We start from the raw sequence: 52,381 nt of genomic DNA on the forward strand, positions 1-52,381 counted from the left end.
TTCTCCCCACATTGTTATCCACCTAAAATGCAGTCTTGTCTGGGTTACTCTTTTGCTTAAAGCCCTCAATGATGCTTTGTTGTTTGGCCATGAAAACATTCAAGATTCTTCTAAGGGGGAGTTCCCGTTGTGGTGCAGCAGAAATGAATCCGACTAGTATCCATGAGGATGCGGGTTTGATTCCTGGCTTCACTCAGTGGGTTAAGGATCTGGTGTTGCCATGAGCTGCCGAGTAGTTTGCAGATGTGGCTCGGACCTGGCATTCCTGTGGGTGTGGTGTAGGCTGACAGCTGTAACTCCAATTCAAACCCTAGCCTGGGAACTTCCATATGCCACAGGTGTGGCCCTAAAAAGCAAAAAAAAAAAAAAAAAAAAAAAAAAGACTCTTCAGTCGACTTAAAAGTTGCTCCAAGGCCTGGCCCTTCCCTCCTGCTCCACCTCCCTTCCCACATTTCCAGTCTTACACTTGACTTCCCAGGGATACCAAACTGCGAGTGGCTCCTACCACACCTGAAGCTGTGTCTGCCTCCATGCTTTGTCTGTGCCATTCCAATGGCCTGGAAACTCCTTTACAACCCACCCCAACTCTTACCTGTCTCTGGATTCAGTCCCTGAGCCTCATCTCCTCCAAGAAGCCCTTCTCATGCTGAGGCAGGTGCCTGCCACCTTGCCCCGGAGACCCTTAGCTGCGTCTCAGCCCCCTGTCCCACCAAACCTGCCTGCTCTGATCATGTGGCAGGACTTGGAGGACAAGCAGTGCCTAGGTCCAGTTCATTTTTATGAACACAGTGGACGTTTAACCACTGCTTATTAACTGGGTGAATAAGGGAAAGGAAGCCTCTTAGTTCTTTAATCGGAAGGTAACTTTTGCAGCTTAGGCCTGCACTTTGGCAATGAAAGGTGAGTAGGTGAAATGGAACAGAGTGCTCAGCTGTGCAGCTCCAAGCTTCGTGAGGCTGGAGGGGTTCTGCTCAGTATTTTTCTAGAGACAGGCTTGGCCATGGACTAATTTCATCCCCTTCTTTCTCCAGAATTTCATATTGCAGTGGTTTCTGTTTTTCATCACAGATGCGGTGACCCTATGACCTGAAGTCAAACATTCTGTCTTTCTCCCATAATACAGGCAACTATACTCTGAGACCACAGATCCTGATTTGAGGTTGAAGTGTTGTGGGCACCCTGCCCATAACTCTTGGCCCTTTGCCCTTTCACTTGATAGGAAAGGGGTGAAGAGAAAAGATCACTAGTCCTGTGGGGTGTAGGGAAGGTCATTCATTTGGCAGACTGTGCTGGAGCAGGCCCTGACCAGGTTCTGGGCACGTGGGTGTGCGTGCACTGGTCAGTCCTGGTGCAAGGAGCTTACAGTCCAGTGTGGGAGCCTCAGATCACCTTCATATGAAGCCGTAACATTGGGAAGTGCCACAGAGAGGGCCCAGGATACTCGGGGAGTCTGTAAAGGGAGGTTTGACCAAGCAGGAGCAGGGCCTTCCTTTTGCAAGTCTGTGTTGACTGAGGAGATGGTTGAAGGGGCTGCTGGCTGGTAAAAGGAGAAGGGCCTGGAAGTGCTGGTTAGAGAGGGAGGGGCTTGGTGTGCAGTGAGACAGAGGATGGGTGGAGACCCCATGTAGGGCCTTGAAGGCAGATCTAAGACTTTGGGTCTTTATCCTAAGTGCAAAGGGAAACCACTTTTTGGGTAGGAATTTGAGTTGATCATGTTTGTGTTTGGGAAATAAACCTCACTAGCTACCAGGAGAGCAGCCTGGAGCTGGGTCAAGCTTTTTTCAAAGGAAAGGACCCCTCTGGTGTTTGCCAGCCACTCCTGTGCCCTCTCCCCATGGAGCTCCACCAGAGCAGGGAGAGTCCTGGCTTCTTTCACTGATCTATCCCAAATGACAAAAACTGCCTGTACATAGCAGGTGCCCCCGGATTCCCAAAGGGCTCCAGATTCCCAAGTGCTTCAGGGCAAGGCATACGTCATCTTGACTCATTTGACCAAGTTGTTCTGGAGCCTAGCCTGGGCCCAAGCCGAGGATTCAAAGGATCCCATTGTCTCAAAGGGGAGAAAGAGGAATTGGCTAAGGCGGGATAATCAGGGCCAGCTGTCTACAGTACAGAATGATGAGTTTATAAAAGACTGATCTTTGGAAGGTTCCTTGATCAAAGTCAGCAAAGTCTCATTATGTACCTATGTTTTATAGGCTGTATGACCTTGAACAAATCACTTTAACCTCTGAGTCTCACTTTCTTTATCTGAAAACTGGGGACAATAAGAACTGCCTTGTGGGATGGTTGTGAGAATTCAGTAAGATAATTAAATGAAGAGACTGGGAGTTCCCTTGTGGTGCAGCAGGTTAAGGATCTAGCATTGTCACTGTAGCAGCTCAGGTTGCTGCTGTGTTGCATGTTCGGTCCCTGGCTGGGGAGCTTCCACATGCCTCAGGTGTGGCCAAAAAACAAAAAACAAAAAGAAAAGAAAGAGAGAGAAGAAATGGAGACACTTAAATGTGAACTCACCCTCTGTAATAAAGAAGCTGGCTCCATTAAAAAAAATTTTTTTTTGGCTTTTTAGCTCCACACCTTGGCATGTAGAAGATCCTAGGCTAGGAGTGGAATCCGAGCTGTAGCCTCCAGCCTACACCACGGCCACAGCCACTCGGGATCTAAGCCACTGAGATCTGCAACCTACACTACAGCTCACAGCAACACCAGATCCTCAGGCCAGGGATTGGTTCCACACCCTCAAGGATAATAGTCGGGTTCTTAACCCACTGAGCCACAACGGGAACTCCTAAAAATTTTTTTTTTTAATTGAAGAGACTGGTATTGAGAAGACCACCCAGCTATGCCACTGCTCTGCTGCTCCTTTTTCTTTTTCCTTCCCCTTCCTGTTCTTCCTCCTCTCTTGTTTCTATTAGTTGTTATCACTATTATTAGCTATCCAGCCTCCCCGGTGTCTCTCTGGAAAGCCATTAACCATGGTTCATTAATCAATGCCTGCTTCTACCCCCCTGTAATTACATAGAGTTGCCCACCTGAGAAGCAGCCCAACTGCATCTTCGCATGTCCTTGTGCCTTTTAGTTTGGGCCTTTGTTTGAAACCATGCTTGCTTTCTCTGTCCTCAATGGCTTAATATGGGTAGTATGTCTGTCCTAGTGGGATGTCATACCATTTCAAAAGGAATTTTGCACAACCCCTTACAACTCATATTTTATTTTAATTTTTTAAGTATCTAAGTTATTTCTCTTTATTGATGAATCTTCCTATCTTCCCATATATATATATTTTTTTCTTTTTTTTAAGGGCTGCACCTATGGCATATGGAAGTTCCCATGCTAGGGGGTTGAATTAGAGCTGCCGCTACAGGCCTACACCACAGGCAAAGCAACTCGGAATCTGAGCTGTGTCTGCGGCCTATACCATGGCTTTTGGCAATGCCGGATCCTTAACCCACTGAGTGAGGCCAGGGATCGAAACCACATCCTTATGGATACTAGTTGGGTTCTTAACTTGCTGAGCCACAACAGGAACCTATATTTTAAGTCAAATCTTCTGAAATAAGCCCTCCGGTCTGGGTGGGAAAATCTCCCCAGACATTTTTATGTGAAGTGGAAACAGAAAAATCTCATTTTTATAGAAAAGACCAGTCTAAGACCTTAGAATCTAGTGGAGAAGGTCAGGGTCAGCCTAGGATGCATGTAACTGGAACAGCCTAGAGGCACAGGAGTCCAGGCTGCAGGCTTCCCGGAAGGTCATGGTAAACCCTATCTGGCTCCTGTGCAAGCAGGCTGAGAGCACACCTTTAGGAACAGCAGAGGACTGACCCTAGCCTCTCTCCCACATCCTTGTGAGGTAGTCTGAGTAAGTAACAGGACCCACTGCTGTCAAAATGCACCCTCACCTCACACTGTGGCCCAGAAGGAACTGGGGAGAGAGTCATAAACAACCACACTGCTACATGCCACTGTGCTTATCTCTGCAAATATTGACTCCGGAGGATCAAACCAGTGGCCAAAAAAACAATAATATTTTCGCCAAGAGAGAAGGCCCTGTTCCAGATGGCCAGGACCAAGGAGGGGGGACAGGCAGTGGCAGATGGCACACCTACAAGGTGAAGGTCCTCTCGGGCAGGTGGAGCCTTTGAAATCATTATGGCCAGGAGGGAAGGAGGGAGGGGGCTTCAACTGCAGACAGGTGGCCTTGAAGGATCCCTGGCACCTCGTGTCCTGGATCCGGTTTTCACTCAGGGGATTGCTCCAGAAGGCAAGACCACCACAGTAGAGACCCTGCTCAGGTTTAGCAGACATTACATTAACCTCCTCTTTGGACTGGACCTCCAGCCAGAGGCCATCATGAGTGAATCCACTGAATCCTTACAGAAGCCCCATGAGCTAGGCGTTCCCACCCCACTTTGCAGATGAGGAAACCGAGGCTCCAACCAATTTGGTGACTTGCAAAAAGTCATCCCCCCTCACCCTCCCGAACAGCCTCTAAAGTCTGTGGGCCTGTTTTGGTTGTTTCAAGTTATGAAATCCCTGGTGTTAGAACTCAAATGCCCCTGAGGGTGCAGAGACCAGGATCCTGAACCAAGAACAGGAACTGAGGTCACCTGCTTGAGCCTTCAGGTTGTTTACTATTTTGTAAAGATGTGGATGGAAATAAATATTGACTCTTCTTTCTGGATCATGGGCAGGAGGCACAACTTTGAAAGGACTGGCCAAATGCCCAGTGCTGCAACCTTGCAGTGTGTGTGTGTGTGTGTGTGTGTGTGTGTGTGTGTGTGTGTGGTGGTGGTGGTGGTGAGGATTCGGTGGGACTAAGCCTTGCCTCCTGTCCAAACCCCAGACAATGATTCCTTAGAGTCTCATGGCCACTGATGATCATTTCAATATAGCAGAGTCCCTGGGACTCTTCCTATGGAGGGAAAGGTCTGGGTCAGAGACAGAGGCCTCTAGCTGGGGGCAAGCACGGGGATGAAAATCCTATCATTAATGAAGATAACAAGGATAGGGAGAAAGAGGCAGAGACTCTAGAGAGAAAGAGACCAGCTGTTTGTGGTCTGTGTGTACGGGTTGGAGAAATAATTTTCCAGACATAGTGGGGTGAAGAGAAAGAAGAGTTTATTGAGATAAGAGATGCTGTTAACACAGAGGTCAGACTTCCTGATGATCAGGGAGAGATGACTCTGGGCACGTGGTCATGTCTGTTTTTATAGCCCAGGGAGAGGTGAGGGCTTATGATACACCTGCTGACCTGCTGACTGGTTGGAGAAAGAGGGAACTTAGGCTACATTTGCTGGTTGGTTGGGGGCATATAAGGCCCTCATAGGGATGGAGTGAGGAGTGGGCCACATACCTTTCTTAGTAGGGGGTAGGAAGTTTAGGACAGGTTGCTCAAGGTGGGGGAGGGGGCGTTACAATGAGACTGGGGCGGGGTGGGGGGGCAATGATAAGGGTCTGGTAATTCTTGTCTTCCCCAGAGGCTTGGAGTTCTGTCTCCTTGAAGAGGCCTTGAAGTCCCACACCAGCCCCAAGATCAGCTGCAGAGTAATGGAGAGGAACAACAACAGAGGAGATAGAAATAGTTGCACTCTGACAGCTGCACAGTGGAGAGAGAAACATTATGGAAAGTGAGGAAGACGCGTTTCACTGGAGGCGGCAGCCAGAAAGACTTCCAGTGGGAAGAATGTGCACCCAGGAGGCTGTGGGTAAGGGATTGCGTGGGCAGTTACAGAGGGTATTGAGTGCTGAGGCACACCCCAGAGAGACAGCACCACTGCCTCCAATGGCCCTGATGTCCTGCCAACCACCACCTAGAAAAGTAGCTTGCAACACACACCTGCCATCTAGGGCAGAAACCCAAGGGGGATGTGGAGTTGAGATGTGGGGAAGGGAAAAAGGATTCCAGAAACACCCTCACAGCCAAAGATCCAGAGCTCTGATTTCTAACACCACCTCCAGGAAGTCTTCTGGTCCACTGTTTAGGCTACAAGTCTTCCTACGAGCCCTGCAGAGGCTCATTGTTCCTTTGCTTTGCCTTCGTGGCTCAAGAGAATTCTAATCAGGGCTATAATTCCCTATAGGCTCTTTTATTTGTGTTTTTCATGTGGGTGTGTATTGTTTCCTTTAATAGCCTGTACATTTCCCTACTATTTTTGTTATATCTCCTTTGCAGGATCTGGTGCAGGGTTCTTGTTCTTTTGAGGACATACAGCACTCTCTACTTCTTCCTCTTCTAGAAACTTAGACTTTACAGTATCCCCATGTTTATTAAATTTGTGGACATTCTCGTGGCCATGACTCCTATTAAAAATTCCCTTCCTATTTGATAGGGCTTTATATTGCCCATTGTCTTGTTGGGGTATTAGTGCCCTCAGGAACGCAGAGTAAGGCAATTTCATTTCCCTTTTTATAGATGAGGGGCTTGATCCCAGAGATAGGTCTAAAACACTTAAACTGGCCCAAAGATTAAAATACCTTCAACAACTCTTATTCGACAAGTTACATACTGCTTTTTTAGTATATGAAGCCCGTGTTTTCAGAAGTATTATTGCTTGTGGTATTTTATTTAAATGAAATTAGATTTCTATTCTATTCTATTCTATTCTATTCTATTCTATTCTATTCTATTCTATTCTATTCTATTCTATTGACTTTCAGGGCTGCACCTGCGGTATATAGCAGTTCTCAGACTAGGGGATAGCAGTTCTCAGACTAGGGGAGTTGAATCGGAGCTTCAGCTGCTGGCCTATGCCATAGCCACAATAACCCCAGTTCCAAGCCATGTTTGAGACCTACACCACAGCTCGTGGCAACACTGCATGCTTTAACCCACTGAGCGAGGCCAGGGATCAAATTTGCATCCTTATGGGTACTAGTTGGGTTTGTTACTGCTGAGCCACAACAGGAACTCCTTGAAATGGGGTGATTTTAAGATAAATGTCAAGGAAATAATAGTAGGGGTCATTCAAAGATAGGGCCAAAATAAGAAGCAAATTCCCAAATGACTGATGTTTAGGAAACACAGTTTGATATCAGCTCTGTCTGCAATGGCCCTGTCAGTGGGGTTTTATTGCCTGCCCATGGCCAGGATGAGGAGGTAGGAGGGCCAAGTGGGGTGGCCAGTGCTCGGGGAGTGAAACCACAGATTGATCCAACGCCCTTGAAGGAGGAGGAGCTTCATTTCTTCAGGGCGCTGTTCATCTATTTATGCAAAGAGGAATCTCTGAGACTGCCCGTGTATGTGTAGGCACATGGGGGAGTGGGGTACTCTCCGTCTACTATGGGTCAAGCCTGGCGGAAGAGGGGTGTGTGAGTGGGGGGAGAGGGGTGCCCAGGAATCAGAAAAGGCCAGTCTCTGTTCTCACAGAGCTCACAGTATCAGGGGGGAATGGAGGAGGTAGATGGAAGCTGCAGACACACCAAGTCATATAAACTTAGATCTCAGACTAACTCAGACGGAGCTCCATTCCTGAGCAGTGCTGTTAGGGGCGAGGGACAGGTCAGAGGCTGGTGGCCTCACCTTCAGGCAGGCGCTCTGCCCAGAGAGAAGCAAGACTCCTCCCCCAGGAAGCCTCCCTCATCCACACGCTGGCCTGTGCAGTGTCTCTGAATTGAGGGTCCTACTCTTCCCCTAGGGCATGATTCTTGGCTACCTCCACCCCCTCAATGGCTTCGTTTCCAAACTGGCTGATTTCATCATTTCCTCTCCTGGTCAAATCTCCCTCCCTTCCCCCTCAACCTCAGCTGAGCAGTTGCCCTCTCTCAGCCGGATTCTGATTGGAGGGGAGAGGCTGTGCTCTCCTTACAGAGCAAAGGAGAAACCTGGCTTGCCCTGCCCTACAGCCCTCTCTCAGGCAGGAAGGCAGAGGTGGGGCAGAACGGTGTGTTCAAATCCACGTATCACCACCGCCCAGCAGGCAGCAACTTTCTAAGAGCCCAAACGTGCCCTCAGCAACTTCATGCTTTCCCTGACTCTCTGTGGAGGCAACAGATTTCCTGGAAAGGAGAGTTAGGGCGCTGAAGTGTGTGGATGGCGTGGGAAGGCTTTGGGGGAGGCGGGGAAGTCTGTGTGCTCAGCTGGACACACAGGTCCCGCAGCCTGCATTGCAACACGCCTTAGCAGTGGACTTGGGTTTCAGCTGTAGGAGGGGCTCTTTTTTTCTTTTTTTGCTTGTTGTGATCATGATGGGGGCGGCTGGTGCCCTTGGGGAGCAGAAGGCATGCTAGCCTGTGAGCCTGTGATTCTACAGGGCCAGGGCCTTGGAAAAGCTGGCTGGGTCCCTCCCATCCTTTATTTGTTTAGCTTTGCCTGCTTCTCAGTGGCCCCAAGGGGGTGAGGGTGGGGGTAATGGGAAGATGAGATAATTGTGGGGCCCTGTGCAAGTCTGCTCAGACGGTATTGTGTGACTGCGATCCACCGAGCAGGCGAGAGCGAGGGAGAGAGAGACCCCCTGGGAAGAGAGGGGGAGGGAGAGAAAAACCAAGTCCAACAATACTAAAAGTAAACGTGGAGACGCAAAGCCAGGAATCTGTTCCAGCCGAGGGGCCAAAGGTGGCAGGGGTGAGCAATCTTTCTCCCAGTTGAGGGCCAGGGAGCGGGGGCGGCAGGGATTTGCTGGGAGGAGAGGGGGCGCCTGCAGACAGATTTAGGATTAAGAAGTCTGCTGGGTTTCAGGAGCTCCCCCATCGGAATAAGATGGGCTGTTGTTTGCCAGGGCCTGAAAGGTTTATTTAACGATTCCAGATAGAGTATCGCCAAACAGATGTAGTCTTGTTCCTCGAAAGAAAAGCTGCAGCCTGGAGGCGGGGGGCAAGCCCATCTAATGGAGACGGCAGCCCCGCTCCAATTTTTCACAGATGCTGCCCCCTGCTTGAAACCTTTTTGGGGAAGCCAGTTCTTTCTCGCTTGGGGTCCCTGGCATCTGCCTGGCCTCCTTGTGCCGCCTGTCCCGCCTACCTCCTCCAAGAGGTCTCAGGGTGCCGCCTGTCTGGCTCTGAAGTTTTGTCCTAGATGCCCAGGGAGGGCCTGTCGGGGCCTGGCCAGATGCCGGATTGAGATGGTCTTCTAGTGATGCTAGGGACCCAGACACCTCACCGTGGGATTCTGGGAGGGAGTGGGGACCCTGGAGAGGACACAGAACCAGCCTTTCTGATCGGAATAGTCAGTTCCTATTGCTCCCTTGTGGTAGCAGGTAGGGACATTCCACTGGCGGTCAGTTGGATGCAGGCTGGAAGTGATATTCCAGTGTCTCTATTATCCCCTGGGTAGGAGAGTCTTTGAATGCCTGCTCTCTCTAACCAAGGAGGCCCTCCTGCAGGGGTGGGCGTCCTGCAGACCTCCGGCCAATTCTGGCCGCCATCTGTTCTTGTAAATAAAGTGTAATGGGAACACAGCTATGTTCATTTGTTTGAATTGCATCCTTGGCTGCTCTGGGGCTATAATGGCAGAGATGAATAGTATTGACAGAGACCATACAAAGCCTGCAAGTCCTCAAATATTTACCAAAGAGGTTTTTTTTTTTGTTTTTGTTTTTTTTAAATTTTTACTATAAAGTTTCCTGAACCTGATGTGGAGAATTCAAGCTCAACACTCCTCCTTCAGACCAAATGGGTCCCAAGGTTCTGAACACCTTGACCTCAACAACTACCCAGAAGAGGAGGGAAAGAAATTGTGCTTGGTGAAACGGGTGGCACCTGAGTCTTGGAGCTCCGCTGTGCTCTTTGTAAAACTGTGAGCCTCAGAAGCTGGGAGGGGTGGGTAACCCAGGGGAAGGAGAAGCAGGCATTCACTTTATCCCCATCAGCCTGCCTCTGGAGAGCAGCGGGGTGCTCTCCCCAGGGAATGAATGACGGGCAGTTTGAGAAGCAGAGGGACCCAGACTGATGGCGTGCCTTATGTGCAGATGTTCTCGTCAGTGAGAAGGGGGGAGGCTGTGCCTGTCGTGCTTTCCAGAGGCGGCCACGACAACATCTTCCATCCCACATGCGTGGCTCACCCCCGGAAGATGGGCTGGCCTGGAAGATGTTGGACCAGCGGAATGCAAGTGATACTGTGGGATGAATGGACGGCGTGATGCCTTGCAACTCCCATGTGGCCCCTTAGGATACTCGCCCTGGAAGCCCAGCCACTTGGAGTTTGCTGTAAGAAGCCGTAGGGAGGGTGTTGACCACCCAACTCAGCTGCCAGCCAGCAGCTGGCCTCAGGCACTGCCGAGAACAGTGGGCAATGTTCTTGGATGCCCAGCTCAGTCAGGCTGATCCAAGTCCCAGACTGTCCACTTTTTCCATATCGCGTGATGACCCAGCTGAGCCCAGTCAATCCACAGAACCACAGCTGATGACATACATGATTGTTTATTATTATTTATTCTTAATTTTTAAAAAAAATATATATATATTTTAGGGCTACACCCATGGCATACGGAGATTCCCAGGCTAGGGGTCCAATCAGAGCTGTAGCCGCTGGCCTTCCAAAACCACAGCAATGCCAGATCTGAGCTGCGTCTATGACCTACACCATAGCTCACGGCAATGCCGGATCCTTAACCCACTGATCGAGGCCAGGGATCGAACCTGTGTCCTCATGGTTACTAGTCAGATTCATTTCTGCTGAGCTGCGACGGGAACTCTGACACACATGATTGTTAGAAGACTTAAGCTTTGGGATGGTTGGTTCCACAGTGGGAGGGAACCAGAATGAGGGTGAAGGTAGTGTGGGCTGTGGGAGGCAGAGCAGACATCTGGGACCACGCCCCTTGAAGTCAGCAGCTGAAGTGGAACCGAGTTCTGGTTCCCTGGCTCTTCTGTAGTTGTGGAAAGGTAAGCCTCTGACACCTGGCTCTATTCAATACTAGTTGTGTGGCCATAGACAGGCCACTTAACCTCTCTGGGCTCCTATGACATTTATGGGAATTAAATGAAGTGACACCTGTGAAAGTATTTGCACAGATTTACTGCTCTTAGTTTTGTTCTTTTCTTCCTCGTGTTACTGCATTTCATTGCCCATTGTTTTGGCCACACAGATGCTTTGGCTCCCTACTTACAGGAGGGAGAAGGTTCTAGATCCCCGTGGCTGTTTCCAGGCCTTCTTCCGGGCCTCTGAGGCATCTGTGCTCTGATGTCTTCTTCTCTTTCTTCCCTATAACTCTTCAGTGCATGTCCTGGAAGCTGTGTCCATCTGGTTACCCGAGTCCCACCTCACTCTATGCCCGGGAACCACTCCCACCTCTGCCCATCAACTTCCCTTGGTGAATTCCTTCTCCTGAAAACATCTTCCCAGCTGTGTCAGAGGAGGGGACTTGGCACTTTTCTGACCTCACCCTGGGGAATTCTCAGTCTCATGCTCCGCATGGCGCCAAAGGGCCCCCCCTCGTGAGTGGCAGGTAATTGCAATAGCATGACTATCCTCGTTGAGGGCTCCATGCCAGGCAGAGCGCTAAAGACTTCACCTGGTTTATTTCATTTAATTTTTGCAGCAACTGTCTGAAATAGGTACTATTATTATCACCTCTTTATTACAGATGAGGAAACTGAGGCTCAGAGAAGAGAAGTAACTTGCCCCAAAGACAGGGCCAGTGAGGGGAGGGGCCAGACATGAATGCAGAGAGCCTGGCTGCAAAGCCTTTTCTCTTAACTCCTCCACCAGCCTCCAGTGTCACCTTCTCATTTTGATTCTTTTCCTTTGTGTCTTCTCTGTTTTGTCACTTCAGAGTCATCTAATCTGATTCAGTAACTTCTAAAGGACAGGGTTGCACAAAAGCCTAAGCCAGCATTTGGGGAGAGGTATTTGGTTAAGATGCTCTGAAGACAAAGCTGATGATGGTCATGGATCAAGTTGTTGGCTTTGACCGGAGGCTTGTTGGGGAAATGACCACAAAGCATGCAGCCTTGGCCTCTTAGTGACCCCAGAACACATTCTTCAGTTTTCATCTTGGTTGGTGGACTTTCCAACAAGGAATTGGATCAGAAAAGCCAGAGGTCCTCTTGCCTGCTTATTTTGTGTCAGGAAGTGCCAAAGAGGAGGCGGGCACTGCTCTGCGGCAATTCCCAGGAGTATCAAAAGAGAGTAGAGGACTTTTGCTGAGCTCAGGCAATCCTCTTACCCTTTTCTGCCTCTTCCTTTCCTCTTGAAACTGCAACTGCAACTGTGCACTAAAAACTCCATAATTATAAAGGCCGTGTGCGCAAGATGATTGTAGGTGCTATTCATGATGTTTAATCCTGATACATGGGCACGACGTCACATAACGTCATGTGACACACACACCCCCCTTTTTCAGGGCTGCACTCCCGGCATATGGAAGTTCCCAGGCTAGGGAGGGGTCAAATTGGAGCTGTAGCCACAGGCCCACACCACAGCCACAGCAATGTCGGATCCGAGCCGCATCTGCGACCTACACCACAGCTCATGGCAACACTGGATCCTTAATCCACTGAACAAGGCCAGGGATCAAACCTGCATCCTCATGAACACTAGTTGGGTTCTTAACCTGCTGAGCCACAACGGGAACTCCTGACACAATTCGCTTTAAAAATTTTTCCTATAGTGTCATTAAAAAGGTGCTCAGCTTCTTGAGTTATCAGGGAACTCTAAAATAAAGCCACCACAACCGCAGATCCACTAGAACAGGTACACTGAAAAACGACGGAAAATGCCAAGTGTTGGCAAGGATAGAAACCAAGCAGAACCCTCGGTACTGCTGCCGGGAGTATAGATTCAGACATTTATTTGACAAAGCTTCCTAGCTGTGCCTACTAAAGCTAAGCACAGGTTACCTCATGGCCCAGAAATTCCACGTCTAGGTAGAGATGCAACAGAAATGTATGCACATACTCAACAAACAGTATGTCCTGGGAGACTCACAGCAGCTGTGCTCAGAAGAGTCATAAACAGGAAACTAGCCAAATGGCCATCACCAGTAGAAAGGAGAAATACAGTGTGGTGTAGTGACACCATGGCACACTCCCCAACAAGGAGAGGGAATGAATAACACTTTCAAGATAATGGACAGAAAGATCCCATTGTGGCTCAGTGGTAACCAACCCGACTAGTATCCATGAGGATGCAGGTTTGATCCCTGGCCTTGCTCCATGGGTTAAGGATCCAGCATTGCTGTGAGCTGTGGTGCAGGTCACAGATTCGACTTGGATCTGGTGTTGCTGTGGCTGTGGCGTAGGCTGGCAGCTGTGGCTCGGATTTGACTCCTAGCCTGGGAACCTCCATATGCCGAGGGTGTGGCCCTACACACACACACACACACACACACACACACACACACACACACACACACACCCCACACAAAGATAATGGATGAACTTCATGAGTGTAATGTTGAGAAGAGGCCAGAGACAAAAAGACTACATATGGTAATTTTCATTTATGTGAAATGCAAAAACAGGCAAAACCCATCCATGCTGGTAGAAGTCAGGATAATGGTTACCCTTGATGGGCAGGTAACTACTGGAAAGGGGGCATGAAGGGATTTTCTGAATGCAGTTAACACTCTCTTTCTTCACCTGGTTATATGAGATGGCCAATTTGGGAACTTTCCTTAAGTTTATGATATGTGTACTTTTCTGCATGTACATTACATTCCAATAATTTTTTAAAAAAATATTCCTCTCCATCTCTTGATGACTTAATGGAGAAAACTTTCGGCTTGGGTCTGGTTCGCCTTTAAGGCTTCTCTTTAGACTGTCTCATCTTTTGTTAACCAGGAAGAGTGTGCCAGCCTAAGAGGCTGCAGTACGCAATGGTCTCCAGCTTGAATTGAATAACACTGTTTTGCTTTTGTCGTGTTTATTTTAATGGTTGCTATCTATATATGGCCATCAATACTGGTTTTCCATTTATGGTAGTGATTAAAAGTTTAAGAAAATAGCTTTAAGTAAAAAAGAAAAAAAAAAGCAAATTGACTTACATTAAAAAAATATTATGTAAATAATAGTACAGGTGGTACTTAGTTACGGTAAACCTCGTGAGGGTGGGGTTTTTGAAACACTTTTCAAATGGAAAAAGGCAGGGATTAGGGGGAGGGGAGAAAACCAGTTTCAGCCTGTCCCCATCTCTCAACGAGTCCTCACTGGGCACAGACAGGATCTGGAGCCTAAGGATGTTACAGAGGAATTTGCAAGAAATATAAAGGGACGTTAAGCTCCAGGAACAGTGAGCAGAGCAGGGGGCTAGGAGCTGAGAAGTTGGGTTCACTCAGTATTTATTCAGCCTCTGTGTGCCCAGGCACTGTTCTAGGCCCTGGGCCTGTGGTGATGAACAAAATGGCAGTGCCTCAGTGCAGCCAGGTACCCCCCTGGGGCCTTGGTCCAGCCCTTCCTCTTCTTGAGACTTCAGTCCACTGAGGATATTCTGTGATTGAAGCCTCACCAGCAACTGGCCTTTTTGGAGTAGAACTGTGAACCTCAGGGCAGTTAGGAAAGAACTTAAAAAAGCTGGGGTTGTTGGTGCCAAGTGAGCATGGGTTACTCCTAACCAGGGAACAAGGAGAAAAGTATCGGCAGAGCATGCTCTCCAGACTCATTAGAAAGAGAAATCTCATCGAGCACTTGGCATTTGTCAAGTGAGCCTCACGTTGCCGGCTCATCTCCCAGGTTCTTGGCTAAGAGACCAAGAACTACAGAGGAGCAGGAAGGAGAATGCATTTCCAAAGATAAGTGAGGAGCTGAATGGATAAATGAACAGCTCTTTCATCCTCTTCATAGATTCTTTTTTTTTCTTCCACTCTGACTTTATTTTTTTAATAATGATTTTTTATTTGTTCCATTATAGCTGATTTACAGTGTTCTGTCAATTTTCTACTGCACAGCGAGGTGACCCAGTCAACCCATACATGTATACATTCTTTTCTCTCACATTATCATGCTCCGTCACAAGTGGCCAGACATAGTTCCCAGTGCTACACAGCAGGATCCCATTTCTTATCCATTCCAAAGGCAATAGTTTGCATCTATTAACTCCAAATTTCCAGTCCCTCCCACTCCATCCTCCTCTCCCTTGGCAACCACAAGTCTGTTCGCCAAGTCCATGATTTTTTTTTTCTGTGGAAAGGTCCATTTGTGCCATATATTAGATTCCAGATATAAGTGAAATCATATGGTTTAATAATTCATGATTCATCCCTACTTTTCACCCCCAGCTGCTGGGCACTGCGATGGCCACTGAGATTGGGGTTCTGAGAATCGGATCTCTAGAGCTAGTGCTTTTCATTCATCCACTTTCATTCATTCAGCGTATTTACTGAGTGCCCACCAGACGTCAGGCACTATATTTCAGACCTGTTCCCTATCCAATCTGCCAGCTACTCGCCGCATATGGCTACTGAGCATGTGCATGCTGGCTAGTGCAAACTGAATTGTGCTATAAGCATAGAACACACCTCAGAGCTTGAGGATCTCGTATGAAAAGAGGAGTGTTAAATCTCTCACTAATAATTTTTAATATTGATTACACCTTGAAATGGTATTTTGAACATAGTAAGTCAAACAAAGTATATACTAAAATGGGTCTCATCTATGTCTTTTTACTGTATTTTACCACGATGACTAGAAAAACTGAAAATTGCACGTGTGGCTCACGTTTGTGGTTTGCATTAGATTTTTATTGGACAGAGTCAAGCTAGACAGTGTCCCTGTTCCCTGCTCTGAGGGTGCCCGGACTCTAGGCAGTGAAAACAACAGAAACAAATGTTTCTGCTGCAATCCAGGGCACACCAAAGAGGAGTGACCAGCAGCCTCCTCATGCTTGTCTCTTAGTTTTGTTGGATCTGCACTAGACACAGCTCTAGCGATTTCCAGAAGTCCAGCTCTGTCTATTTCACCCCTCCACCCAAACACTGATGCTGCATCCCCTTGCCCTCTAAATGAAGCCCAGCCTCCACACATGTCAACTGGATTTCCTGCCATTCCTTCCCCTGCCCCCAAGCCTCCTGCTGGCCAAAGTGGACTTCCTTTCTCCAACCTCACTTTCCCATTTCCATGTCTTTGCTTCAGCAAGTCCTTCTGCTCCGGATGCCCTTGCTATGCCTGCATTTCCCCTGGTAGAATTCCAAGCTTCAATTTCAATTCTGATCCCACCCCTGAAACCCCCATCACCTTTCTATCTAAATGCGTGTCTCCTCCTCAAAGCCTCTGGCAATCTGTTGTTGGTTCATTACACCAAATTCTCCCCCAAATGGTTGTTCTTGTCCATTTTTGAAGATCAGGAACTTGCCCTCCTGGGACATCCAGCTCACCTTCAAAGCCAGGTAGCCACTTGACAAAAGCTGCTCAGTAAAGTCTTAAAGTTGGAAAGAGCTGGAGTGCAGGGCCCTGGCGGGGGGAAGGGTGGCACAGAGGTATTGAGAAATTATACCTGGTCTGGAGGCAGCTTAATGGTCCACCCCCCACCAAGAGAATCTCTCGGACAAGGATCTTTGTTAGGGTCACAACCCAGGGAGATGGGTGATAATTAAAGTGGGGTCCAGCCTGGAATTTCTGGGAGCTGGGAACAGCTTGGATCAATGATTCAGTAAATCAAACAGAAGAATAAAGGTAGGCCATTCTTGTTCATCTGCATTTACTGAGGAGAGCTCCAAAGGACCTAACCTCAGGGCTTTCTCCTACACCTGGAAAGCTGATCTGACCTCTTTAAGATCCGTGAAGCAGGGTGTTCTGGGGTCTATCCTGCAGCAAATGTCTGGAGATCTGTGGGTGGGGGCCGGGCCCCCAAGAGATTAATTTTCCGGGGAGGGAGCAGACTAGGGGAGAGGAAGGGAGCAGGATTCTCAGTGTCCAGAAACTGCATTTCAGGTACTTACATGTTACCAGATGCTCCCAGGGTTGGGAAATTGCAATGGTCCCTAAGAGGGGCTATTCAGGGTACGCTGGTCTAGAGGATGTGAACAGCCTCCAGACTCTGAAGTCATTGTCCCAGGCAGCAGTGAGTGAAAACCCGAGGATGGAGGGAGTTGCTGGGAGAGGACTGAAACCTACTTGAAGGTCATGCCTGACGTCCTTTGCCGGCCACATGGGAAGCGCGCAAACGAAGTGCTTCCGAATTGAACCGAAAACAGGAGACAAAAGCACCCACTCTTGTCCACTCCCGCGCCAATCTTACTCAAACCCCCAAATTATTCTCATCCTCCGGGAGTCAGGGAGCCCGGGGTAGAAGTGCGTGGAGGGACGCAGACCAGAGGGAGTTAGGGGACCCCCCGCAGCAGGCGAGGAAGTGGGGATGGGCGAGTGGGCGTGCGCGCACGTAGAGGCCCGCGCGCGGGAGTGTCGGGGGAAGGGGGTGGTCTCCAAAAGGGGGAGGGGAGAAGGCAGGGGGCGGGGAGAAGCAGGGCCCTTTAGGACCCGGCTGCGGCGGCGGGGGAGGAGAAAGAAGCCGAGGAGGCGGCTCCCGCGCTCGCAGGGCCGTGCCACCTGCCCGCTCGCTCGCCGCCGTCGCGCTCACCGCCGCCAACATGCTGCCGAGACTGGGCGGCACCGCGCTGTCGTTGCTGCCGCTGCTGCTGCTGCTGCTGCTGGGCACGGGCGGCCGCGGGGCGCGCGCCGAGGTGCTGTTCCGCTGCCCGCCCTGCACGCCCGAGAGCCTGGCCGCCTGCAGGCCCCCTCCCGCCGCGCCGCCCTCCGCCGGGGCCGGGCCGGCTGGCGACTCCCGCGCGCCCTGCGAGCTTGTCCGGGAGCCGGGCTGCGGCTGCTGCTCTGTGTGCGCGCGGCTGGAGGGCGAGCGGTGCGGCGTGTACACCCCGCGCTGCGCCCAGGGGCTGCGCTGCTATCCCCACCCGGGCTCCGAGCTGCCCCTGCAGGCGCTGGTCCTGGGCGAGGGCACTTGCGAAAAGCGCCGAGATGCCGAGTACGGCGCCAGCCCCGAGCAGGTTGCAGGTAACGCCGGCTAGGACAACTAGTTCGCAGAAACTTGGAGGGCAACCGGGGAGCCCGGCTGGCGCCCTTGCAGAGCGGAGGGGTGTGCAGCACCCCTCAGAGACCGTCTTAGCGCAGGAAGAGCGGAGCCCTGGACTGGCTCTGGGGGATTGTTGGGAGGAGGGACCCAAAAGTTGGACCCGGGGAGGGGAGCTGGAGTTCCAGCGTGCGGAAGAGCCCGGGCTACTGATTTGGTGGGGAACAAACCGGGAGAAGGACGGCATCCCTGTTACCATAGGCTTCCCTGGTTGGAACGTACCCTGACCTCTATTTTGGAGGGGGGACTTGCTGAGGAGGAGGGGGCTGGTCACATTGGTGGGAGAAGAGCTTCAGGCTTACTTAGGGCACAGCTTGAGTGTGACCGCCGACCAAAGGTTGCTGGAGGGGTCCTGGTGGAGGACGCTGCTGGGGGCCGGGGGTGGTGGGGGAGCCTGGCGGGTACCGAGGACCTCAGGGACTTCTGGTGAGAAGGGGGCGCTGGGAAACAGCAGCGGCGTCTGAGGTCCCTTCCTTCTGGGATTGTGAGGTGAGAAGAAAGGACTTGTTGGTACTTTGTCGGGTGGACTGCTTAGTGGAAAAATGAAAAGGAACGCTGCTATTTTACAAAGGGGACGAAGAAGGTTCTTGCTTTTATGTTAGGCAGAACAATAAAAAAGGGGCTCTGGAGAGGCGAGGAAGAGACCCCAGCGGTGGAGTCATTGTAACTTCAGCCATGAAGCCGGGTTGCCGGCTGCAGTTCAGGGCGGGGGCAGCCATGCTGCTCAGTTTAGCATCTGGGCCCTGGGGCAGCCGGCAGGAGGATGCCTGGGCCAGGGCGCAGCTTCTCCTACCGGAGCATGGTGGTCCCCCACCCCCACCATCCTAATTTGAGGGAGCTCTTCCTATCCCATAGAATGAGGGCCCTGAGATTCTTTTTCCTGGGTCCTCATCCCCCCGCCCCCCAAAAGACATTTTTTTGAAGGGCACAGCCAGGCGATAAAGGCCTCACGTGTTGAGTTTTGTTGTTGTTTTGTTGGCTTTTTGTTTGTTTCTTAATTTACAAAAGCCTCCTGCCCCAGTCGTTCTGGAGGAAGCTGTAATTATTTTCTTTCCTCTTGGAGACAGTGGCGAAATGTGTCCACTGCCTGCTGCTGTTGTTTAAAAAGCAAGCCAGTCTGACCAAGTTTCTCAAACTTAGACAGAAAAAAAAAAAAAAAAAAGGAAAGAAAAAGTGGAAACATTTTTGCTTGCTTCTCAGCTTCTGTGGTCCTCCAACAACATCTCAACTCTCCTCCCATAGGCGCCCCCCCCCCCCCTTCCTTTACTATTTTTTTTGTCCCCTGTTCTCCTTGGGAATACAATTAGGGGTCAGAGTTGAAATTTTTTTCTCTGGCACATTTTGACCTTGAGGGCACGGCAAGTTAGGGCTCCCTCCAAGTGGAACCCTCCATGCCTTTCTCCTTCGGGCTTGCTTCCCTCCCCAGCCTGCCTCGAAGTTAACCCTTCCCTTTGGCTACTTTTAGAAAGTAGGAATGAAAGGGAAAAGACTCAGCAAAGGTCCTTTCACGGCTGGGCGCCCATCCCCCCAGTCCTGTGTTTCTCCTCCGTGGCCCCCTCACACCCCATGGTCCACCAGGGAGGTGCTGTGGTTTCTGAGCTCAACTCTGACAAACTAAACATCTCCCTCAGCAGGGTGAACGTTTGTTCAAAAGGCCTCCAAGTTCACAGAATCGTTGGGATCTTGACTGTTTTAGTCAAGGGTGCAATACATGTCCTTTCTCCACGTTTTGGTATTTTTTCACTCTTTCTTCCTCTCACTCTCTGCCTGAAAACCAACTCTCCTGCCTCTCAGCCCCCAGAGGCAGGTTAGGGTCTTCAGAAGGGAACAGAAGCGGGGAATCCTGCCATTCACTCCTCCTCGGAGTCGTCAGGGGAGCTTGGGGACAATGGGGTGAGTTCATGGGAAGAATGTCACTCTGGATTTTCTGCCTGGTTATGGGACTCCTTTCCGCCAGCCAGCCCCAGCTGCCTCCTCAGCCTGCTCCCAATGGCCAGACAGCCGCCTTCCGCATTTTTCTCTTGTGTTCCAGGCTGGGGAGAGGGGACACCAAGGTGGGGGGTGGGGGTGGACGCTGAATGGGCGCCCTGGAAAGAATTGGCCAGGAGCAGGGTGTCTGAGGCATGGGTAGGGCTGGGAGAGGGGGAGGGGGCACCGTGGGGAGAAGCCTGGGCTTGCAGGGGTGCAGGGAAAAGAGAGGGACAAGTTTTGAGGCTCCTGTGTAGGAGAAGGCCTTGGACTGGGGCAGCGATGGGGGTGCTGCATGGAGAATGCCAGGGGCTTGGGGGGGGGGGTGTTGGCGTTGGGTAGGGAGGGTCTGCAGCCCTGAACATGGCCCAGATGCTACTTCCCTCTCTGAAGAATGCCCCCCTCAACATCCCAGCCTGCATTCCTCTTTGAGCAGGTTGCTTGTGAGAATTTTAAACATACCCTTATTTCGAGGCAGCAAACCCCAGCAGTTCCGGCTTTGCTGTTAGCTCTTTTGTCTTTGTTCCCTGGACTCAGGGGCTGTGTTGCTGGCTTCCTGGGGATGGCTGGGATGCAGGGGGTGGGGGTGGGCACATCAGCGGGTGCTGAGCCTGCATCCCATGGGGGTGATGGGCTGGTTGGTTCTAAGAAGCCCAGAAGTCAGCCAGGGCGGTGGGGGTGGGGATTGGAGGGGGTGAGCCTGGAAGAAAAATGGGAAGGGGCCCCGGAGATCTGGGTGAAGTCTGGACCTGAGAAATGTGAGGGTGTGTTGGGTGGTGGAGTGGGCAGAAGTGCCTAGAAATGTTCGGGGAAGAAAAGGAAGCAGGCCTGGGCCAGTCCGGGCCCTTTCAGAATTCAGGGCCTCGGCCTGGCCGGACTGGCTCCCTCAGCATCTCCCCTGCCTCCTTCCCCTCCGTGTACAATGCCGGGGATTATGCCGAGGGGCGGAGCGCCCAAGTGGCCGTCTGGCCCGCTGCACTTATAAAGGTGCTATAGAAATGTGCAGTCATTCAAAGTCCCGGGGCAGGCGGGCTGGCGGGCCGGCGGGCCGGCGGGCGGGCCTGGGGAGGCTTTGCATCTGCAGTTGCTGGGGGAGCATGAAGGGGGGCAGAGGCGAGGGCTGATTTACAGTGGTTCAGTGCAGCTTCAAAGAAGGGGGAGAAAAGCAACGGGACTTCTGGCTCCAAGTGCTGCTTTGCATCTTGTCTTGCATAAATTTGCATACTGAGTTCAAAGTCGTAAAATAGTCTTGGGGAATGAGTGGGACCCACTGTCATTGATTGCTAGCTAGCATCACTACCTTCCGCCCCCCCTCCCCCCTTCGGGACAGAACACCCAGAACTAGCTCAGCAAGGCCACTCCTGCCTGAGTCACCAAAGTGTGCTGAAAGGGGACATGGGGGACTGCAGGGCCGATGCTCCTGGGTCCTTCTGGGGAGACGGAAGACCTGTAATTCCCTGGCTATGGGACCAGCACTGCAGCCTTGGAGGCGGGGCTGGTCTGGTGGGTCCCGAACCAACTGGGCAGAGGCAGACAGTGTTCAGGTTTGCCTGCAGTCTCCCTCCTCACCTTCCACTTGTGTCCATAGTGTTCTCAGATTGTTCCCTTTGTGTAGTAATAATGACCCCATCCATTCCTTTAACAATGTATTTGAGGAATCTTGGAGGAAAAAAAAAATCCTATATAACTATGTCAAAAGATCTTACAAAAAGCCAGAGGTAAGGAGTCTCTGAATTAGAATAGGTGGGGGATGGAGTTCCTGTCATGGCTCAGTGGTTAACAAGTCCGACTAGGAACCATGAGGTTGCTGGTTTGATCCCTGGCCTTGCTCAGTGGGTTAAGGATCCGGTGTCGCCGTGAGCTGTGGTGTAGGTCTCAGACATGGTTCGGATCTTGCATTGCTGTGGCTGTGGTGTAGGCCGGTGGCTATAGCTCCGATTAGACCCCTAACCTGGGACCCTCCAAGTGCCATGGGAGTGGCCCTAGAAAAGGCAAAAAAAAGATAAAAAAAAAAAGAATAGGTGGGGGTGTTTAGGGGGGAAAGAACTCATCCATTGTGGATGTGAGGGTCTATCTCTGATTCTTGGCTTAATTGGACCGTTGAATTTCCTGGCAGGCAAAGGGAAAAAGGGAAGCTTGGATGGTTCTCATATTAGCTTACCTTAGCACTAAGCTTTCAAATAAACTTTTCAGGCACATCATTCCTTCAGGGTAGGGGACTCCATGGAAATTCGCCCTATAGAAATGCCCACAGGATACCTGAGATTGGGGTGTGTTCAATCACCCACTGTCAGACATGAGGGCTGTCTTTAGAGATGAGAGCATCACTGTTCTCTAGCCTATTTATCATGTTAGCTTCTAGTCGGTTCTCAGATTAGCTATTCTCTGCCATAGAAAATGGGACACACAATTGCTAAGTTTTGATATGAGCAAGTTCCAAAAATTCTTGGTTCTAATGAAATGCAGAACAGGAGTAGGGAGGGGTAGACAGGGCAGGGGTTGCTAAAGAGAATGAGGGAGAAGCAGCAGATGAACAGGCTATGCCCACGTTTGGTTTGGTTTGGTTTGGTTTCACATACTATAAAACAGTACTCCCCCCCCCCAAAGAAAAGGCTTGGTTATCATTATTTTTAAAGAGCCGGCATTTCCAGAGACTGCAGTTGGTTTTAGTCTTTCTCTTCTCTGTGTTTCCAGCTCCCCTTTTCCTCCTGTGCTTTCTCCCTCGTCTTTTCAACCCCCTCTGATCCATTCTCTCTCCTGCTTCTCCCCCTGTGACTCTGGTAGAACACCTGGCTGGATGCTAAGCCTGTGGGCAGGGCTTGAAAAAATGACATGGGAAATAGACTGGCCCGGCCTTCCCCAGAGATCCAGGTAAATGGAGACCATTAGCTGACTGGGGATTGGCATGTTTGAAACAAATCTCCTTGAAATGAGCCTGGTTGACTGACAGGGCAGGGCTTTGTGGGTGGGGAAGTGGCCATCTCCCCTATGAGGTGGGGGAGGGGGGTTCCTGCTGGGGCTGCTTCTGCCAAAACCAAGGCACAGAGGAACGAGGTTATACTGTGATGCACCCGGGCGCTGGCGATCTGGTTGGCAGATGTTCTGAACCTCTCTGCTTCTCCTTGCTATCTCTGGCCCATGTTCCGCTGAGGTGGCAGGCACCCTCCCATCTGTCCTCGTCCTCTTATGAACCAGCTTCTTTGCCTGCTTTGTCTCCCGTCTTACAACACTCCTGGGAGGAGGCTTTTTACCTCCACTTTGCAGGTGACAACTCTGGGGCTCAGGGAAGGGGCCACCTTAGCAGGTAAGTAATGAGATGAGAGCCTAGCCTGGCTGCCTTTGCTCTGCACGCCTCTACCTCCATGGCCAAACAAAGGAGTAGAAGCTGTTGGCAGAGAAGCTTTTGACCCCATCAGCCAGAAGGTTTGTTCCTGGTCACCTGCCATGGGCAGTGATGCTTGGACCACTGTTCAGTTCTTTGCATTCCCTCTGCACTCTTTTGAGAGACCCAAGTCCTGGAGTTGGGGACTTCAGAAATGGAAGTGACCAGCGTGCAACAGTGAAGAGGGACAGGAGGGTCCCAGGATGGATCTCTGGAGAGAGGAGATGGTGGGCAGTGGATGATGGTGGGGGCACCCTGGCCTCTGCTGGCAGATTGACCTGGGTTCCTATGCGGACCTGTCTCTGAGAACCTGAGTGATAATGGGCCAGGGTCTTGCCTTTGTAGAAATACAGATGATTATATTTCTCAAATGGGGTGTGTGTAAGGTCAGCTATGATAATGCACAGTGCCTGGCACATAGTAGGTTCTCTATAACGTCTCCCATCTGATGCTTAGTCAGCCAGGCTTTAAAATGAAGGCCAACCTGGCTGTGTCCGGCAGGCCACTTGTGTCGGAAGGCTGTACCAGGCCTCGAGGGGCCTCATCCTGGTGTGAAGTGGCTTTGCCTCAAACCCTGGTTTCCTACCATGTTCTCACCACCTGAGGCAGTGGGTATATGCTCCCCTAGCCTCAGTTTCCATATCTTCAAATGAGGAATTGAGAGCAACAAATGCGTGTGCCTGTGTGTGTGTGTGTGTGTGTGTGGATAGATAATACATATAAAGCCTAGGCACTTGGGGGTTTTTTGTTTCCTTTCTGTAATTGACTTCCATCTCTTCACCTATAAAATGGAAACACCCATACCTCTGACCCATTTTCAGACTGTTTGTCGAAAGGGAAATGAAACTGCTTAAGTGCAGTGTGAGCCCAAGTGAGAGTAAATGTATGGCTTGAGGCCCACGGGCTTGCACTTTTTATGGATGGATAAGGTGGTGCTCTTTGGGCCTGTGCACTGGGGGCTGACCATTCTTACTCCGGGCACTTCACTGTAGTGCCTAGAATGGGGGCGGAGGGGCTGGGAGGGACAGAGGTGGCCCCAGAGCTTGCCACTGGGTACCCATGCCAGCCTTGCTGCTCAGAAGCAGGTGACACCAGGCTGCATCTGCCTTCACCTGATCAGCCCACCTCTAGCCCTTCAGTTGCTGGGTTCAGAGGCCTGGGGAGTCCCTGAGGTCCCATTTCAGGGATGGGAAGTGACTTCCTCCACAGATGGTCCCTACAGGAAACTTTCTAGGACTCAGGCTTTCAAAGAAGAGGGTCAGAACCTGGTGCTAATGTGCTGGGTACACATGGCATGTGTGGGGTGAGCCGCTATGTTGTCAGCTCAGCCAGTGAAGACCCTGCCCCAGGAGAATGGGCTTTCTGGTCCATCCTGAGCCTAGGGAGCCAGAAAGCTGAACATGATCCTGGCAAGGAAATGGGACGTTCTATCCAAAAAAAGTGATGCTTGGGTGTTTCCCTCGTGGTGCAGTGGAAACTAATCTGACTAGTGTCCATGAGGATGTGGGTTGATCCCTGGCCTCGCTCAGTGGGTTGGGAATCCAGAGTGCCACGAACAGTGATGTAGATCGAAGACATGGCTCGGATTCCACATTGCTGTGGCTGTGGCTACAGCAGCTGTAGCTTGGATTCGTCCCCTAGTCTGAGGACTTTCATATGTGACCTTAAAGACCGAAAAAAAAAAAAAAAAAAGCCAATGCTTTCTTACTATTTCTTACTACGGTCTCCAGAGTTGGCCTCACTCCTGAGTAGGGCCGGGGCTGACCGGTCCTCAACAGGTAGGGGAGTGTTTTCTGGGCACTGGGGTTCTTCCTAATGTCCAATTCCGCCTGTGGTCCTGGGAAGCCCTCTGAATGGCTGGGCACAGTGACATGACACAGTGACTTTTGTCAAGCAGCTGATGGAGTCACCCCCAGGAAGCGGAAAGGGTGGATGCTTGAGTCCTTAGGGGTCGAAAAATGCTCGTGGTGAAACCCAGGCCTGTAGGGACAAAGCACTGCATTTGCCTCTGGGAATGTGGGGTGGACAGTCTTGTTAGACTCTAGGACCTGGGGGTTGGGGCCGGGGGACCCAGAGGCAAAGCCGTCTTTACAGATGGGATGGTGGGTCCAGAGAAATGGGTTGGCTTTCAGGTTCCAGGGTGACAGCCCCTCCCTCACCTTCACCCCCACCATGAGTAGAGCGGATGGGCTCTAGGAGAGGTTTTTTTTGTTCCTGCTGGAAAATGGACCATCTCCCTGTGCCCCTCCCCCACTTGGCTCCTGCTCCTCGACCGCCCCCTCCCCCTCCTGGGCCACTCCTGTTCCTTAACAAAGCCAAGGAAGATTTGGGCTGGCTCGGCTCCTGGGTGTCAGTCAGGACACAGAGGGAGACCTTGCTCAGAAAGCCGGCTCCCCCGGAAAGAAATACAGAGTGGACTGTAGTCAGGAATTGTTTCCTTTCCCTTTTTTTTTTTTTTTTGTCAGGGGGAGGGGGCATTTGGCAGCCCTTGGGGCCCCTTCTGGCCGCCAGCCCCACATCTCTTCCTGGCTGTTGGGAGGCAGGGCAGGAGTGAAGATTGGGGAGAAGGGGGCAGGGGCTGGCAGGCCTCCCGCTGCTGGGCTGGGGAATTGGCCCACCGGCCCTGGTTAAGTTGGCCCTGAGCAGAGCCTGGGGGGGTTTCTGATTAGTGGACAGCGTGTAGGTGTGTCGGCCTGGCTGAGCCCTGGGAGCCAGGAAGCACTGAGGGAAGGGCCACTGAGACTTGGTAAGCTGGAGAGGTGGGAGTGGGGGGGCAGGGGCTCAGGGGCTCCATCCCGACAGGGGTTGAGGAGGTGGGGCCTTCTAGCTGGAGTGATCCAAACTGGCTTGTAAGGATGCAGTGAGCAAAGGATAAATGACAAATAATTATAATTAAAATTCCTTTTTTTTCTAGACATCATCCATTTCTACCCAGATGCCTGGTGGGTTTTTTTTTTTTTTTTTTTCCCTTAGCTGTTTTAGCTTCAGGATTCTCCCCACTTGACAGGTGAAGAAATCAAGGTCACATTCAGGTTCAGATGCCAAGGCAAGTACAGACCAGAATGGATGAACCAGAATGGAGTCTGGGTCACCGGATTCTCATTCCAGAGCTCCATTCTCTCAGACTCACACATGCAGAGAAGCAGTGAATTATATATTGCTGCTCGGAAAAGCTCCTTTTCCCTGGGAGGTAGTAATTAAGGCATAACTTCTCAAAAATGTTCCTTTATGCAACTCCCCGGGAAGTTTCTTTTAGGCCTATTGTCTTGACTTCTGGATAGAGGTGCCAAGTTGCCTGGGGATGGTGAACTTACTTTCTAAAGTGCCTGAGGCCAAGATAAAAGGAAAATGGCAATTCCCCTGGGCCCTGCCCTTGCAACCACCTGATAACGCTAGTGGTTGCTATAGCAACAGTGGTAGGAGGTGTGTCAGGCAAGATAAAGAGGGTGGGGAGGGAAGGGTTTACTGGATCCTAAAGGCTTTTGAGATTGGATGGGACTCTTGGGCTTATGACTGATGGCTTCCTTCCCTGGGTAGATGAGGGGAGCTGGGAAGGGCAAGGTGAAGGGAACAGTTGTCGGGAAGCCCTGGGGTTAAAAGGTTAAGAGTTGTCCATGTTACCAGTGACCAAATGCCATTCTGGTTGGTTAAGAGCTGTGGAGTTAAACCACCTGGGATTTGGTTTTTGGCTCTGCTGTTTCTACGTGACTTTGTGCCATTGGCCTCACAACTCTATGGGTACTTTGCCAAGGGTGAGAAGGGATAAGAAATTATCAACGTCATGTGATTGCTTGATGGTAAAACAAAGTCATGTACACAGACCACTGAGTACAGGATTAGAAACTCAGATAATCAGATGACATCATACACATTTCGATCCATTTCCCTTCTCCCTCTGATCTTAACACACAGAACAAGAGAAGAAGGCACATTCCCATTTTTAGATGTTTTCTGGTTGGCCAAGTTTATTAGGAAGAGAGGAACTTAAGAATACTGTAAGGAGGTGTGGCTTCCTCCACAGGGCCTGGCTTACCTGGACAGCTGCCCTGGGCTTTGGAAAGTCCAGAATGGAGTCAGTGGAGGGTTTTCCAGAGGGAAGTCATGGCCTTTGCTGCCATTGTTACTCACCGTGGTCCTACCAATGGCAGACCTCGGACCAGGGCCCGTTCCTGCCCCAGTGGTGAGGATTTTCACCCAAGGCCCTGCTAACTAGTTATCTCTGGTTCATTTCCTGCCTCTAAACCAAGAGAGCATAACCAAAGAAGACAACTGAGGTGCCGCAGGATTATATCAGACAAAATTAGTGAACTTTTAGTTGAAGGAAAAGAAAGCCTGGTGACCTATTTAAAGACACTTATTTATATTCAAGACACTCCTTGTGCTGCTTTGAGAGTGTGGCCGGCAATCCTGGACATCTTTGCAGGTTTTTAGTTTCTTTTCGCATCCCCTGGGTTCAGTTTGTCAGGCCCGGCGTCTCTGGGAGCGGTCTTCTGGGGATGGAGAAGAGGTGGGTGGGACCCAGTGTTTACGGCTCCACGGGAGCTGGTCTGTGGGGCTGCATCGGAGCCGAGTATAGGGATGGTCCTTTGAGTGTGGGTGCTGGTAGAGGGAAGTGGTCGTCCTCTCCATTGCATGCTTCTCTTTGCTCACTGCCATTCTTTACGCCTAAGCACTCTTGCTGCTCTGGGGCTTAGGTGGTGAGGGAGAGACCAGAAAGGTAAGAAAAAGAAGTCCCATCCCTGGATGCGCTAGGCCAGAGAGCATTGAGATGCTCTTTGGATAGTCAGCTTCTCTAATGTTTAGCATCGCTCGTGCACGTGTGCAAGCTATGAGACTGACTCTGTACACATGCAGTTATCACTCCACCTGGAGCACATGCATTTTGACCCTGGAGCCTGGAGGGGAGCAAGAAAAGCATTTGAAAAAGTTGCTGTTATCTAAGAAGAAACCCACGTCAGTAGAGACGTAAATAATAAATGTCATGCAAGTAGCCTGAGAGGCTACTTGCATGGCTCTCAGGAAAATCTTGTAGTGAAATAAGGGGATCCCTTTCTGACAGATAAAGTCACAGAAGTAAGAAAATCTCAAGTTTGCCAGGTATCTGCATCTCCAGTCTTGGAAGATGAAAGCACAATCTCTTTCTTTCCGGACAAAAAAGCAAATTGAGCACACAGAATATCTCCCTACCTGCTCTCCTTTCATGATGGGTACTTTTTAATTTTTACTTATTCTTTTATTATTATTTTTTATTAAAATTTAAAAATTTTTAAAAATTTTATTAAAATGTTATGGCTGCACCCACGGTATATAGAAGTTCTTGGGCCAGAGATTGAATCCGAGCCATAGCCACGACCTATGCCACAACTGTGGCAATGCCAGATCCTTTAACCCACTGCTCTGGGCTGGGGATGGAACCCGCCCCTCCGCAGTGACCTGAACCATTGCAGTCGGATTCTTAACCCGCCGTGACATGGCAGGAACTCTGCTGGGTGCCGAGGCCAGCCCAGCAGGATGCGGCTGAAGAACGGGTGCTGTGGAACTTAAGGAAAAAAGTTAACATAAAACAAGACACGGAGACATTTATCTTAAGTAAAGGTGGGAACTGGGGGGCTCAAGTTCTCAGGGACAAAGAGCCCTGCCTCAAGAAACCACACTGCTTTTATTGTGCTCTTTAGATGATCAAGTGAGGGAGGAGTGGCTATGGGTGGATGATATAGGGTTTGTTTACTATTAAGTAAGTTATTTTACTATTTTAAAAGCCACTTAGCTGGTAAAAGGTTAAGCTCTTACTCTGACCTCTAGGCACATAACAGTTCTTAAGCTTAAGTCATTTACCAGCACTGTGACTGTTTTTCAAACAGGAAGATGGGATAAAAAGGACAAGATGGAGTTTTCAAGGAAACATAGCTGGGTATTTAAAAAGCTCTATGGAAGCTAAGTCCAAGTTTGTGTCTTCGAGAAGCTCCTTCCTTTGGAGGAGGAAGGAAGAGCATGGATCCATGGCTTTTGGCCAGTGCACTTGGGGCCAGAGGGCTGTGAAGGAAATTGGTCCAATTCACCATCCACTCAGTCAAGTGGCCTTGGGACACTTCATCTTTCTGCCTTCTAAACTATGCCAGAGGGCTATGTGCATTTTTTCCTCACCTGCAGTTTGTCCATTTCTCTACTTCTTCCCATGAAACTCTTGAGAGGCTTCTCACCTGGCTCTCTCCTCTTTTGGTTTAAGGCTGCTACCGCAGTGCTTAAGAAGCCACAACAGCCATCTCCCTTCCACTTGCCGTGAGTGGCCCCTGAGTGGCGATTCCTGCATCTCCCCTCCTTGACCCTGTGACCCTCTTCCACTCTCTTCAAGTCTTTCCTCTCATTCATTTCCCACTTCATGCTGCAGAGACCTGGCCGGGAGCCCGTGGTCAGTCTCTGACTGGCACACAGGTGGCTCTGGTGACACTGGCCTCTGAGAGCAGAGATGAAGTTGGCTATGTCACTGTGGTCAGTCCCCTTCCAGCCAGTGGGGTTCAGGGGGCACCCCCTATTTACTGATATCTCTACTTAACAAGGAGGATGGGAGTGGACGGAATGAGAATTGACTGTGCAAAGAAAACTTTAAAAGCGCAGAGGAGTTCCCTTCGTGGCTCAGTGGTTAACAAATCTGACTAGGAACCGTGAGGTTGCGGGTTCAGTCCCTGGCCTTGCTCAGTGGGTTAAAGATCCGGCGTTGCTGTGAACTGTGGTGTAGGTTGCAGACATGGCTTGGATCCCGAGTTGCAGTGGCTCTGGCATAGGCCAGTGGCTACAGCTCCCATTAGACCCCTTGCCTGGGAACCTCCATGTGCCGCGGGAGCGGCCCTAGAAAAGGCAAAAAGCCAAAAAAAAAAAAAAAAGGCGCAGAGAGTATGAAGAATGATGCAATAACGCCCATCTACCACCTGCAACTAGAGTAGTTATTTGGTTGTCATGTTTACTTCAAGTCCTTTTTTTTAAGTTTCCCCTGATGGCTCTCCCCATCAGCTGCCTGCTACTGGTCCCTTCTCCCAGACAGAAGGCATTATTTAATGTTTTTCTTTCTTAGCTAAACAGCTTTGCTAATGGATGACCGATATTTCAGAGTTGTTCTTTGGGAATAAACAGAAAATGCACATAAAATGTTTCAATCTGTAAAGCCTCCTCTTCCTCTCCTCCCCCACCCCATCCATGCTAGGATTTTGAGACCTACTCACGTTGATAGACACAGGTGTGATCTATTCTCTATTTCATTTTATTTTTTGGCTTTTTAGGGCTGCACCCGTGGCATATGGAAGTTCCCAGGCTAGGGGTCAAATCGGAGCTGCAGCTGCTGGCCTACACCACAGTCAAGCCTTGTCTTGTGACCTACTCCATAGCTCACGGCAATGCCAGATGCCAGCTCCTTAACCCACTGAGCGAGGCCAGGAATACTAGTGCAATGAACCTGTGTCCTCATGGATCCTAGTCGGGTTCATTACCACCGAGCCACGACGGGAACTCCAGATCTATTCTTTTTAACTGCTGTATGTTATTCCTTTGTATTTCCCTTCTCACTCTATGCATTCACCTGTTGAAAGGCTTTAGGATCTGGCTGCCAGTAGTTTAGGGCAAGGGATGAATGTTTTTGGTCACATGTCTGAAAGAAGTAGAATTGCTGGGTCAGGCACATGCTTCCCATAATCCTCTGATCCAAGTTTGTAGCAAAGTTTTGTCCTCTGCACTCACTTGGGCCTCCAGCAGGAGGGTCCCCTTGCCGAGTTCTCAGATGGCTTTGGTTGAACCAGACTATGTTTGGGACCCACAGGAAGGTGGGAAGGTTTGGAGTTCCTGTTGTGGTTCATTGGGTTAAGAACCTGACTAGTATCCATGAGAATGTGGGTTTGATCCCTTGCCTTGCTCAGTGGGTTAAGGATCCAGCATTGCTGCAAGCTGTGGGTAAGTCAAAGATGCAGCTCAAATCCCGGGTTGCTGTGGCTGTGGTGTAGGCCGGCAGCTGCTACTCCAATTTGACCCCTAGTTTGGGACTTCCAGATGCAAGAAAGAAGCAAGGAGGGAAGGCTGATCATATGTTGGTCCTCTCAACATCAGTTTCTGTGGCTCTTCAAGGACAGCCTGGCTTGCAGAGCCCCAGAGGACCATGGCTGAATGTTTTTGTTTTCTCAAACTGTCTGCCTCAGCCCTGACCCTCCCCAGGCCTTGGCGATTCCAGGAATGACCCTGATGTTTGTGAAGCAGCCCTTTAGAGGCTCGGGAGGGGCTGTGCTGTTTCTGCGCTCTCAGGGGGAGCCCGAGATGAGACGGTGATGCGAGGGCGTGTGTGCTCTAGAAATCTCCATAATGCCTGGCCAAGAAGGGAGCATCCAAGCACACACACGTGTCTGTTTATGAACCCACATGTCAGTGGGTGTGAAGAGCGTACAGCTTACGAGGCTTGTCTTTTCAGAGTGTCTATGTGAAGCCGTATGTCTTGAAGAGAAGCCTCTTTTTAAGAATTTTTTTTATTAGAGTTAAAGATTTACGACATTCTGTCCATGTCTGCTGTACAGCATGGTGAGCCAGGCATCATACAAATGTTATGTTATTTAGCATATTTCTCATATTATCAGAAGCCTCATCCATCCCTGAGAAATTCTTCAGGAAGCCAAGGCAGGGCTCATAGAGGAATGGGGCTCTTGAAATGCCTGAGCTGGAAGGGGAATGTTCAAAGTACGGAGTCATTGACCTCCATGCCAGCTTGTCTTTGAACCTCTAGGGCTGAAGTGTAGGGCTCTATTTTTAGCAAGCTCTTCAGATGATTTCTGATGAACAGCTACTGTAGGGAATCATTCACCAGGTCTAACGTATAGTCGAGCATGTTGAAGCCTACATATCTGAAAACTCCTAGCCTGGCATCACTCAGAATCTCAGGCAACATCAGGTTCGGAACCTTGAGCCTCTGGCTTTCTAGCCAGTGCTGCCCTTCCTGCCACGCTAGAACTGGCTGGCCAAGGCTTGGAGCCCAAGAGCTCTTGTTCCCAAGGAAATCCAGCAAGGGTTTGGAATGGCTTGGCAGGTGGTCAGTCCTCTGCCCTGTGTCCATCTTCACCATCGCATGCTGTAGTGGTTCCTTCCATGTGTGAGGACGGGTGTGGGAGCCTGCTGGCCCTCCCACTCCACAGACTCCCCAGCTCTGCAGCCCGTAGCTGGGGGATGGGCCTGTGGTAGCAGTGGGCACAGGGAGACCATGAGAAAGGCCGGTTCCTGCACTTGTGTCATGGGATTCCCTGGGTGACTTGTGGATCTAGAGAGAACGTCAGAGAGGCTGCTTGTTCAAAGCCATTTCCTTACGCAGGGGAAGGTCCAAGAGGAGGCACCCCTTCTTTTGTTGGAAAACCATGCTGAGGAGCTATGGGTCTGTTGCCAAAGGGACTTCTCCTGTGTGGTGGCATCTGAGGGATGTCAGGTTTGCTTTGCTGGCTCCCTTGCAGGGAGCAGGGGCTCAAGGGGTAGGAAAGAACAGAAGGAAGGGAGTTTGGAATGAAGCTGGGTGTCAGCAGGGGGTAGATGGCCCGACCAGGAGAAATACCGTTAGCTGAGCTGGAATGTCACCAAAGCAGATGTCTGCATGCACTGCTCAGGATTCCAGCGTGACAGGCCACTGCTGCCTGCCGCCTGTGACCTTGTAAAGAAAGGAGGAGGGGAGTTACCTAGTGGCCTAGCAGTTAAGGATTTGATGTTGTCACTGCTGTGGCTCGGGTTTGACCCCTGGTCCGGGAGCTTCTGCAATGCTGTGTGGTGCGGCCAAAAAAAAAAAAAAATAGGTGGAGAAAGATACATAAGGACCTCAGGTTTAACTTTAGCTGAAAACTAGCAAATAGGTCCCCATTTCTAACTTCTGTCCCTATCCTCCCTACCTCCTGGGATGGCCCAAATTACCCACTTGTTCTCTTGGTGAGTTGTGTTATTGACCATAGTGGCCACATGCTAGATGAAGTTAGATGACCACTAAAGGAATGGACTTCAGATTCTCTCCAACAAAAGCTGCTTCCCATGTGTGCTGGTGAGTTTACTTGTGATCCTTGCCTCACCTTTGCCTGGTTGGCAGTTAGGCGTGTCTGTCCACCTTCCTCCCTTCTCCCTTCCCTTTCTTCCTCCCATCCTTCCTTCCTCCAGGCAAAGTTAAGCAATTTCAGCAAATCCACCCTTGCCCAAGTCCTTCATCTCTTCCTGGCAGAGAGCTTTGATGTTTAGCAACATATAGAATTTACAGACTCAAGCTTTAGAAGAGATATGCAAATAGATATTTACATAGAAATGTAAATATATATGTAAATAGCTTTTACAGTTCATCCCCCCGCCCCCCAAGGCATTTGGCCATTCTACAGATCAGGTGTCACCCACCCTTCCCCTCTGCGCAGCAGATACACCTGTCACTTATCCATCCAAGGACTAGATTCCCTGCACATTGCTCCTGAAGCCCAATTCTGCCCACACTGGGGGTTTGAGTGATACTGATGCTATAGGCTATTTAAGTAGTAGCCTTTGCTTAGATTGGATAGTGATTATTCTCAGAGAAATCAGAGCTCAGAAAGGTTAAAGGGTTTGGCCAAAATCACAGGTGGATTGTAAATGGTAAAGCCAGGACTGGAATTCAGAGTTCTTGACTCCTGGAGTTCTTTGCCCGTTTGAATTTGGTAGTGAATTGTCCACTGCCATGGGTATTAATGGAGAAGTTGTCTGGGGTGGGGACGGGGAGCAGGAAGATGGTAGTTTTTATTTTTTTGCCCCACATATGTCAAGGTTAAGTAGGAGAAATCAACAAAGAAGGAGCCATGTGAGTTGCCCAGCTAGGGTGGAACCAGGACAGTAGCCAGCATTCCCCTGGCACGTGACTTGGAATCTGTTCTTGAAGGGCCTGAAATGATGTTACCTGTTGAAGGAGGTGAGTCCACTGGAGGGAGTGATGGATTTGGGGTTGAGTTAGGTCATCTCTGGTGCGTCCAGCTCTTAGATTTCTGTCTAATCATGAGGTAGACATAGGATAAGGTTGGAAAATGACTGAGGTTTATTTATTTATTTATTTATTTATTTATTTATTTATTTATTTTAAAATTAGGGCCGCACCTGCAGGATATGGAATTTCCCAGGGTAGGGATTGAATGAGAGCTACAGCTGCTGGCCTATATCAAAGCCACAGCAATGCCAGATCTGAGCCTCATCTGTGACCTATGCCACAGCTCACGGCAACACCAGATCCTTAAGCCACTGAGAAAGGCCAGGGATTGAAGCTGCATCCTCATGGATACTAGTGGGATTTGTTACCGCTGTGCCACAATGGAAACTCTAGCAAAGGTTTCTTTAGAATAAAGAAAAGAAGAAAGAAAGACATATTAACTTACTATAAAGATGTGTGATGGTTTTGGGAAAGGTCTTCTCACCAGGCCCTACGTGAGGACAGGTGCCTCACCCCCTAATTGGGAAGGAATAGAGTTGCTGTTAGATCTTTGAGGCTTGTTTTCCTGGAGTGCTCTGAGGTCTCCCATAGATCCGGAATTGTCATCTCTCAAAAGGGCCAGAGGTCAGAGCATCGCAATAGGAGAGAAGGAGGTTTCATGAAAAGAAACTTTTGTCAGAAACAAGGTCTTCATTCATTGCATAAGGTCAACAGCCCCACAGTCAAGCAAGGGACACTGGGGGGACAGGGCTGTGCCAAAATCAAGTTTAAAAACGAGGGTATTAATGCAAAGACGCAGGTATCTTTCTGCTCCTGGAGTGTTCTCTTCCAGTTGCCCTCTTGGGTGGATGCATAAGGCTGGGTCAAAGGGCAGTGTGGGGACCCAGGCCAGTTGTGAAGCATCCCTACGGATGGCAGAGAGCTTGCGTGTGCGCCTGGTGACCCACGTGGTGGTCCTTCTGGGCCTCGGGTTTGCTGTCCGTAAAATGAGACACCTCGTCTGTTTTCCTCTCATTCCCTCTGCCTCTCCCGTCTCCAGGTGCTTAAGGTGGGAGGTGGGCAGCATCCCTATGGCAGGACAGCCTCCTCCCTGCTCTTCAAGCCTCCCACACATGAGAGGCTCTGCTCTCTCCATCCTCTCCTCTTTGGAAGAGCTTGGCCTTCTGCATATAACTCTGGAACCAGCCTGCTTCGGTGTTGACCCATTTCCTGGGCTGCTAGGCAGAGGACAGCCACTGCTTACTGATCCTTAGGTGGCCATCTCTTCAGGACTCTGGGAGGGCCCTGTCAGTCACCTCAGCCCACAGGCTTTTCCAGTTATGTGATTTGGGTTGCTAAGAACCGTTCCTTAGAGCGACCTTTGCGCTGCAGCCTGCAGAGCTGCATACATAAGTGGTTGCTTAATAAATATTATTCTGAACCTAACTCTCAGGCAGAAAAAAAAAATGCAACTTGGTGATTTTGCTCTGAGGGCAAATTCCATCTCTAGCTGGAGTTCTCCATGTGGAATGTTTTCCTGCAGACTGCCCTGTCACCTATCAGAGAACGTCTGGGCAGAACTTGGTAATGGGGGGTGATGTCCTTGTCTGACAGAGTGTGGGGGTCCCTTGTGGGTGCTTTTGTGAGTATGGAGAGCAAAGGAAGCAACTGTGAGCCAGCCCGTGAACCTGGCACTGTGTATGCGCCAGCATCTCTTGGGATCCTTCCTGCCGCCTGCTGGAGATGGGTTCTTTTTTTTGTTTTGTTTTGTTTTGTTTTATTAACTTTTTAGGGCCGCACCCCCGACATATGAAAGTTTCCAGGCTAGGGGTTGAATTGGAGCTGTAGCTACACCACAGCTCACAGCAACGCTGGATCCTTAACCCACTGGATGAGGCCGGGGATCAAACCTGCATCCTCATGGATACTAGTTGGGTTCTTAACCTGCTGAGCCACAGGGGGAACTCCTGGAGGTGGGTTCTGTTTATCCACATTTTACAGATGAGCAGTGAAGGCACAGAGAGCTTCAGGAACTTGTCTGTGGCTGCACAGCTCATTGGGAAGCTGGGCTTCAGCCAGGCCACTAGACCTTGGAGGCTGAATTCTTGAACCTCTTTGGCTGGAAATAGGGACGGTCAAAGAATCAAGGCTTCTCTAAGCCTGTGGTCCTTTCTGATCTCCACTTGATCTGTGATTGCATTTCCCTGGGTTTCTACTTCAAGATGTGGGGCTTTGGCACCTGTGTCAGTAAGCCAGGCCTGCAGATGTCCTCATCTTATCAGCATGGTCATTGGCAGTGAGGAGATCAATAAAGGAATGGAATGAAACATACCCTTGAACCCAAGTGGCTTCCGCTGAGGGTGGATGAACTGACCTTCAGCTCCAAGAGGCCTGGGACAGCTCAGGACAGGAAGACACCTCTGTCCTCCTTGAAGAGGACAGGCTGTCTTTGGGGACCTGGAGTTGGGGGGTGCATTATGACTTTTGGGGCTCTAGGCATGTTTGCCTTCGTGCTCCCCTTTTCCCACAAAAAATTTCTAAAATTGTATTTTATAACTTTATCAGTGTTATAGGAAGACATTTGCTTTGACCTAAAAGTTCTATGTTTTTCTCCTTATTTTAAGAGAAATGAAAACATTTCCTAGGGCCCTGAGCACTATGCCCGCTGATAAACAGACCAGCCCTGTCCAGAACTGTGGCCCTGAATACACATTAATTCTGTGCCCCTCTCTTTCATCCAGTGTTTCCAGGGCTTGCAGAGGGCCTTGTTCTGAGCCTTAACTGTGGACTGACTTCCAGGGCTCAGCTAAAGGATGCTTTTTTGGCCTCTGGAGGTATGAGTGCCCAGGAGAGCTTAGGAAAGAGGAGTGAGAGGGCCGGGAATCGTCTGAGACCAAGAAGTGGGGGCTTTTAGGCCAGAAGTGTGCCTGGGGATGAACAGTGGTGGAGGGTCTTAGCTGAGGGAGTGGGGGCAGCAGAGCTCAGATCCGCCCTGTGTGAGGCCCGGAGTCTTCAGCACTGGGCTGGGGAACTGTTACTCTTGAACAGTGGTTTGCAACCAGGGGCGATCTCGCCTCCCACGGGCCATTTGGCAATGTTGAAAGACACTTGATTCAAAACTGGGAGGCATCTGGTGGGTAGAGGCCCAGGCTGGTGCTGGGCGTCTTACACAGGACGGCTCCCCAGCAAAGAATCTTCTGGTCCCCAAACCAGTAGCACTGAGGTTGGGAGACCCTGACCCCGAGAATGTTCCAGGCATTGGGTTCAGAAGAGCACAGTCTTCTCACCAGCTCCTGGATAGGACGGAACCTGGGCTGCCCTGCCCTCCTCTAATCTGCGAATGCATAATTGCAGCCACAGTGGAGACCGGCCGTTTTAGTCTAAGCCTTGGGGTGGACAGGCATGTTTTCCCCCAAAAGAGAGATGCGCAGGTGAGCTTCTGAGAGTCACAGGCTTAGTGATGACAGTGGATGGTTCCAGAAATGGGGGCCGATTCCCAGAGCCCTTGCTGAGTTATCCATGGGCAGGGCGCACACGGGCCGAAAGTGGTGTTGAGGTCAGTGATGGGGGCAGGGAGCCTGAAATTGCCCCACCAGGCAGGTGCAGAGAAGCCTGTAGACATGGAAAAGGCAGAACTGATGGAAAGGATGAGGAGGAGGTCCATCTTCCCCCCTGACCCCATGTGCCAACCTCTGTCAGCATCTGTCTTGTGCTTCAAGGCTAATGTTAAGGACATGGAGGGTTCCCTGAATCAGACCGTCCTACGTAATTCCCAGGTTTATCTCGGGCCCTCCCAAGCCTCTCTCCTCCAGCTTCAGCTCTCCACCTCTGGTATCTGAAGAGGGAAGTGGGGCCGGGGGGTGGGGTCTTCTCTGTGGTTGTCCTCAGCAGCCTGACCAGTTCCAGGGGAAAGGTGCAGCCAGGCAGGGCTACTCCGTCCTGTTCAGGGGCACCTGGCCAGTAGCTGAGCTGGGGAACCTGGAATGCTGCTTCTGGGGCCTCTGAATTTCTGCTGTTTCAGCCTCAAGGACAGAAAGGAGAGGGCAGGATCAGGGAGGGAAGTTTGGGAGGAAAGATGTAGAAGGGGCTGGAGATGGACTCCCATCCAGCTTGGTAGCAAATGCTTCAAATCATCCTTCCCCTGTGGATGATGCTGGGGCATCTGGAACGAGATTGAATCTGTGCTTGGTTTATTTATGGTAAAATCCAGGCTATCTGGAACCCCTGGGGAAATAGCCATTCTGGAGAAAAATTCTCTGGGTTTCAGAGGGCTTACTTATTTAAACACTTCAATGTTGTTTTTCTAATATTGACCATTTGGGATAGACTTCGAATCTATTTTTAAAAAGTACTGAATACTTGCCCTTTTAACTCTTCCCCTTTTGGGATGTTCGGGGTCAGCATTATTATCAACACACCTCTTGTCTGGGACCACACAACGTGAACTTTTTGAGGGGTCATCGATGGCAGTGGAGTTGTTTGCCAGGCACTGAACGTCCCCAGGGTTCTTCTGTTTGGTTTTTTAGTGTCCGCTTTCCTCCCTGCCATTTGATACTTCTTGCCACTGTCCACAGGCCTTCCTTCTTGCTCCTTTTAATTTTGTTGATTTTCTTCTGTGGTGGCCTTGGAAACCAGACATGCAGAAGCCAGGCCTACGGGAGCAGCGCTACTGCGAACTGTCAGCATTTGCCACATGCTGACTTGCCCTGTTTTGTGAGGGAAGCATCACAACTTTGCAACACATGGATGTGGTGACCGCTGTCCTGATGCTCAGAAGCTTCTGTTCCTCTGCTTCCTGCATCGTGGTTGGGTTTCATATGGCCGGAGTACCAGATCCCTGAGGCAGCTGTCATCATTTGCATCTCGTCATCATCAAAATAATCAACCACCAGTGTGACCTAGGGTTCCTGCATTCCATGGTCCACAATTTTTTATGGCCACACCTGTGACATACGGAAATTCCCAGACCAGGTGTTGAGTTGGAGTTGCAGCTGCGGTCTACACCACAGCCACAGCAACACTGGATCTGAGCCACGTCTGTGACCTATGCTGTAGCTTGTGGCAATGCTGGATCCTTTACCCCCACTGCTCAAGGCCAGGGATCGAACCAGCTTCCTCATGGACACTACGTTGGGCTCTTAACCTGCTGAGCTGCAACAGGAATTCCTCATGGTATATCATAATGGCTTTACCTATAACATACTCTCAGTGGTTCTGTGACATGGGAACTATCATCCAACAATTTATAGTTAAGAAAATAGAGGTCCAGAGAAGGGTATAAATGCAGCTGGGATAAAAAGTGGTGGAGCTGGGATTTAACCCCAGTACTCCCTCCCTGACCAGGGCTCACCCATCTGGAGATAAAGTGCCTGGTTCTAAAGGGATGCTCTAGTGGGTGCGAGCAGACCAGGCATCAGGCCCAGCAGGAAGAAGAGGATTGGGAGCAAACCTCTGGTGAACTCTTCCATTTGCAGGGCCCCTGATGCTGCCTGGTCCTCTGGTGCCTGTGCAGCATGCTCTGCGGATGTGGGTGCCAGCTCCCCAATGCATGAATGAGCATCCCGCCCCTCAGCTGGTGAGGCCGTGGACACTGCCGCTCACAGCCACCCAGAGGTGGTACCAGGGCACCCCTTTTACAGGCGAGGGCCATTCCTTTCCACTGTACAGCACTGCCCAGGTCAGCAACCTTTGGAGCCCACTGCACCGTGCCCAGATTCTGAAGGGACCCCTATATACTGGGTGCCTTACCCGAAATCCTTGTGTAGAAATATTTTAAAAGACATTAACATATGTTATCTGGGCTGTATGTTTTTTTAATTTTAATTTTGTTATTTTTTTGCTTTTTAAGGCTGCACTTGTGGCATGTGGCCGTTCCCAGGCTAGGGGTTGAATGGGAGCTGCAGCTGCCGGCCTACACCACAGCCATAGCAATGCTGGATCTGAGCTGCGTCTTCGACCTACACCACTGCTCACCTACACCACAGGTCAGGGCAACGCCGGATGATTTAACACATTGAGCAAGGCCAGGGATCAAACCCGCATCTTTGTGGATACTAGTTGGATTTGTTTCTCCTGAGCCACAGTGGGAATTCCTGGGCTGTATGTTTTTCAAGGTGCATTAAAGAGGAAAAGAAAATGCCCCAGGTTTGTTTGGAAACACCTGTGCCTCCTTGGACCCTGCAGGGGGCTGCTCCACATGGTGTGGCCTGAGGCCCTGTCTGTCCCGCAGTGTCTGTGGGGGAGGGGGGCTCTTTGCGTCCTGGCCCACTAGGGCTTGTGGGAAATTGTCTCACTGGTTACAACTCTTCTGTATTATTCACTTTGTTCCCTGGCTGAACATGCCTAAGCTTGCAAGAGACTGGGTAGTGGGGGCTACTCTTGGGGCCCCTCCACCCGAGCTGTGTGCCCAGTAGGAGCCATTCCTTGTTGCTCACTGGCTGGCAATTTAAGCAAGTCAAGGTGTTCTCATGGCTCAATGGATTAAGAACACAACCTAGTATCCATGAGGACGTGGGTTCGATCCCTGACCTCTCAGTGAGTTGAGGATCCAGCATTGCTGAAAGCTGGAGTGCAGGTTGCAGACGTGGCTCAGATCTGGCGTTGCTGTGGCGCGGGCTGGCAGCTGCAGCTCTGGTTCAACCCTTAGCCTGGGACTTTCTTATGCTGCAGGTTAGGCCATTAAAAAAGAAAAAAGAAAAAAAAGTCAGATGATTTCATGAATGGTTCTTGGTCAGACATCTGCATGAGGCCAGGTGCCATGCAATGAGATGGAACTAGAGTGTGGAGGAGGTGGTCGCGCCTGTTCTTGGGGCTCTCACTGTAATGGGGGGCGGGCAGCATGCAGACAAACGAAACAAATCAGGGTCCCTGGGTAGTGTCATAGCCATAGGAGCAAAATATCAGGGTGACAGGAGGAAGGGGCAGACGGGCCCAAAAAGAGTTACGGTGAAGGGTGCTGGACACCTGAGTTCTGCTGGCCACGAGGCTCTCCATCTCACCCCCACCGGACATGGCACGGCCTAGTGATCTCTATGGCCTGAGTTTTAAAAACTCAGCCGATCCATGCCCTTTCAGGCCATAAATGCTGAAGACTTTAAACAGGGGGTGTCACTGGTGGGTGAATCTGAGGGGTCCTTCTAGGGAAAAATGATGGGCCGAATCCTGTTCCCTGGGAGGGCCTTGCCCACGTGGTTGTCCTGCTCTGCCAGGGCTTCCCCCTCGGCCTCCTGGATGAGATGCAGAGCAGAGTAGGTGGCTGGGCATTTTTCTGGAGTCAGACCACGTTCAAATCTTGCCTTGTGGTCTTGGTCAAGAAATTGGCCTCCATGAGCCTCAGCTTCTCGGTCGGTAGAAGTTGGGGGAGGGTGCAAAGGGCGCCCCCCCCATTGCTGTGAAGTGGAAATTGGTGATCCACAGAAACTGCCTAGCGCCCCTGCTTAGATGTTTGTCATCCCCTTCCTCGTTATCCGGGGCCCAGACAACCTTGGGGGTCCATTTCTCTGGAAACTGGACCTGCAGCTCTTCCTTACTTGCTCTTTGCAGACAATGGCGACGATGCTGAGGGAGGCCTGGTTGAGAACCACGTGGATGGGAACGTGAACTTGTTGGGAGGTACAGGTGGTGCTGGCCGGAAGCCCCTCAAGTCGGGCATGAAAGAGCTGGCTGTGTTCCGGGAGAAAGTCACGGAGCAGCACCGGCAGATGGGCAAGGGTGGCAAGCATCACCTCGGCCTGGAGGAGCCCAAGAAGCTGCGGCCGCCGCCTGCCAGGGTCAGAGCAGGGGTCGGGTCTGACCGGAGGGGTGTCCCAGCATGTGGGGGGTGGAAGGGAGTGGGCACCCCAGTGAGGTCCGTGTCTTGTGTGGCCTGCAGGCAAAGCACTTTCCTTTCTGGCTCTGCCACTAACATTCGGTGACCTTCAGGCCCATCAGTACCTCTTATGGGGGCTTCAGCCTCTTTGGCTTTGAAATGGGCTGAGATTATGGGTTCTTGAAGTCCCTTCCTTCTAAAACCTTCACATTTCTCCTTGGCTTTGGGACACAGGCCAAAAACTGGGTGCTAGAGATGAAGGTGGATCCCCTGGAACTTGCTCACCCTTGTCATACGCCACCCTCACTCAGCTACTCCTTTTCCTCTTTCCAGCTCAGCACTGCTGTCTTGGTCTCCACCTTGGTTGGGGTTATGGAAGGAATGGCGATTGGACCACAGGGTTGGGTAGAGAAACTCTAGAGGCAGCCTCTTGAATTCGGGATTTGCAAGTCGATCCCACTTTGACCCCTGAAAGCCATTGACACAGATGGAGGGGAGGAGTGAAAACTCATATGCAGGCAGCTTTTTTTAGGCCGGGGTGGGACACAATGATAGGGTAGTGAGATTGTTGGGCTGGCTGTCAGAAGTCTTTGGATCCACTAGCTAGCAGTATGGCCTTGGGAAACTCCCTCTCATACCTGGGCTTCTTCCTGAGGCTGCACCCAGGGCCCTGGTTTCACGATCCAGTTCTCACTCTAAGCATCCTCTTGGCTCGCCTGTGCCCACAGACCCCCTGCCAGCAGGAGTTGGACCAGGTCCTGGAACGGATCTCCACCATGCGCCTTCCGGATGAGCGGGGCCCCCTGGAGCACCTGTACTCCTTGCACATCCCCAACTGTGACAAGCATGGCCTGTACAACCTCAAACAGGTGAGTGAGGCTCTCTGGCCGTGCCTTGCTCTCATCCTACCCCTGGAGGTCTCAGAGCTGAGCAGGAGACCTAGTCTTCATGAGCCAGGGGTGGGGATGTCCGCTGCCAGGCCAGGGAGAGTGAGGGTGGGGCTTGTTTCTTGGCTTCAGGCCCCTCAGAGGCTGACTCCACTTACCTGGCTACCTGGCGGCAGCGCTGGTGTCCAGGATGGGAGGGAGCCACCTGGAGAAGGGATGGGGGCCTTACACCAGGGCGTCTTGACTTCTATTGAGCATTAGAATCACCAGGAGGTGATTCCCAGGCCTCACCCCCAAAGACTGCCATTCAGGGAGTTCCCTTCGCGGCTCAGTGACTAGGATCCATGAGGATGCGGGCCCTGCTGGCCCGGCACAGTGGGTTAAGGATCCGGCATTGCCGTGAGCTGCGGTGTAGGCTGGCAGCTGTAGCTCCAGTTCAACCCCTAGCGTGGGAACTTCCATATGCCTGGGTGTGGCCCTGAAAAGACCAAAAAGAAAAGAAAAGAAAGAAAAAAAAAAAAAAAAGGTTGCCATTTGGAGTGGGGCCTGAGAATTTGCCTTCCTAACCAGCTCTTAGGGGATGCTGGTGGGCCATGAACTGCACTTGCAGAATCACTGATTTAAACCACTGACCAAGTAGCCGCTCTGGTTTTCAAGTATTTCAGGGAATGGAGAATCAAGGGTGGAGTGATACGACTTAAAATATGTCTAAGAAGGGTAGTAGAACAGCTTTGTCAGTACATTAGAGAAAATTAAGAAAGTGTAAGTAAAACACCCAGGAGCCCTTTTCTCACCCCTTTCCACTCTCTGTTCATATGTTCATACACCATCTTTCTTTCGTTCTCTCTTTTTTATTTTTTTGCTTTTAGGGCCACACCTGTGGCATATGGAGGTTCCCAGGCTAGGGGTCGAATCAGAACTGCAGCTGCCGGCCTGCACCACAGCCACAGCAGCACCAGATTCTTAACCCACGGAGCGAGGCCAGGGATCGAACCTGCGTCCTCATGGATGCTAGTTGGGTTCTTAACCCGCTGAGCCACAATGGGGACTCCTGTTCATATACCTTCTCGTGATCAATGATGGGTATATGCATATTTCCCTTTAGCATTATTACATTTTTTATGTAACCGTCTAGAGTTTGTAGTTGTGATTGTTAGTGGTTGTTTAATATTGGTCGGCTGCCCTCTTTCCTAGCCCACTGCTCCCTCCCTCCCACTCCGCTCGTGCCTTGTGTGGGGAGGGGAAGCCCACATGCATTTCACTGAAGACAGGTGAGAGCTGGGAGGGAGGAAGGGGGTAGTGGTGTGGGCGCCACCAGCCATTCTGTTTTCCAGCAGGGGTTCTGAGCCCAGCTGCACAGTGGGGTCTTCTAGGGAGCTTCAAATCATACGATGCCCTGGCCCTCCTCCCAGAGATCCAGATTTTGTGAGTCTGGGGGGCTTTCTGGGCACCGGATTTTCAAAGCTCCCCTGGTGATCCTAGGAGGCTGTCAAATCGACTGAAAGGGTAGATTGCAAAGCCAGGGGATGGGGTACAGGCTCTGCTGATCCCGCGGTGGGGGGATCTCACTTACCCACGTCCTACACGGCCCAGGCATCTTGCCCCTTGAAATATCAGTCTAACATTAAAAGCTATTGGTTCATGAGCCTGCCCTCTAAATGGCAGCCAGCTACTGCATTTGGAGCACAAAAGAAGAAATAGCCATCTCTTCTATAGAAAACTCGCCTGCACACTGAGCCTTGTGGAGAACTGCAGGGATTTGCAAGAGGAGCTGGGTTTTGGGGAAGAGCAGGGGCCTGGGAGGGGAGTGCCTGCATTGGCATCGCAGTGATGGCTCTTACTAGCTCTGTGATGTGGGACGAGTTACTGAACCCATCTGTGTTTCCTTCTGATGGTCTGTCAAGGGGTAAAGTAATGGTACCTAATTCACAAGGCGGTTGTGAGGATTAAATGAATACATACATCAGACAGGAACTGTAAGCAAGCCATGTGTAGATAGCTTACACCATGCCTGGCACATGGTAGGATGTGTGCTAGAGCTGATTTTTTAAAAAACATTTTTCTTTTCTTTTTCTTTTTAGGGCCGTACCTGTGGCATATGGAAGTTCCCAGGCTAGGGGTCGAATCAGAGCTGCAGCTGCCCCCCTGTGCCACAGCCACAGCCATGTAAGATCTGAGCTGCGTCTGTGACCTACACCACAGCTCACAGCCACACCGGATCCTGAACCCCCTGAGTGAGGCCAGGAATTGAACCTGCATCCTCATGGATACTCGTCAGGGTCTTAACCCATTGAGCCTCAGCAGGAACTCCAGTGCTAGCGACGATTTTACCATCACTTGGGTATTTTGCCTCACACTAGGGCTGACCTCCAGTACACTGGTCCCCCACTGGATGGGACCTCCCTGCAGGTGGGGGCTATGTCTTTCCACCTTGGGGCACCCCTAGCAGCCATGCCACTAACCAGAGCGTGGTCCTGGGCCCGCAGCACCAGCGTCTCGCTGGAGCTCCTTAGCCCTGCAGAACCACAAGCACACCCAGACCTGCCGAAGGGCATTTCAGTGCGGCCTCCTCCCCCTCCTCTTCTCTCTCCTCAGTGCAAGATGTCTCTGAATGGGCAGCGTGGGGAGTGCTGGTGCGTGAACCCCAACACCGGGAAGCTGATCCAGGGGGCCCCCACCATCCGTGGGGACCCCGAGTGTCATCTCTTCTACAACGAGCAGCAGGGGGCTCGTGGGGCACACACCCAGCGGATGCAGTAAACCACAGCCAGCCGGTGCCTGGCACCCCCCCCCACCCCCACCCCTCTTCAAACGCAGGCAGAGCGGGGAGAGTGCTTGCGTGGTGGGTGGGGGAGGATTTTCCAGGAGTTCTGACATGCGTATTTATATTTGGAAAGAGACCAGCACCGAGCTTGGCACCTGCCCCCCCTCCTTCCCCCCTCCCCAGCTGGAGATGCCCAGCTGGAGGTGCCCGCACCCTCCCTCCTGGAATCCCTGCTGGGGAGGGAGGGGGTGGCTGCAGTGGCGGAGCTGGGGTAGAGGTTTGGGAGAGGGGGAAAAAAGAAATTTTTATTTTTGAACCCCTGTGTCTCTTTTGCTTAAGATTAAAGGAAGGACAAATAAAGTGTGTGTCTTTTGGCTGAATCTTTTGGGGTCCCCCTGGGAAAGAGATCCCGAGGTTCAGGGCTCACCAGCCTCGTTTTCTTCAGCTTTCCCTGGACCCTGGGGGAAATGGGAGAGGCAAGAATGGGTTGTCCACTCAACAGGAATGAAATGGGTGGGGCAGGGGGAAGGGCTTATGGAAACGGCAGAGTAGTATTTCAATTCATGAATAGACTGGAATTTGCTTATCCATTCAACAACTGATAGGCACTTTTGATGTTTCCAGTTTGGGACTATTAAAAATAAATCCACAAAAAAAAAAAAAAAAAAGGAACAAAGGAACTCCAAGTCCTAAACCCAGGAGGAAACTTCTAGCACAACCCCAGGAATCTGGGGACTCCCAGCTAGGGCTCTGGCCAGTCCTGCCCCTGGGTGGGCCTTGGGGAAGCAGGGGTGGGGCTGGTATTTCTTCCTTTTTCAATTCCCGTGACACTGCTGCAAGAGGAAGGGAACCCAGAAACAGTGAAATTGGGGTCCTCTGGCCCCTGAAACCATGGAGTGCTCCCTCTCCAGGTGTGTGGGAGGAGACCTTCACTCAGCCCCCCAGAAAAGGGAGTGGGGCTGTTGGGGGCCAGTGTATTCACAACAGTGTGACCTCTGAGAATCCAGGCCTGCTTGCTAAGGGGCCCGAGGAGCTGTCCAAGACTCGGGAGCGCAGAAGTGGGTCCTATGTCTGAAGCCAAATCCTGTGTGAGAGCTCTGCTGCTTGGTTCTGTTGGCCCCTCCAGTCCTGGCAAATTCCAGGGGGCTCCCCCCTTGGCAGGGGACCATGAGGGAAGGAGCGCTCAGCGCCTGCAGGCCCACGGTCCACACATCACACCCTTGTCTATGCAGCCTGATCCTTCCCGTTCTGGAGGAGGGGACCAGAGGCAGCTTTGCTTGGTTCACCTCCCTCCTGATCTTCCATCTAGCAACTCAGGAGAGGCAGAGGGACACCTGGGGGGACCATCCCAGGGGTGGGATGAGCTTCATTCCCTCCTTGGAGAAGAAAAACAGGTCCCCTAAAGCAGACAGATCCCCCCCTTCCCCGCCCCCAGCCAGAGCAGCTAGGCTGCACCATCACCTGGTGTCTGGCCACCCCTGAAGCACTTTATTCAGTTAATCGTTGTGAACCCACAAATGAGGCACTAGTATTAGCTCTATTTCATGGATGAGGAAAAGACCCCCCAAAGTGCCCTGACCTCCACCACTCAGGGCTGGGACCCCAAACTCCAGAGCCTTGATGCTGCTCAACCCTGAGTCATACTGCCCTCTGTGGGCAAAAGCTGGAGGATGCTCAGAGAGAGCCTGGAGGGCTTTGGGCACTGGCTGGATCTGTGCCCTGTGGGTCAGCAGTCCCTTTGTGGATTTCCTTTCGTCCACTGATGGGTGCTCCCGCCACTGTCCCCTCAGCTGTAGCTGGCAGCCGATGGCTGCTGTCCTGGGTGGGGCAGCCATGCTGGCTCTTCCAGCAAAGGCAGCGATTTTTCAACCTGGCTGACATTTAAATCAACTGGGGCACTGAAAGAAATACTCCTGCTGCTGCCCCACCATCAGAAATTCTGACCTGGGAGTTCCTGTCGTGGCTCAGCGGTTAATGAACCCGATTAGTATGCATGAGGATTCAGGTTCGATCCCTGGCCTCGCTCAGTAGGTTAAGGATCCGGCATTGCCGTGAGCTGTAGTGTAGGCTACAGATGCGGCTCGGATCCTGTGTTGCTGTGGCTGTGGTGTAGGTCAGCAGCTGTAGCTCTGATTCAGCACCTAGACTGGGAACTTCTGTATGCCGCAGGTGCGGCCCTAAAAAAGACCAAAAAAAAAAAAAAATAGAGAGAGAGAGAGAGAGGGAAAGAAAAAGAAATTCTGACCTGAGTGGTCTGGAGCAGAGCACAGGCAAGTCGTTCTATGTATGTACGTATTTATTTAGGTTCCAACGCAGAGCCAGGGAGGAGGCAAGGAGCATGCTGGACACCTGGGTTTGAATCCTATCCCACCAACTTATGATTCCACTGCCCTGGAGTTATGTTACCTTCTCTGAGCTTCAGTTTTCCTCATCTGTTAAATGGGATGGTTTCAGCCTCAGTAGGGTTGATATTTGCTATGACCCAGCTGATAACAGGGTGGTATCAATGTGAGACAATGGATGTGAATGTGCTTTGACAACTATAGGAATGTATAAAGTGAATGTTTATCATGGGGCCATTGCTGGGATCAGCCTATGCCAGCCCCCACGCCCCAAAGTTGCCAACACACATGGGTCCTTTCTGTATTATATTTCCAGAGTACTCTTGAGGATGCCTCAATCTCCCTGCCATTTCCATTGTTACCATGTTACCTCCTTGTACTCTAAACCCAAGGATTTTGCAAATATGTGAGCAGTCCTTCGGCTGTGGCTCCAAGAGACAGGAACCACACTGACCGACGCGTAGTATGACCTAGAAACTTTTTCTGAGGTCAATTGCTAATTGCACTTATATGGGAAGATGGTCGGGCAGGATCTCTACAATGTCAAGCCAATAGTTTACCTTCTGGAACTCACTTCCTCTTAAAATGTTAGAGGGACAGTTGACAAACACTGGTGCTATACTGCCACCGTGTGGTAGCACAGGAAACTGCAAGAGTCATTTGTTTAAGTGGTGGTCCCAAGAGTCCGGAATGAGTCAATTACGGATGTTTGTTGAATTTTAGAACCACAGGACCGATCCTAGACTGCCTGTTTTTACTCCCTCTGAATCTGGAGAATCACCATTGTAGTGACTGCATCTTTCAGATGTGTGTGGAATACTAGCTACATAAGACGGGGTGGTTGAAAGCAAGCGCTTGGAAGTAAGGCAGTCTTGGAAGAGAATTCGGACTCTACTACTTACAACTTATGTGACTTTGGACACTTTTCTAACTCTGAACCTTATTCGTTTCATCTTTAAATATTGAGATGTTTTCTCTCCCCAAGAATGGCTTTGAGACTAGAAAACCATTTCTGTCATATAATAAATGCTCCCTGCATGCAATGAGTACTGTGTCCTAGGCTCAGTGTTAGGACATGGAGATGAAAAAGATGAAAAAGCCCTGTCCTGAAAGGGCTGATATTCTAGTGGAGGGAACCAGGCACTTGATGACCGTGGGTGTGGTGGAGGTGTGCCCAACACAATTAGGAGGGACATCTGTGTTTCAGAGGGGTGCAAAGGCAGAGTTGTGAGGAGGGAGTAGGAATTTGGGGGAAAGGAGTGGTATGTGTGTGAGTGTGTGCATGTGCATGTGGCGGCGCTCAGGCAGAGGAACCAGCGTGAGCTACACAGTGAACAGGGAGAGCTTCCCATGCTTGAGGCTACCTGTGGTGTGGGAGATGCAGGTGGAAGGGCCCACCAGGAAGGACCTTGGTGTCTTGCTGAAAGATTTCAACTTTGGACCCAAAGCTCTCAAGAGTCAAGGAAGGGATTTAGGCAGAGGGTGGGCAGGACTGAGTGTGATTTTGAAAGTGAACTCTGACTGTGATGTCTCACTTGGAGGACATGGGAGGGGGTAGAACATCCCAGCAGGAGGAAATGGCAGTGATCCAGGTGAGAAGTGAGCATGGCCTGAACCAGGTAAGGAAGATGGAGAGAAGGGACATAAGGGAGAGCTGTCAATGAGGTGGCTGGTTCCTGTCATTGGGGACTTATTAGATGTTGGGGTACAGAAGGGTCTGGTGTGGGCAGCTGGGCAGATGACGCTGCCATTCTCTGAGACAGCAAACAGTGGAGGGAGGTGGGGGAGGAAAAGGAGAGGGGGTGTGAAGGGGGGTCGTTTAGGAGGGAAGATGATGAGTTCAAATCCTGTTCTTGGATTTGAACTTGTGGTTTGGGATAGAAGATAGAACAAGACAGGCAAAGTACCTGAGTTTAGTCTGGACAGGTTGAACTTGAGTTGCTGGGGCGGGGGGTGGGAGTGGTGGGGTGGACTTTGGATAGAGGAGATATCCTTGACTCTCCCTCATCCTCATCCAGACATCTATCCCATGAACAAGTTCCATGGGCTCTAAATACAAGATACTTTCCTATCCATCCCTCTTTCTCCCTCTCCTCTGTTGGCTACACAGCAGGAGAGGGGGGCGGGGGATGGAGGAGATGGAGGAGCATCGGGAGGGGAGAGCGAAGGAAGGGGGCCGCCTCTGGGAAGCAGAGGAAGACTGACTGGGGGATGGGTGCGGGGGAGAACATGGCAATAGCTTTGTGTCTGACTCTGGAGGGATGGCGATGAGAAGATGCACGTTCTCCTAGGCGGGTCTTGGCTTTCTCTGCAAGAAGACGGTGTGAGGAGAAGCACAACAGGGTGTTGTAGACAAGAGGGGAATGAAGAGCTTCCCCAGGTGGGATTTGAAATTGGGAACTCTGTGGTGGTGTCAGTCCGCACGATGAGGGGACTTTCTCCAGCAGGGCTCAGGGGCCCATGCAGGAGTGACAAGGGGAGGTCTATTCCGGGCCAAGGGGCTTCAGGCCAGGCGAGACCCAGACAAGCAGAAGGAGCTGTGGGCTCTGGGCTCCCCAGGGAAGGAAGTGGAGCCAGGGAGGGGAGACGAGTCCAAAAACAGAATGGAGAGGATAGAAGGCCATCGTTCTCCACAAGGTAAACATCACAGTGCCCTTGCCCCACTTCTCTCACTGTGACAGCCGACTGCAATTGGAAGGGGACGGGGAAATCTTTGGATTTTCCATGTGTAACCCTTTAGGGTACCCAGGCTCAGAGAGTGGCTTCAGCGGATGCAGGTGAGACTGTGGAGGGGAGAGTGTTTCTCAGAATGTGGCCTTGGACCAGCCCCCAATCCCAGGTCCCAGACCAGTCCTCCCGGAACACAAGGCCCCCAGGTGAATGTGTGGTCACTAAAGAGCTGGGTGTCCTGGATGATGAATGGTGCAGGGAGGGGTGGGACAAAGGCCAGATCCTAAACGACTTGGGTAGGTGAACGGGAGGTTGGTAGGTGATGGCTATAGGGGTCGGGGGCATGGCGGAGTGGGCCCAAGGCTGGGATGATGGGCAGAAGGGTTGGTCTCCAGCTACCCCCAGGCAGGACATGGCTGACAGTAGGGTGAGCAGCTGCCAATGGAGGGGCCAGGACAAGTCCCAGGGTGGGTGAGGCTGCGTGGCCTGATACAGACTCGTATGGCTTTTCTGCACGTTGCTTTTTTGGTCTCCCTACTCATCAGCCTCCCTGCAGAGGAAAGCCCAGGAGTGGGGGAAGGCCAGTCCCTCGCTGCGCCTCCCAGCACAGCTGTCACCCCTTCCATCTCTGCCATCACTGCTGGGTGCTGGCTGCACAGCTGCACGTCTGCCAGGCTGCACACGGGTTGAGTGGCCTCACCAAGAGAGCTTCAATGATGCTTCAGAAGGACTTGCGCCTGATGACAGGCCAGCCCCTTGCCTGGCAGGGATGCTCCCAATTACTCTGCTTGCCGCGTGACTGGGACATGGCAGGGCCCTGGGATTCAGGCTGGGCGGAGTGGAGACGCGCCCCCCCCCGCCCCCCCACCCCAGATGGAGGCCCCAGTTGGGGGGCAGTACCAGGGGAGGGGATGCATGAAGGGCAATGCCCAGCTGTGGGCTTGCAGATGAAGAGGGACATGGAGACAGAAAGAAGAGCCTGAAAGGAGAAGCGGCCGGAGGGAGGAAGGGCAGATGGCAGGACAGTGTAGGAACTGTGCTCTTTAAGCCACTGGAGGGTTGAAATCAGAGTCACTAGCCATTCCAAAACTTTCCTCTTCCCCGGAAACCGTGGGGGTGGGGGCTGGGTAGGAGTCAGAGTCAGAGGTCGGATTCACCTCAGCCAGAGGCTCCCAGGAGTGAAGAGCTTGCGGGGCACTGGAATCGGCAACTGGGGAATATTCTAGCAATGCCTTCCTCAAAGTCCTCTCTGAAGAGAGGAGACCGATCTTTTGCTTAAGAGTCAACTAAAATCTTTTTTTTTTTTTTTTTTTTTTTAAGGGCAGCACCTGAGGCACAAGGAGGTTTCCAGGCTAGGGGTCTAATAGGAGCTGCAGCTGCCGGACTACGCCACAGCCACAGCCACAGCAACTCAGGATCTGAGCCGCGTCTGTGACCTACCCTACAGGTCATGGCAACGCCGGATCCTTAACCCACTGAGTGAGGCCAGGGGTCAAACCCGTGTCCTCATGGATACTAGCTAGGTTCTTTACCACTGACCTATGATGGGAACTCCACGATCACTTTCTTTAACAGCAGGAGCTGAGATTAACTGGTAATAATGAGAGCAGTCACAGTGACAACAGCAGCTAAACCTGTAGGACCTCCTGCCCTGCTTGTGTACATGAACTCCTTGAAAGGCTTTTGAAGAGAT

At 51.1% G+C, this 52,381-nt stretch overlaps 1 protein-coding gene across 1 annotated transcript; it reads left to right on the forward strand.

Moving 5' to 3' along the window:
• The first annotated feature begins 17,343 nt into the window (after nucleotides 1–17,343).
• On the forward strand, nucleotides 17,344–46,036 carry IGFBP2 (insulin like growth factor binding protein 2). Its single transcript, XM_047773455.1, has 4 exons — nucleotides 17,344–17,877; nucleotides 41,761–41,987; nucleotides 42,754–42,894; nucleotides 45,508–46,036. The coding sequence occupies exons 1-4, from the start codon at nucleotides 17,457–17,459 to the stop codon at nucleotides 45,670–45,672; spliced, it is 954 nt and encodes a 317-aa protein (XP_047629411.1). The 5' UTR covers nucleotides 17,344–17,456; the 3' UTR covers nucleotides 45,673–46,036.
• The last annotated feature ends 6,345 nt before the right edge of the window (nucleotides 46,037–52,381 follow it).

Source organism: Phacochoerus africanus, chromosome 3, assembly GCF_016906955.1.
Source record: "Phacochoerus africanus isolate WHEZ1 chromosome 3, ROS_Pafr_v1, whole genome shotgun sequence".
NCBI classification, from domain to species: Eukaryota; Metazoa; Chordata; class Mammalia; order Artiodactyla; family Suidae; genus Phacochoerus; species Phacochoerus africanus.

Excerpts from the sequence above, each read along its gene's own strand:
- IGFBP2 (XM_047773455.1), top strand. The coding sequence starts at position 17,457 with ATGCTGCCGAGACTGGGCGGCACCGCGCTGTCGTTGCTGCCGCTGCTG. Across the intron at positions 41,988-42,753 it reads TGCGGCCGCCGCCTGCCAGG|ACCCCCTGCCAGCAGGAGTT; the intron begins GTCAGAGCAGGG and ends CTGTGCCCACAG. Across the intron at positions 42,895-45,507 it reads GCCTGTACAACCTCAAACAG|TGCAAGATGTCTCTGAATGG; the intron begins GTGAGTGAGGCT and ends CTCTCTCCTCAG.